General features: G+C 57.1%; 2 protein-coding genes across 3 annotated transcripts; both read left to right on the forward strand.

Moving 5' to 3' along the window:
• Nucleotides 1-28,402: 28,402 nt before the first annotated feature.
• Nucleotides 28,403-34,862, forward strand: TEKT3 (tektin 3). The gene is made up of 7 exons (XM_041409277.1): nucleotides 28,403-28,978; nucleotides 29,500-29,583; nucleotides 31,349-31,419; nucleotides 31,612-31,755; nucleotides 33,411-33,633; nucleotides 34,139-34,293; nucleotides 34,631-34,862. Exons 1-7 carry the CDS (start codon nucleotides 28,403-28,405, stop codon nucleotides 34,860-34,862), a joined length of 1,485 nt encoding a protein of 494 aa, XP_041265211.1.
• A 6,353-nt stretch (nucleotides 34,863-41,215) lies between these two features.
• On the forward strand, nucleotides 41,216-57,218 carry PMP22 (peripheral myelin protein 22). 2 transcript variants are annotated; one of them, XM_041409281.1, is made up of 5 exons: nucleotides 41,216-41,261; nucleotides 42,148-42,248; nucleotides 43,343-43,433; nucleotides 52,845-52,985; nucleotides 55,690-57,218. In XM_041409281.1, exons 2-5 carry the CDS (start codon nucleotides 42,171-42,173, stop codon nucleotides 55,854-55,856), a joined length of 477 nt encoding a protein of 158 aa, XP_041265215.1. In that variant the 5' UTR covers nucleotides 41,216-41,261; nucleotides 42,148-42,170; the 3' UTR covers nucleotides 55,857-57,218. The 2 variants fall into 2 exon arrangements, with proteins under 2 accessions (XP_041265215.1, XP_041265214.1); XM_041409280.1 differs by lacking the exons at nucleotides 41,216-41,261; nucleotides 42,148-42,248; nucleotides 43,343-43,433 and adding an exon at nucleotides 47,852-48,404.
• The last annotated feature ends 11,051 nt before the right edge of the window (nucleotides 57,219-68,269 follow it).

The raw sequence follows: 68,269 nt of genomic DNA on the forward strand, positions 1-68,269 counted from the left end.
AAGCCCAGCTGCCTCGGGAGAGGGCTCCTGCTGGCTCTGGGACATTCCCCATGCAAGCCAGGGCTGTCCTCCCCTCTCCGAGATAAATGGGTCTGGGTCTGTGACACCCACCAGGGACAGGGAGTAGGAAAGTGATGTCACCCAGACCTCAAATCACTCAGGTCATTCAGGGAGGCTCCCAAAAACACACAGCCCCCACCAGAACTCGGCAACCACAACTCCTTGAGGGAATTTCTTCCCTGGATGTGTAAATTTTATTTTTATCCTCATGTGCAGCTGCTTTGGCAGAAGCTCTGGAGACCCCGGGGCTGGGAGGATCTGGGCAGGGGGAAAACACAACAGAAAGGAGGGACTGGTGCAGCTGAAGCACTCCAGAAGGTCATTTAATGAAACAATAAATGTGACAGCCTCGGGGATAATCCATGTGCAGGCCAGGCTCGTGTGCTCCGGCCCTGCCTGGGTTATATTTGGTGGTGGGTCTGGGCAGGGTTTCCTTTCCTGCCCTCGTGTTTGCTGTGCAGGAATGAGGGACTGGAGAGCCCCTCCTGGCTTTCCTGGGGACGGGCAGGGGGAGGCTCCCTCGCCAAGGAAGGGGGATTGTGCAGAGATGGATCTGGTTGGACACTGAATGTTCCTGTCTCACATTTCTGGCGTGGCAGGGAGGTGTCGCAGCCCTGCAGCATCTTCCTGCTAAAAACAGCTGCTGTCCCTGCCCTGCTCGTGGTGTCCAGGACAGTTTGTGTCCAGAGGCCCCTCCCGGGAATGTGGGGTGGGGCAGGGCTGCGTGCTGGGCTGCCATGGCACGCACCCCCAGGGGACTCGGGGGTGACATGACCTTGTCCGTCCTCTCCTGCTCCGTGAACAGCCTGCCCAGGCTGGGGTGGCATCGCCATCCCTCGGGGTTTAGCAGCTGTGGATGTGACACTTGGGGACAGGGTGCAGGGGTGGCCTTGGCAGTGCTGAGGGAATGGCTGGACTCGGTGATCTTGGAGGGCTTTTCCGGCTTAATTCCATGAATCTTTGATTTCAAAGAGCCGGTTTGCTCAGGCAGGGCTGGGGTTTGAAACGCTGAGTGCAGCAAAGCCAAACGCCTGGAGCTGCCTGGAGCAGGGAGGGAGTTCTGTGCCGGAGCGATGCTGCTGGCCCGGAGCTCGGGAGATGTTTGGGCAGTGACATCTGCCGGGGGCTCAGCCCAGCGGGGGCCAGCCTGGGAACATGTGAGACTGGGATGAGCAGGAGCAGCCCAGCCCTGCGCCTGGAATGTCCTGCCTGGAGCACGGTGTCACTTGTCCTGTCACTTCTCCTCTCAGCCCACGTGCTGATGGGGCTGGCTGGGAATGTTTCCCTGTGCTAAGGGGAATTTCATGGCAAATGAAAACAAACAGTGCGAGTTTTCCATTTGGAGGAATTGTTTTCACTGAAAAGTGAGATTTTCTGTTCTCTTGCCTGAACACGTTTTTGGTGCAAAGTGGATGTTTTCCAGTTTTTCATCCTGTCAAAAAGTCAACAGCTCTCAGAAGCAGATTTATTCCAGCAAAATCCTTTCAGGCTGGAACTTTTTCTTCCCAACTCCTTTTCGGCCAGCTCAACTCATTTTAGCTGTTGGGGTTGGATGTCTCCTCATCTGAGTGCCTTCACACAGAAATCCTTTTCCCATATTAGAGAGCAGGATTTTAGTGAAAGCAGGAAAAGCCATAAAGCAGAAGTGTCTCCATTTTGTTCTTAAAAACCTGCTGGGCACTGCCCAGGCTCCCCAGGGAATGGGCATGGCCCTGAGGCTGAGCTCCAGGAACCTTTGGACACCCAGGGCGGGATTGTTGGGGGTCTGGGCAGGGCCAGGGGCTGCACTGGGGGATCCTGGGGGTCCCTCCAGCTTGGGCCATTCCTGGCTGTGGTTTCCAGCAGAGCCCCTGCCCTGGGTGGGCGAGGCTGCTCCCGGCGCCCTGGGGAACCCGAGCGGGTGCTCAGCCCCAGCCGGGCTGGGACCGGCTGCTCTCCAGGAGGCTTCCATCAGATGGAGCTATGGATGTGCTCTGGGCTTCCCTGTCCGCCCTCGGAGTCCCACGGTTACCGGGGAGAACGTTCCCGTGCTGCCCGCGGTGCCGGGGAGTGCGGGGTGCGGGGACACGCTCCGGGGTCACCCGGCGGGACAGTGGGGCTCTGTCCGTGGCAGCAGCCTTTGCACCGGAGCTGGCCTGAAACGCCCTCCCTGTCCCCGGCGAGCGGAGCCGGGCTCCAGAGGGAAGGGAAGGCGCTGTTTGTGCCCCTGGTGCTGAGTGCTGAGGAGGGGAAACCTCTGCACACAGCTGCAGCCCTGGCGTTAGCGGGACCTGCGTCCTACAAACTGCTCCAGGAAGGAATCTTGCCTGCGGGATGGGGAGCCACTGGCACTTTGCTGCCCCGCAGGGCTCGGGCCAGCCCAGAAACAGCAGCTTTGGGGGCAGAGCTGTGGTGTAGAACTTTGCCCAAGTGAAGCAGGCAGGTGTCCCCGGCACTGCTGGGAGCAGCGGCACGTCCTGGTCCTTGCTGGGACAGGGATGTGCACGGACAGGGAGCTGGGCAGGCCCAGGAGCTGCCGAGGCTGGGCTCGGTGTCCCTCCTGGGGACAGCTCTTGGGGGATGAGCAGTCCCAGGCACTCTGGTGCATCCGCGGCAGGCCCAGGAGCTGCCGAGGCTGGGCTCGGTGTCCCTCCTGGGGACAGCTGGGGACAGCTCTTGGGGGATGAGCGGTCCCAGGCACTCTGGTGCATCCGCAGGCTCAGCTGCAGACTGGAGCTCAGCGGGGCTGCGCTGGGAGCTGCTGTCCCTTTCCAAAGGGCTCCTTTCCCTTGGGCTCAGCACGGGCTCCCTGCAGCTTCTCCAGCTGTGGGAGCTGCTGGGAGCCCTGGGGCACCCCCAGGCTCTGCCCCTGAGCATGCTGGCAGCACTGAGGGCCTTGGGGGACAGGATTTTGGGGGGGCTGTGGCAGCAGCAGGGTGGGAGGCGGATGTGGAGTCACTTGTGAGCATCTTGCCCTTTGCGTCCTGCTTCATCTGCATTGGAGTGCAGGGCACTGTGTCTCCCAGGGGAAAAAAATGCCCAGAAATTCCACAGACCCTTCAATATGGTTTCTGTTTTACAGCGAGACAAAAAGGGGCCCTTTGTGTGAGGGCTGAAAGGAACAGCCCAGTCCCACAGCCTCCCCAAAAGCTTAATGTCAACTATTTGCCTCCTTGTGCTTTCACATAAACAAGCACTTTCTCCTGAGTTTCTGTGCTCTGGTGGCTTCCCCAGCTCGGTGCTCCCTGTTTGGTGGCTCCTGTGGGACAGACACATCTCTGCTGCCCATCTCCCAGCCAGGGATGAGTACGGGGAAGGTGACTAAAGGTGGGCTTGGGGAGAAGGCAGCAGAGAGCAGAGTTTAATTCAAGACTCTGCTGCTTGTCTGTCAGCAGGGATGAGCTCTTGCTTACAGATCTGAGCTGGCTGAGGCAGCAGCAGCCTGGTGATTGCCCCCCTGTTCACACCAGCCTGGCCCAGCAGCTCTTTCTGCCCCAGCTGGGGCATCCCTGTCCTGCTGTGGGCTCAGAGGTTCCCCTGCCTTGGGTGCCTGTCCAAGGAGCAGCAGAGGAGCTGCCCCTGCCCTTTGGGGGTGTTTGTGAGGTCACTGGAGCACCTGGGGTGTAGCACCAAGGATCTCTGTCCTGAGCCCACCTTCCCTTTGTGTGTGTGTGTGTTGTCTTCCCCTGCACCAAGGATCTCTGTCCTGAGCCCACCTTCCCTTTGTGTGTATGTGTGTGTGTGTTGTCTTCCCCCCGATGAAAAGAACAAAGCAGAAGTGCAGACAGGGCTGATGTGTCTGCAGAGAGCAGAGCCGGGCTGAGAGGCAGCAGCACTGCTGTGGGCACTGCTCAGGACTCCCAGCCTGGCTGCTGTCTGTCCCCAGGAGCGTGGCAGTGTCCCAGCAGTGGCACAGTGTCCCAGGAGCCCTGGGGATGCTCTGCTGCATCTCTGCTGCTGGGGGGTCCCTCACGCTTGCTCCTCCTCTTCCCCCAGCACTTTCCAGCCCTGGGCTGGTTTTGGGGGGTGGTCCCAGAATCTGAACGTGGCTCCTGGGCTTGGTGAGGGCAGTGCTTGCTCTGGAGAGGAGTGAGGGGGATGTGATCCACAGGGATGCATTCCCACCTCAGCACCTGCTGGGAAGTGTTTGGGAGTGTGGTGCCCCCTGGCCTGGGGTGGGACCGTGGCTAATCAGCCACCCCAGTTTGCCCCTGGCCCAGTGCCCAGCGGATCCAAAGCCCCTGAAGGCACTGGATGGGCACTTGTCCACTCCACCTGATGATGGATCAAGCCTGTCCTGGAACAAACAGGAATAAAATACTTGTTGAGCTATTTGTTCCTTCTGTTGGCTTTTCACTGTAGCCCTAGCACCTAGACAAGGTTTTTCACCTTGCCTGGAATCTGTCACGGGATCCTGACTTCCCAAATCTGCCGTGCTGCCTCTTCTGTTGCTCTGTTCCCGCTCCTCCCCTTTCAGAGGCTGTGCTCCTCTCTTTCCATCTTCATCACCCAGTCCACACACACAGGGAGGAGCTTGGCTTGGAGCTGCTCGTGGACAGCTTCAAACAGTGGAATCAGATGAATGAATAAAGGGGATTTTTGTTGCTCTTATCCTTTCATCAGCTTGATTTGGTTCCAAGCAGTTGATTTTGCAATTGCTGTTCCATCTTTGTGCTTAGGGTCAAATTAAGATCCTGCTGGAGATGGGAGCAAAGTGCTGTGGAGTTGTACGGGACAAGGAAGGGCTGAATTCTGCTTCTGGCATAGGAGCACTTGGTTCTGCTTGTTTTGCTTGTGCTGAGGTTGGAGAACCCTTGGATGGGAGCCTTGGGGGCAGGAAGTCTCTTCCTGAGGCTCCCCTGGCCAGGCAGGCTAAGCAGGTCAAATGCAGCATTAGGATGTTCCCAGAAGTGCCTGCGAGCCTTTTTGGCCCCCAGCTTTGGGGCAGGAGGGACATGAGCTGCTGCTTCCCAGGCTGCTCCAGGGGTTTTCTGTGCTTCTGCTTGCTTGTAGGAGGAGGAGATGTTTCAGTATCAATGAAAACCCCGGGTCAGTGGGAGGTTGTAGCATCATTAATGCTGGAAAAGGCCTTTAAGGCTGACTCCAGCCATGGATCTCACAGTGCCACCTTCACCCCAGGGCCCCATTCTGAGTGCTGTGGTCTGCACCAGGCAGGACCCTGTCCCTCGGCTTGGAGGGGCTGCAGGGACCCCTGAGTGCCCAGGCTCCTCCTGCCTCCCCTGGCCACGGGAGCCACGAGTGGAATCTCCTGGCCCAGCCCTGGGTCTGTCAGCTCCTGCAGGCCAGGCCACCCCAGCCAGGAATGTGGGAACCACGTGGGAAGCTGAGGGGGCCCTGGGCCTGACAGCAGGGACTGCCTTAAAAACAAATGAAAGAACAGACGGAGAAATATTTCTAATGATTGTGAACTTTAGGAACAGAAAATAAAAGCTTATTCTTTCGCAGGGGTCCCTCTGCAGCCTGTAATTTCATTTCCCCCATTTGCTTTTACTGCTTGCTCTGGGCCCTGTCAGAGCCCCCTGATTTACAGGCGACAGCTTTGGCTGTTTGTCAGGGGAGGCTCTCTAAATATAAGAGTGTGAAACCTGTCCTGCTGCCAGCAGCTCTGAGAACTGAACTCATGAGCTGCAGCATGAGGCAGAGGGCTGGGTGGCTCCAGTGGCTGCCAGAAAAGCCACTGTCCCTCCTTCCTCTGGGGAGAGATTTCCCTTGCACTGCCCAGAGCCCCTGGGCCTGTGGCTGGGTGGTGGGAGCAGGGCAGGCAGGGGCTCTCTGCAGCCCTGCTCAGCTCTCAGCTGGCCCTGCTGGGCTCAGCACCACGAGGCACAGCTTTACTGAGCCGGGGTTTAGCCCAGGGCTTGGTCTCAGGTTTTGTTTTATTCTCATCATGAAAAGGCAAAGCAAATGAGCCAAATGAAGCCTCACACAATGGCAGCGATGCAGGACAGCCTGCTGATGAAGTGAATTGGTAATTATGTCTGTAAACTGGGGGAAGCCTAAGCAGATCTCAGTGTGTGCTTTAAGCTCTGGCTGATAAGGAGAAGCTCTGTTCCCAGTGTGATGATACTTCTGTGTGTCTGTCTGTCCCTGTCTTCGGTGGTGCCTTTTTGGATGGGGTTAAGAAAATGTGGACCTCTGCCTGTCAATGTCTTGGAGCTCAGAAGCATTAATTTGGATTTAAAGTGGGCCATGTGTGTTCCCCACTCTCCCAGAAACCATAATTCCATCATGAACTATAAAATTCTGGGTTTGCCCATTTTCAGCATCACAAAAGGCTCCTTGTTTGAGCAAGGGGTCTTTACACCCTGCTCTGCAAAGGGGGCTCCTGTGGATCCCAACACCCTGGGCCTGATTTACAGCCTGGCTGGGCTGAGCCTGGGCTGCTGCTGCCAGAGCAGGGGGAGCAGCCCCGGGAGCCCTGGCTCTGCTCTGAGCACAGCTGGATGCAGGGGGCAGCTTGTGCTGCACAAAGGAGGCTTTTTGCTTCGGTTTTTGGGCTGGGGCACAGAATCTCAGATTGGTTTGGGTTGGAAGGGACCAAAGCTCACCTTGTCCCACCCCTGCCATGGCAGGGCCACCCTCCATGACTCCAAGCCCCAGTGTCCAGCCTGGCCTGAAGAAAGGGGCACCACGGTGACCAAACGTGCTTGCAGGGGCTGGGGTGCCTCCAGGGCTGCTCTGTGCTGCTGGGGCAGGCTCTGGGGCACATCCTCTCCCTGTGTTCTGCTGCCAGCCCGGGGTGGGAGCTCCCACAGCCCTGTAGGACCCTGGCTGCAGCTCTTTTTTTATACCCTCCGAGTCCTGCAGAGGGAATCTGCTGCATGGTGTCCTCCAGAGCCTCTGGGGCAGCTCCTGACCGGGCATGAGAGCCAGCAAACGGGGTTTCTGGAACATCTGTGCAGTGGGGGCCTGGCTCATCTCAGGTGTCACGGCCTGGGGGGAACTCCCCAGTCCCACCAGAGCCCCCGATGCCTCAGCCAGAGCCCGAGGTGGGCTGGGCCGGGCCAGGAGCGTGTGGGAGCGTTTCCCACTGGAGCAGGTCCTGGTCCCTGGCGTGGGCAGCTCCAGGAGAGCCTGGGCAGGGCAGCAGCCATCCTGTGCCTGCAGCAGGAGGGGAGCCAGCTCTGCCTGGCCAGCCCTTCCCAGGTGCCAGGGCAGTGCTGGGACAGCTCTTGCTGGCAGGTGCTGCGGGGAGAGCAGCTCGTGCTCAGAGCGTTCCCAGGGCTGTCCTGGAGCCCTTTCTCCCTGGCCTCTGGAATCACTTCAGGCCAGTAGCCAAGCACAGGCTGTAAATAACAAAGTGTGGCTGATGAGCCCAGCGCCTTCTGCCGTGGGATGTTGTCAACTCTGGGCTTTCCCTTGGCATCTTCTCTCCAGTGCTTTGCATTCCCATCCTCAGCTCCCAGGGCACTCCTGTCACGCTCGTGGTGTGAAGGATTCACTTCTGTGGGGCCTCCCCAGGATGTAATGCAGGGAGAGCTGCTGGAGCAGGCTCTGCAGGCAGGGAGTGTTTGTGTGTCCTCTCCCTGTGGCTTCTTTAGCATTTCTGCTTTGGGAAGGGTCAGAGAGAAGGTCAGAGGAGAAATATCTGGGATTTGCATCAGCCTCTCTCTCAGCTCTCCAGCTGGGAAATTTGGGAGATCTCATGGCCTTGTCTGGGGTTCTTTGCACCCAAGCACCCACAACCACACAGGAAAATTCAGCTGGTGGTATCCAAACTTTCTTCTGACACCAAAATTCCCAGACCAATCAAAAATCCAGCCTGGGGATGTTCTCCATCACATTGCTTTTTTACCATTTAGGAAAGAATACAGCCCCCTTATTGCTGTGTGAGATGATGCTGTGGCAGTTGGGCACTGCAGCTGAGCCCGAGGCCCTCTGGGAACGCCGGGAATATCCCGGGAGTGGCAGTATTTATCCAGGACTAAATAGCAGAGCAGCCATTCCTGCTGCATGCACGTGTCCTGCTGTCCTGGACGTGTGAGCCCAGCCAGCCTCCTCTCCCCTGGAGCTGGGGACGTTGCCGTGCTGCAGGGAAGGTGACAGTTCCAAGGAACACCGCGGTGGGAGGTGTGGGCTGGCCCCACATCCCAGAGCCGTGCCCCCTGTCCCTCCCTGCCCACCCCTCGGTGTGCCCGCTCCTTGCCTCTCCCTTGGTGGCTGGGTGGGGGACGGAGCTGGATCTGTGCTCTGCAGAGCGTGGGGTGGCTTTGCCTGGTGGGGATGGCAGCAGCCACTCTCAGCTCTCTTCAGCATGTCCTGCCTGCCTTGAGCTCTGTCCTCTGAGGTGAGCCGAGTCCCTTGGGCAGCGCTCAGCCACAGAAATAAAGGCTCAAGGGCTGGCAGTGATGGCTAGCAGCCATGCCTTCCATGGATCATTTGGGTCTCGATGCAGAGTAGCCACAGGCTGGTCCCCATGGGGTCCCTGGTGCCACCAAAGGCCTCCTTTGTGACCCTGCCGGGGGGCAGCGCCTGGCTGTGCTCTCACACCGTGTTTTTGGTTGCAGATGATGAGCTCTCACGCCGTGTTTTTGGTTGCACAGGATGAGCTCTCACGCCGTGTTTTTGGTTGCACAGGATGAGCTCTCAGGCCATGTTTTTGGTTGCACAGGATGAGCTCTCAGGCCGTGCTTTTGGTTGCAGAGGATGAGCTCTCAGGCTGTGTTTTTGGTTGCAGAGCATGAGCTCTCAGGCCATGTTTTTGGTTGCAGAGGATGAGCTCTCACACCGTGTTTTTGGTTGCAGAGGATGAGCTGCCCTCGCCCAACGTGGGGCTGCCCAGCGCGCTGATCCCCCGGCAGCCGCCCGGGCCCGCGTACGTGACCCACACGGGCCTGCTGGTGCGGCGGCTGCGGCAGCAGGACGGGCTGGGCTCGGCTGCCCCCGACCCGCTACCGACACCAGAACCGGCTCTGCACCGGCTCCACAGCGAGCCCGGGCCCCGCTCGGAGCTCAGCCCCTCTCCCACCCCGGAGCATCCCCCGGGATCTCCCGAGGACGTGCACAGCTCGGCACTGCCGGGCGTTTGCCACATGGTGATCTTTGCGAGGAAACCCCCCTCGAGCACGCTGCCCCCGAGCAGCCCCTGCTCCAGCCACGGGGAGTGACCCGGCTGCCGCCGAGGCGAAGGAGAAGAATGTTTTATTGCACTAAATGACAGATTTGTACAGAGGAAGATGCTCCCGAGTGCTCTCCAGACTCCATTAAACTTCCCTACAAGCAGCGTTTAACTCTTGGAGTCTTTTCCTAAAAAGCGTGTTGGGATGGAAGCAGGAGGGGGTGGAAATGCATCCTGGTCTTTGCTTGCAGGTCTGGAGCAAGCCACAACTCTGTGTTTGAAATAAAATATTTAACTTGTGATGGTGGGAAAAAAATTGACCCTTTTTTTGCTGTCAAAATTAAATTTGCTTGAGGAAGCAGTTTGTCCCGGAAAACTCTGCTCGAGTTATAAACAACTTCTCTGATAATCCTGAGTATTTTCTGCTGCGTCCAGTGTGTGGTTCCTGCTGTGCAGCTCCTGGGATTTTGGCTGCTGTGGGACTGGTGCCACTTGGCTGCTGAGTGCTTTGGGAAAGGGTGTTTGGCTTCTGCAGGGAAAGAATGTGAAGAATGAGAAAATGTGGCAAAAAAAAAAAAAAAAAAAAAAAGAGAAACTACCACATTCTGGGCTGGATAAATAAATTTGTTCCCGGCCCTATTTTGAGCCTGGTTCCTCTCACCCTGCCTGCAGCACGTCACGAGCCCCGTGCTCAGGAGAGGCCCTGCCAGCCCTCAGGGCTGGTCATGAGCCACAGAACTGGGAACAAATAAAAAGTAAATAAATCAGTAAATAAACACATAGAGCTCCCTTTCCAGCTCTTCCCTGGGGCTTTGTTTGGGGGATCCTGGGAAGTGACACGGCCAAGTGCTGCCTCCCTGCTGCGGGAGGGGCAGAGCCAGCTGGGCCCGGGGGCTGTGCTCTCCTGGCTGTGACGGGGTCACTGTCCCCTGCACCCCTGGGCCAGAGCCCTGGGCTGGGGCTCAGGCACCCCCTGAACCTCAGGGCTGATGGGATGGAGCCCCTGGCCGAGGCTCCGGGGTTTGCTGCTCCATCCCGCGTTCCCAGGGGAGCGGGAAGCCCCTATTTCCCCAATTTCTCTATTTCCCCATTTCCCTATTTCCCCAATTTCTCTATTTCCCCAATTTCCCCATTTCCCTATTTCCCCAGTTCCCCCCAGGGCTGCTGTCAGCCCACCCTGCCCGTGCAGAGGCTGCTGGAGCAGCGAGGAGTTGTTTGTGCTTGCTGAGGCATGGGAGAAGGCAAAGAGCCCCTCTCCTGTCCTGGCTGCACAGAGGTTTTTCCACGGTCCGCTTCTGGGTGAAACCATCTTCACACTGCTCCTGCTCCTCCAGGAGCGGCCTCCTCAGCCCTCAGGTGGATGGCAGAGCTATTTACAGGCACTTCTGTGGCAGGAAACGGCGTAGGAGAAGGTTGGAATCATCCCTGGAGAGCCAGGAACGGTAGCTGAGGTGGCTGAGAGAACATTCCCGTTTTCCTTTGGTGCGTGGAAGGGTTTGCACGTGTGCTGGCACTCCGTGGGAAGGTGTCCCAGGTCACCCTGTGACAGTGTCCCTGCAGGTGGGGGTGGTCAGCTCCAGGGCTGATGGGGTGTCGTGGGCTGCTCCTTGCTCTCCTCTCCCTCCCAAGAGCTGATTTTGGTCTCGTTTTCCCTGCAGCAGGGGCAGTTCTGTGCAGCTGGATCGTGCCTGGAGCTCAGGAGTCTTGAAGCTGCCTTGGAAATGTTCTGGCAGTGCAGCTCCTGCAGCAACTGCAGATCCTGCAGGGCCAGGGCTCTGAAGGATCCAAGGCAGGGAACGATTTTATCATTAAAAAGTAGTTGGAAATGCTTTATGTCCTTAGTGAAGGCTGAAGCGTTGCTTCTCCAGGACAAATGAGAGTAAAATGGAAACAGGCGAAACCACGTGTTCTGAAAAGCACTTGTGGAAACAAAGGGGGAAAACCCACAATGAAAGCAAAAGGGAAAAAAACCCCAAACCCAAACCTCCAACAAACCCCTGGCTTGCTGGCTCTGGCAATTCCTAAAGTGAGTTTTTCAGTAACTCCGCTTTATGGGAAATGTTGACTTTTCTGTTGTTGCTGAGGATAAAAGCGGCCTCCCAGATGTGCAGATGACAACACCGTGATTGTGTTTCACTCGTGCCCTTTGTACACCAGTGCAGGGTCCTCTGCTCAGCCCCAGCTGGAACATTTGCTGCTATTTTGGAGCCCTGAGGTGCCAGGGCTGCCACAGAGGGGCTGTGGGGTACTGGGACACCACCGCCTGAGCTCTGTGTTCCGGGCGAGGCTGAGCCCCTAAAATAATCCCCAGAGGTGTCCTTGGGGCCCAGCTGGGCAGGGAGGGGCAGGGATCCCTGCCCGAACACATCCTGGGGGCAGGAGGGGCTGGGGGCACCTCCTGGGGCTGGGCTGGAATTGCCCCCAGCTCTGGCAGCAGCAGCTCCAGGCTGGAGCATCCCTGCCCTGCTGCCAGCACTGCCAGGACAGGTGCCAGCACTGCCAGGACAGGTGCCAGCACTGCCAGGACAGGTGCCAGCGCTGCTGCAGGAGTGGCTGTGCCAAGCCCAGGGCAGCGCTCAGCCCCAGCTCCCACCCTGGCAGCAGGGAGAGGCTGTGATGGAGCTGCTGCTGCTGCTCTGCCATCCCTCCCAGCCCTCCCCAAAGCTGTGCCAGGGGTCCCAAGTGCCTGCTCCCACAGACAGGGGGTCCTGTCCTTAGAGGCAGCTGGGGTGGGCTTTGGGGTGGGTGGAACTGGGGGGATTGTCCCTGCTCATCACAGGGGCTGGAGCTTTAAGGGTCCCTTCAGCCCAACCATTGCCACAATTCTGCTGGAGAATGCCCTTCCTGTTTGGCTGCAGGGGCTGAGCCTGGGTGCTGGGAGCTCTTGGAGGAGCCCTGACCCGCAGCTGAGCCAGGGCAAGGCTGTGGCAGCCTGAGCTGGGCTGTGCTGAGTCACTGGTGTGGCATCACAGAGCAGGGCAAAGCTGCCATTTCCCTGCAAGAACTGCCCTCCCCAGGCACTGCTCCTTCCCCAGGACACAAAGGTGCTTTTTGCCTGTCCCAGCACGGTGCTGGGAGCAGTGGTGCTGCTCCAGCTCTCGCAGAGACTCGGCCCCAGTAGGAGCTTGGTATGATGTCAATGTTTTGAGTGGGTGAAGCAGAGGAGGCAAAAATAGACATTTAGACATTTTTCCAGTTATGCCTTTTCAAAAATGAATATTTATAGCTCGGTGCCTGAACACAGGCTCTCTTTGTGAATCTGCTTCCAGTCGCAGCACAGCACATCCCCCTGGACCCTCAGGATGTGTGCAGGCAGCTCGGAGCCCCTGGTCAGAGAGGGGGAGCCTCTGTGTCCCTGGGCCTGCTGAGGTGCCCCCAGGCAGGCAGGAGATCCCACAGGGATCTGCATCCCTTGCTACACCCTGCCCTGGCTCCAAAGCCCTCCAAACCAGGGCAGGGTGCAGCACGCTGGGGTCTGAGCCTGCATGATGAGGGTGGTGGTGAGGGAGGTCACGCCTTGCTGGGTGTGGAAGGCCCAAATCACTCCTTTACACCTCACCTCTGTCTCCCCACCTGTGGAATTGTGGAAGGGCTTCACCACACACTTTTGAAGTGCTTGGAGCCTTTCTCAGGGCGTTGTTCCACCCGAACCACCTCTGAAGGTCTGATCCTGCTGGTGAGGAGCTCTGGGGCTGCTGTCACCAGCTGATCTCTCCAGGTCCTGCTCTCCCTGCCGCAGCAGGAAGGGGAGCCTGGCTGTGGGTGGCAGGTGAGGAGGTTCCAAAGGTCAGGGCTGGCTCTCCAAAGCCTGTGGGGGCTGTTTTTTCTCTGAGGCTGTGCTGCTGCCCCTGGCCAGGGGTGCTGGGGGGGGTCTGGCAGTGCTCTGCCCCCGGGCTGGTGCCCCTGTGGTGCTGCTCTGAGGGGCTGCCTTGGGAACCTGGGTTTAGGGGTTCTGGGACACTTTGGAGAGCAGCTGACAGAGGGTAACCCTGACTCGTGTGGGGGTAGGGCTGGTTCTCCAAAGCCTGTGGGGGCTGTTCTTTCCCTGAGGCTGTGCTGCTGCCCCTGGCCAGGGGTGCTGGGGGGGTCTGGCAGTGCTCTGCCCCCGGGCTGGTGCCCCTGTGGTGCTGCTCTGAGGGGCTGCCTTGGGAACCTGGGGTTCTGGGAGACTTTGGAGAGCAGCTAACAGAGGGGTAACCCTGACTCATGTGGGGGCAAAACTCCCAGCTGGCTGTGATGGGAAAAGCCTTGTGGGCAGAGGGTGGGGCTGATGATGCCTGTGAGGCTCTGCAGGGGGGTTCAGGGCCCTGCAGGGTCTCTCCTGTGGGATCCAGGGGGATTTAACTCTTGCACCTTAAGGGCAGGAAGAATAATCCTGATGAGCAGTGGGTTACAGCCTGGCTCGCTGTGTCTGCGGTTCCGAGGGGGAGCCTCCAACACGTGCCCAGAAATCTCCATCTCGCCTCAAAGCGCTTTTCCTCAAGTACTGGGCTGACCTCTGGTCTGTTCTCCAGGCTGCTGGAGCGGGACAATGCCCCCACTGCTCTGCCTTGTCCCACAGAGCCCAGCTTTGTGCCAGTTCCTTGGGCTCCCCACGCTGGCTGCAGCTCCGAGTCCCCCCCTGCTCTCCATCCCTGCCCGCTCCAGCAGCCTCTGCTGCCTCAGCACTGGCATTTGGATCCTCCCCTGCACTGGCAAAACCACAAATGTCGAGTTTAGGAACAATAGCACTGAAAATCAGTAACTCTTCCTCTGGAAAACGCAGATCAAAGAGCCAGAGCACCACAGAAGGGGTTTGGTTGGAAGGGACCTTCGGGAACGTCAATTCCAGCTCCTGCCGTGGCAGGGACACCTTCCCCTGTCCCAGGGACACCTCCCACTGTCCCAGGTGCTCCAGCCCCAGTGTCCAGCCTGGCCTTGGGCACTGCCAGGGATGCAGGGGCAGCCCCAGCTGCTCTGGGCACCTGTGCCAGGGCCTGCTCACCCTCACAGGGAACAATTCCTAATTCCCACTATCCCATCCAGCCCTACCCTGAAGCCATTCCCTGTGTCCTGTCCCCATCCCTTGTCAATTCTCTCTCTCCATCATTCCTGCAGCTCCTTCAGGCCCTGTAAGGCCACTCTGAGCTCAGCCCAAAGCTTCTCCTGCCCAGGTGAGCAATGCCAGCTGTGCCAGCCTTTCCTGCCAGCAGAGCTGCTCCATCCCTGGCATCATCCTTGAGGCTCCTCTGGGCTCTGCAGCAGCTCCAGCTCCTCCTGTGCTGGGGCAGCTCTGCAGGTGGGGTCTCACCTGAGCACAGGGGCACAACCCCCTCCTCAGTCTGCTGCCCACCCTGCTTTCTCCTCCAGGAGTTTGTGCCTGGCTTTGGGGGCTCCACAGCAGGATGGCAGCCGAGGCCAGCCCTGCTCTGATGCTCACAATCCCTCCTGTGCCTTCTCTCTGCCCACACGTGGATGCAGCAGCGCATTTCCTGGAAGATGCTCCAGCAATTAAATCAGCATCGATCGTCGGGAGCTGGGAGTGGCTGAGCTGGGAGCCGGGGCTGTGGGAGCGCTCGGGGAGAGGTGAAAACCTGGGAGAGAACGGGGGTGCAGAGAGCAGAAGCTCTCAGCGGCTGCCAGGGCAGCTCTGGCAGCTGGCCAGGCTCCTTGGGCTGCGCTAATGGCAAAGTCCAGCAGCAGAACACAGGTCCCGGGGCTGATGGCAGCCCGCCGGCTCCAGAGCTGCTGATTCACCCCGCAGGAGCAGCGGGGATGCTCTGCCCTGCTCTGTCCCCGGCCGGGCGTGGGGCTCCCAGACACGAGTCAGCACTTCCACCGGGAGCTCTCCTCCCTGCGGGATCCCAGAGCCGAGGGTGGGGAAGGACCGGCTGGCTGTAAAACCGGGCGGGGCAGGAGCTGCAGGAGCCACCTGGAGGTGGCCTGGTTGTGACCTGGTTGTGACCGTGGTGAGAGCTGTGCTGGTGCTCTGCCCTCTGCACACCCCGGGAAGGGAAAGGCAGAGGAAGGTTCCTGCTGGAAAAGGCTTGGAGAATCCACGGTGGGATGGTTTTGGTTTTGGCTTGGAAAAACACATCCTGCTTGAACAAGCTGGTCTGAGGGGATCCCTGAGAGCTTCTGGTCACTGGGATGGGGGGCATTTCAGAGTGTGGTGCTGCCAGCTGTCCCTGCAGCCGTGCAGGAGGGCAGCTGAGGCCCTTACTGACTCTCTGAAATGCTTCCCACCTGAGAAGGATGTTTTGGGGTAAAAGCAGTTGGGTTAGGAGCCTGGCTGTTCCTGCCCTGCCCTGTCAGGGCCTGGTGGGTGTGGGCACAGCCGGGCTGGCACAGCCTCAGCTCCAGGGTCGGTGGCACTGGGGCTGTCCCGTGCCAGGCTGTGCCAGGCTGTGGGCAGACACACACGGGGCTGCTGCCCCCAGAACTGCTCAGCCTGGGGAAGCCTCGGGGCACAGTCCCAGCCTGGCTGTGCTTTTCCATTCCTCCTCATTTCTCAGGCATGGGCAGTGGAACCAGGGCAGAACGCCCAGCAAGGCACTGCTTTTTACTGAAATATCTGGTTCATGGGGGAGAAATAAATCAGGTGAATTAAAGTCCAAGTTCAGTGGGACACTCTTCCCCACACAGCCAGCCCTGCTCTGGTGACATTCCTGGTCACGCTCAGCTTGGCCCCGCAGAGCAGCTCCAGTCTCCCTTGGCTTTGTGCTGACTTTAACCTTAAACTGCTCCATTTTCCAAGCTTTGAGGACCCCCCACGGTCAGATCCAGCCCCTGCTCTGCCCCAGAGGTTCCTGCTGTTCCTCCAGACCGAGACTGAGGGGTGAGATTTCCAGGGAGGCAGAGTGAGACTTCACCCAGAAGTGAACTTCCCTGCAAATTTTGGCCAGGCCCTTTGCTTCCAGCACTGCAAATGAGGCAGATCAATTATTGTGAAACAGAAAGTGGAAATTGCTTTCCTGGCTGCCCTGGCTTTGTTCCAGCCTCTCAGTTTGCTGGAAAACATTCCAGCTGATGTGCTCCACGCACAGATTCCCTCGGGGATAAAAGGCATCTCACGGCCTGTTTTCATGCAGATCCCTCCAGCCCACCCCCAGCCTTGCCCATGTTTGTGCTCGTGTTCCTGGAGTGCTGCAGGTGCTGGGGACACCCTGGCAGCAGCCTGGTGACAGCTCTGAGCTGTCCCACGTGCTGTGCTGTGCTCCCTGGGCTCTGCACCCCAGGACAGGGACTGTAAGAAGAGATTTTTCCCAAAAACTCAGCTTCTTTTCCTGCAGCTGGACAGGCTGGGACTGGGACAGGTTTTCTGAGGAAGAAGCAGAGCCAAGAGTGAGCCCTGCCTGGGAGGGACATTGCCAGGGGGAGCCTCTGCCCTGCTCCCACCTCCTGCAGGGAAGAGAAACCTTTCCCAGAGTCACAGGAGGGATGTGCTGAGGAGAGGTTTCACTTCTTCAAATAAAAAAAAAATTTTCCAAGCTTTTTTCCCCCCCAAAGTTTCCTCGCCTTGAGGGGAACAGAATCTGGGCTCTGAATTCTTTCCTTGCCCAAACAATCAGTTTGATATTGACTCAAGCACAAATATGCTCTCTGCAATCCAAGGTAAAGAGCCACGGAGCCAACAGCTCCTTCCAAGAGCTTTGTGGTGTGAAATGGAGGAGCAGCCCCCGAGTCCTGCTGGCACTTGGGAGCAGCCACTCCAGTGCCTGCTCTGCCACTGCTGGACACCAGAACTGCCCACGGGGCTCCTGGTGACCGGGCACATGAGGAGGCTGACCCCTCACTGGAACGGAGGCGTCAGTGGGAGCAAGCGTCCCTCCCTGGCACGATGGCTGTGTCCCCGGGGCTGCTGGGGACCGTGTCCCCGGTGTCACCGTGGCTGGTGGCGGCAGGGCTGTGTTTCCGTGCTCTCAGAGGCAGCGTTCCCTGTGGCCCTGGCAGCCCCACCGCGACCTTCTCGCGTTACAGAGCTCCGTGTGCCTGCGAGCTATAAACAGCCCGCAGTGCGACTGCAGCGCGCCGCGGCTCGGGCTGCGGGGATGGCCCGGCTGCTTCCGAGGGGAGGGCAGTGTGGGCAGCGGGACGGGTGTGCCCCTGGCTCTGTGTGCCCCTGGCTCTGTGTGCCCCTGGCTCTGGGTGTGTGCCCCTGCAGGGACTGTGTGTGTGCCCCTGGCTCTGTGTGCCACTGCAGGGACTGTGTGTGCCACTGGCTCTGTGTGTGTGCCACTGCAGGGACTGTGTGTGCCACTACAGGGACTGTGTGTGTGCCCCTGGCTCTGTGTGTGTGCCACTGCAGGGACTGTGTGTGTGCCACTGGCTCTGTGTACCACTGGCTGTGTGCGTGTGCCACTGGCTGTGTGTGTGTGCCCCTGGCTGTGTGTGTGTGCCCCTGGCTGTGTGTGTGTGCCCCTGGCTCTGTGTGCCACTGACTCTGTGTGTGCCTCTGGTTCTGTGTGTGCCACTGCGGGCAATATGTTGGGGCAGCTCTGCAGGTGTGTGTGCCCCTGGCTGTGTGTGTGTGCCCCTGGCTCTGTGTGTGCCACTGCAGGGACTGTGTGTGCCACTGTGGGCACTATGTGTGTGCCACTGGCTCTGTGTGCCACTGGCTCTGTGTGTGCCCCTGCAGGCACCCTGTGTGTGGCACTGCAGACTCGAGCTGGTTTCCAGGTGCCAGCCCCGGCCAGCCTGTGTTTGTGCAGGGCTGCTGCTCCACAGCTGGCCCCTTGGCTCGGGTGCTGCCATTCCTGGTGCTCTGCAGCAGGAAGCTGTTGGGCAGTGTTTGCTCACTGCCAGTGCCAGCCCTGGCTCCGCTCTCCTGGATGTGCTCACAGAAGCTGCAGGGCTCTGACCTTCACTGCTCAAACAACAATGGGCAGAGCACCGGGCAGGTCCCTTCCCTGATCCCATCCCCGTGCCAGGCTGCCCAGCACTTTGGGATCTCCTGCTGCGAGTGGAAAGGGCTCCATCCACCCAGGCCTGCCAGAGCAGCATTCCCACCTGTCCAGAGGAATCCCACCTGTCCCAGCTCCCCCCGCCCTGCAGAAATGAGACACCTCAACTTCAGTAAGAGCTCCCATCCACAATGTCCTTGCAGACCTTTTTGGATGCAGCAACTGCCAGAGGCAGGGATGGATGGGATGTTGGGAATGAGGAATTGTTCCCTGTGAGGGTGGGCAGGCCCTGGCACAGGTGCCCAGAGCAGCTGTGGCTGCCCCTGGATCCCTGGCAGTGCCCAAGGCCAGGCTGGACACTGGGGCTGGAGCACCTGGGACAGTGGGAGGTGTCCCTGGGAGAGTGGGGGGTGTCCCTGCCATGGCAGGGGTGGCACTGGGTGGGTTTTAGGATCCTTCCAACCCAAACCTCTCTGGAATTCCAGGATCTCCCCTACTCCTGCCCTGCAGCACCAGAGCTGGGGATGACAGGGACCAGTGGGGGTGTCACTGCACCAGAGCTGTCACTGCACCGGGGGTGTCACTGAAGCCAAAATGTCACTGCACCGGAGCTGTCACTGCACTGGGGGTGTCACTGAAGCCAGAATGTCACTGAATCAAGAGTGTCACCATGCAGGGTTTGTCACTGCACCAGGAGTGTCACCATGCAGGGAGTGTCACCAGCCTGGCAGCACTGTCCTGGTGACACAGGAGGGGCTGGGACTCGTGCCCAGACTCTGACTGTAATTATCCCTCTCAGTCACTTGTGCAAGGCTGATAACAACAGATAAGACTGCAATTACTGCTCCCCATTCTGTCTGGGGGAATTCTCTTGGCTTTGGGGCACTGATCCCATGGGTGGTGTGCTGGGAGGGTGGGACTGCCACAGTTTGATTCAGACATTCAGAATAACATTATTAATTGCAGAAAAATCACAGCTAGTTAAATGTGACTATTATTCCATTAGCTGTTTTAATGACAATAACTGTTTGGAGGCAGGTGAAGAGGAGTAAAGTTGAGTCAGAAGAAAGCTCCCCAAAGGCCAAATCCGTGTTTTATTGCTACAGAGAAACTGAGATTTGGCCCATCAGACCAGCAGAAGTTTGTTATTTAATCCCGAGGAGAAGCAAAGGGGAATGGAATTACTCTGAACCTTTTTTTGTGCCAACTTTCAGGAATATGAAGCTGGAAAAACACGGTCTCAGCTTCTGTCTTTGCTGCTTACCTGTGGCACAGCATTTTAACTGCAGCAGATAAAAGATGGGTGGGAGTGTTGTGGGGATGAGTAGATGGGAGTATCTCAGATATTAGAGCCACTAAAAATTATTCTCAGGATAACTTTCCATATGAACCAGCAGGTTAATTGAACCTGAGCCATGCAGTAGAAATGTGCTGATTCCAACAACATTTTACAGCAGGGAAAAAAAAAAAAAAAAAAAAAGAAAAAAAAAAAAGCGGAAATATTTTGTTTGGACAGTATAGAAGCTCCAGCAGAAGCAGAATAATGTTTCTGTTCTGTCCTTAAGTTAATTTCACGTCATGTAGAGTGGGAATTTTCGTGTTATTGTCTTTCCAGGTCGGGTCACTCCTCACACATGCAGTGGCTTAGGAAAGGCTCAGCGGGGACAGGATCACGGAAAGAGGCGCTGCAGTGAAACCTGTAGTGGCCCTGAAGTGCTGCCTGGGAGGAAATGTTCCTCCTTGGCAAGCACCAGGGCTCCAGCTTTCGGTGCAGGCTCAGAATCAGTGTCTGCCCTCAGGGCCGGGTTCCGCAGGCCATGGGAGCTGCGCTCGCAGCCGGGATGTTGTTGTCGGCGTTAATCATTCCCTGCAGTCAGATGGAGCAGGAGATAACTCCAGGGAAGCTGGATAACGCCCCTGCTGTGAGCCGTTCACACCCTGGGCTCCTCCAGGACTGATCCCTGCTCCAGGAGCCACCACGGCATGAGAACTTTGATTATTCCGCAACAAACTCGTGTTCACCTTGAAAAAACAGCAGCAGCACCTTCCCAAAAAACCTTCAAGGAGGAAAACAACTTTCTGTTTCTAATAAGGGCCTCCAGCATCAGCCGAGCAGGATTTATTTTCATTTTTCTTCTCCACAAAGGTTTCCATTGTGTCCAAAAGCCATTTTCTGTCAAAAAGGGTTTTGATGGAAAATATTTTACTAAATCTGTTTGTAACTGATTCAGAGCTGTGCCAAGAAAGAGGGAACGAGTGAAGGCCCTGAAGCTGCTTCTTGGCACATGAAAGGGAATATCCCAGACTTCCCAGGGCCTCTGGAGGGTGTTTGGGTGGTCCTGGTGGAGCTGGGCTCATCCCAGAAAATGTTAAACCAACAAATAAATCTGCTTCGCTCAGCAGCCAGGGCTGGGCCTTCGAGCCGGGGCGAAGCTTTTAAATATCACCAGGAGTATTTTCTCTAAAGGAAGGAAGGATCTGAATTCCAGCATTCCAACCCAAAATAGCCGTCCCTAAGAATAGCCCTTCCCCATGGCAGGGCAGGATGCTGCCGGCAGGGAAGGGGCTGGGGGCAAGCAGCAGGGCTGTCCCTGAGCAGGCTGGCACTGGGAAGGGAGGGGGCTTGCCTTGGCCTGGGGGATTGCAGCATCCAGCCCCACTCGGAGCTGCTCCCGGGGCCGGGGGCTCCTGGGCAGGGGCAGCGTGCCCCAGGCAGGCTCCGTGTGCCCCCGAGAGGAGCAGATGTGATGGGCAGAAAATTGTCCATTGTTTTAAGTTGCAGAGTTAACAAGTTAAACCAATTGCTGCCAAGTTGGAGTTTTAACTATTTGTTGTTAATAACTTCATGTTGTAATCAGCTGCTGTTAATAGTTTTTCTTTCATTTCCTGTTGTTGATGGTTAGAAATCCCTCTTTGTCGGGTATCCCCGCTGCCTCCTGGGAAATGACACCTGGGACTGTGAAGGGGAGCTGACACCGAAGCTGGTGTGCAGATGAGGAAGCACCTCACCAAATGTAGCAAGAAAAACCCCTAAAACAACGAGCCACCATGGAATTAAGAGACCTAAGTGATGTCTAAAGGTGAGGAACTGAACCCAGTGTCTGCTAAGATCCTTTTTACCTCTCACCCTGACCTCAGAGGATGTCGGCTGGAGGGAGGACCTCGGATGTCAGACTGAAAAATGGGAATCTCCTGGTGCTCTCCTGAGGATGGAAGCCCCAGCTCTGCCTGCACACCAGTGGACACAGCTGCACCCTCCTCCTCCTCCTCTGTGCCCTCCTGGGAGCAGTGATGGTGTGTGTGACCCATCGGTTCTCCCCACCCGAGCTGATTTTTAATAAAGGCATTAAAAAAGGAGAAAGATCTCCTGTGCCATTCATTTCACAGAGGCATCCCCTGGGTGTGCTGGGGCTGGGCAGCCTGGCCTCGCTTCCAGGGGGAGCTCCCCTGGATCAGGAGCTGCCAGAGGGATTGCTCTGGCCAGGGCAGACTCTTGTCCCATCTCTTGCAGTCTGAAAAGCCCAGTGGTGGAGCAGCCCAGGCTCCATGGGGATGGAGTCTGCACTGCCACCCCTCTTCCCTGCAAAGCACAGATCTGAACCCTTTGAAGTACCATTTGAACCCTTTGGTTTGGGTGTTCCCCTGCTGGGGTCACCTTTTTGCGCCCTGGGAGCTGCAGAGAGGAATCGGTGGCTTGGGATATGAGGTTCTCCAACAGCTGCCCCCAAGTTGTGGCTGTAAGAAAACCCCCAATTTCCATGGAAGTCCAAAGAAACAATAGAGTGACAGCACAGGCAGCTCCTTTGCCCCGTTTCCTTCCTGTGAGGGCTGGCAGTGCAGTTGGAATTTCCAAGTTACAAACACCTCAGGAGCCGAGAGCTCAGCATCTCCTGGAGGTGCCAGCTGCACCTTCCCAGCTCTGCAGCTCGTACCTGCTCCTGGGACCCCTCCCAGAGCTCTGGGGAGCTTTCCTGCGCAGCCTCAGTGTCCCACTGGATTGGCTTTCCCCACAAATCTGTCACTGGCCTCTGGTGATGCTCTGCACTAAATCACAGCAGCCCGAGCTTTTCATGAGCGAGTGCCAGACCTCGAATATCCTGAATTTGGCTTTACCAAATTGTGTCTTTAGTTTGAAAACAGCATTTTGAGGGCTGCATGTGCCTGGTGGAGGGTGGCATTTGTCCCAGTTCGTGTCTGTGGGGAAAGTGTCCCCATGGGAACTGGTTGTGATGATTCCCTCAGCTCTCAGAAAGAGGAAATTTTGGGGCAGAGTCACCCCCTGCCATGATGATATTAAATGTATAAGCAAGCAAATGAACTGGCTCTGTTTTGTAGCCCAGCTTTACAGCTGAGATGATTTATAGATCAGGTGGGATGAAAAATGTTGGTGTAAAACCAGGCAAAACCCACTGGGTTTGGCCAATTACTCACTTGGTTCTTTGGGGCCCTCTCAAATAAAAGTCCAGGTGGGTGCAATGAAACCACAAGCCCAGGCTGAAAGAGGCCTCACCCAGCTGAATCTCACACTCCAGAAAGAGGGGAAACAATCGGCTGGGAAGCTGTGAGCTCCACCAGGCTGCACACCTGGAACCTCCTGGTCTGTGGCAAGGAGGGCAGCTCAGGGCAGGACAGTGGGAAGGGCTGGTTCCTCCCTGCCTCCTGCACTTTCCGAGGGATAAACCCTCCTCAGAGACAAGAGGAAAAACACTTCCCATGGGATGAGGACTCAGACACCCTCTGTGAGCCCACGCTGTGTGCTGAGCCCTGCCAGGGCCTGTTTTCCTGCCAGTCTGAGCGACATCCATCTCTCCAAAACCAGAATTAACCTTCTCCTGCAGGCAGCTTGGGATGCAATCACAAAACATCTTGTGCTGAAAGTCCTTGAAAATATTTGTCACTTCCAGGGGAAGAAGCCCCTGGCCTCACCCTGCTCACCATTTCCATGGGCAGCCCCCGTGTGCTCTGTCTGGCTGTGGACACGGGCTCCAGGAATAAAAATGTCCTGTAATATGAGAGAAAGTATCAGCAGAATATTTATGTAATGAAATGTTAACCATCCTCCAAGGCCTGGGGCAGGGCAGAGAGGAGCTCTGCTCTTGCTGCAGTGTCACAGGGAGGGACAGAGGCACAGAACAGCCTGGCAGGGCTAGGACAGGGCCTTTACTGGGAAATGTGATCTGCCTTTCCCAGCTAAAACCCTGACAGAGGACCCCAAGTCATTTGCAGGATCCGGTCTGATCACAGCTGTCAGAATTACTTTGCAGCTGGGCACGGCAATGGTTTCCCTTTGTTCTGGAGGATAAACATCCTCCTGCTCCTGGGCTGGGCAGCAGAGCCAGCCCCGCTCCCCGCTCCATGGGGGTCCCGTGCTGAGCAGGGGCTGCCGTGCTCTCAGGGACCATTCTGGATTGTTCTGCTCCTGTGCCCGGGGTCCTCCAGCAGGACTCAGGGGCACTCCTGCAGCAAAGGCTCCTCTGGGCACTCCTGAGTGGCACCAAAGGACGTGGGACATCCCAGCTCGTGCCAGGGACAGTGCAGGGCACAAAGGCCTGAGGGCTGTTAGGATGGGGGAGCACCTTGGCAGTGCTCAGGGGGAGCTGAAAAGTGAGCAGAGAGATTTGGGGCTTGGAACTAGAGGATCTTTAAGGTCCCTTCCAACCCAAACCATTCTGTGATTTTTATTTATTTATTTTTAAAGCAATTTCCATGAATGCTCTTTTGGTTTTTTCCCAGAGGAACTTTCTGGGCCCTTCCACACCAGGGATGTGTTCAGCCCTCACTGTTTGCTGAGGGCAGGAGCTGAGGTTGTTCCTATCAGCTCTGCAGATGTTTTGATCCTTTTGCTGTCTGTGGAGTCACAGCCTGAGTACGATGACAGGGGAAAAAAAAAACAGAAACTCTGCCTCCCTTTTCCAATGCAAGCCCTTTGCCAAAGCAATAAAAAACTTTAAACAATGGCCAGTCATGACATAAACCAGCCCTGGAGCTGTCTGCCAAAACTCACCTCAAGAAAAGAGGTCCAGAAATAAACAGTAACCTATAAAAAGCCCCACAGACTTAGAGAGAGTCCTCTCAGTGTGTTAATTGCTTTCACATCTGGCTCTGAAACGAGGAGTGTGTAAGGCAAGGAGAGGCCACCAATAACTCACTGCAGCTCAGCACTGAAGCATGTGTGGAGCATCAATCACCAGAGCCATCCACTTCTACCCAGAGACCTCAGATGCTGGGGCTCACTTTTAAAATTTGTGTTTAAACTGCCCTGAAATAATGGGGCTGATGTTAATTGTTAATAAACAGCATGTGGTTAAGCACTTCCACAGGTGGGATATTTCCAGGTAAGTGTGGAGAGACTGGGTTCATTTCCCTTTCTCTGCCTCCATCAGTCACTGGAGCAGTTTTCCTGCCCTTCCTGGGAAGAAGTCAGCCCCAGCTGGGTGCAAGGTGTGATAATCCGGGCTGCAGCGAGGTGGGCACACCGAGGAGAGAGCTGGGGATGGTTTCACCGTGGTTTTCTGTGAGCCAGGGAGGTGAGCCCGGGCTGTGACCTCGGGAGAGCTCCTGTGGGATGCTGGGATGGAGCTGGGGACAGAGCTGGGACAGAGCTGGGGCAGAGCAGGGGACGGAGCTGGGACGGAGCTGTGCTGGATGCTGGATGCTCTGCACCCCCTGCCCGGGGCTCCTTCCCCCTCTCTGGCCACCGTCTGCACCCTGTGTGGCTCAGGGGGTCTCCTCCTGCCCCACACCTGCTGGACTGAGCAGCTGGGGCTTCTGAGGGGTGAGAGGAGTTCAGGGCACACCGTCCCCACTGCCGGGACTTCGCAGTGCCCCCAGGGCAGGCAGCAAAGCGCAGAGGGACTGAAGAGGCTGCAGGGAGGCTCTCCCTGAACTCAGTTTTTGATTTCAATGCTTCCTGGGCACTGCTGAGAGCGTCACCAGTAAATGATGACATCTTCTGAGGCCACCACTGCTGTAATTACGGGAGTGATCCCAGGCTTAACCTTGGGGATGAGCAGAGCCTGCCCTGAGCATCTGTGGTTTGGTGGTTGTGACTCATCACGAGAGCTCGGGGAGGGATTTGTGATGATTTATTCATGCCACATTTATTGTTTGGAAAGCTCAGTCAAATGCTGCTCTGCTTAGACTGAATTATTCAGCTGCCAGTCTACTTTTGGTTTAGTTTTGATCTCTTTATTGCTTTCTCTCTAGGAGCCTCGTGTTCAGAGGTGAAAACCATCTCAGAGAATCCTGGAATGGTTTGGGCTGGGAGGAAACCTAAAGCCCATCCCATCCCTGCCATGGGCAGGACAGCCTCCACTGCCAGGGCTGCTCCAAGCCCCGGCCACGCTGGGTTCTGGGCTCTGTGTGTGAGCACTTGATCCCCTGCAGGCAGGTGCAGCATTTCTGGGAGCCAGAGGGATATTCCAGCGTGAGCGAAGGAGCGCTGGGCTCAGCTGGGTACGTGCAGCCCACAGGGCTGCTATAAGGGATCTGCAGCTGGGTATTTTCAGCAGGGCAGCTCCTGACCCAGAGGAATGCTGTATTAATAGACAGCAGAATGCAGAGCTGTGACACAATTTGACAGCTCTTGGCAGGAGATTTTGTACTCAGGTATCTAAATGTATCCCTTGAAATTCCAGTTTGGCCAGCCTGGGCTGCCGTGCTGAGAAGTGGCACCTCTGCTTCCCATCAGCTCCCCGGGTCCAGCCTGGTTTTGTTCTGTTATTCTGAGCTGAACTGCTCAAGGCTTCAGCAAAGCTGTGTCCTCACGTGTCCGCCCAGACTGGATGTGCCCCAGCACAACTGGGTGGGGACAGTTTGTAATTTTAGTGGTGTTGCAGCTGTTGGAGTTGCAGTCAGAATTAAGGAACCAGGTTTAATTACTCCAATAAATGGTGGTGGTGTAAACAGCCTGTCCAATTCCCTGGGGCACTCAGGTTTGGGATTTTGAGATCACAGACTGTGCACTTGGCAGCTACTTGAGAGTCACTTGTGGTATTTGTGTTACCTGTGCCAATTCTTCTCTTTGCAGCTTTTAGGATGTGTGAGAGGAGGTCCAGGTTGAATTCTTCTCTTTGCAGCTTTTAGGATGTCCAGGTTGATTGATGAGAGGAGGTCCAGGTTGGATTCTAGGAACAGGTTCTGCCCCAGAGGCTGCTGGCACTGCCCAGGGAATGGGCACGGCCCCGAGGCTGCCAGAGCTCCAGGAGCCTTTGGACATCCAGGGATGCCCAGGGTGTGGTTGGTGGGCTCTGGGCAGGGCCAGGGGTCCCCAGGGATCCTTGTGGGTCCCTCCCAGCTCGGGGCATTCTGTGATTCTGGTGGGGCCAAAGCTTGGCCCCCAGTGATGTCCCCACTGTCCCTCTGCCCCGGAAGGTCCTGCCTGGGCTGCACAGAGCAGCCCTGGGCCTTTTACAACTTTATCGAATTATTATTGCCTAATTTAGCAAATGCTTCCAGAGCCCTGGGGTTGCCTCCCACAATTAGTGGTGTCCCTGGCTGGGCAGTGATTCATCTGAACAGAATTAGCCACGGGCAGGGCGTGAGAGCGGGGCTGGGAGCGTGCAAGGAGCGGGGAGCTGGGCTGCTCCCAGGGTGGCTGGGTGTCCTGCTGGGGACAGGGCTTGGCAGGCCTTCACTGCCATCATTTATCTGCTTTGGCTGCACAAAAACCAACTGATGGGCTGAATGTTTTGTTTCAGGTTGGTGGGGCTGATTCCTCCCCCGGCGGAGGCAGGACGTGTGTTTGGAATGAAGTGAAATGAAGATGTGAAATGAAGACGTGCTGCACTTTGTGTACACCAAGCACTTTGGGCTCCATTTTTTGTCACTCTTTGGCCAGAGGCAGAGCTGCCCCGGGGAGCCAGCTCAGGAGGGTGGCCAGGGGTCAGCAGGACCCGGGAAAGCCCCCGGTGCAGTCCCAGCCTGCAGCTGCAGGAGTTGGGGCAATCAGGAGAAACTGGGGCTGTGAGAGGGCAGAAACACCAGCCTGGATCCACGATGAGCTGTGGACACAGCTGGGAAATGAAGAAAATGAAAATATCCCTTTAGAGAAGGTGAGATGCGGAAGCTGCCAAGCAGAGCTGGCTGTGTTCCAGAAGCTGGGCAGAGAGACCCCCTTGGGTGAGCTGGGGTGCCTGGACTCATCCCAGCATCCCTGCCAGCTGCCAGGCCAGAGCCAGCAGTGCTGCGGCCGTTCCAGGGCGGCTCAATGGCCGGGCCGGGTCACAGAGCCCGGCCGGTGTCACAGAGCCACCAGAACGCGGCCGCTGCCCACGGAACCCCCTGGCACGGCCATGGCAACGGGCCCCGCAGAGCTGGCAGTGATGAGCAGCAGCACCCCCGGGCGCCCCCGGGCCTGAGCTGGCCCCTGGAGCCGCGGGGAGCTGTGCCCGCCGAGGGACGCCCCGCACGGCCGCTACTCGCGGTGCCCAGCCCGCTGTGCCCGCGCCCGGGGCAGCTGGCAGCGCTCAGCCTGGCGTGCCAGGGGTGTTCGCTGCAGCTGGAAGGGCTGGAAAAGTAATCCAGTGCATTCCCAAGGTTCTTACCGTCTCAAACACTTGTCTGTCAGTGTCTAAAGGGGAAGGATTTGTTTGCAGGGTGGGAGACAGGGAAAGCATCCCCCGCTCTCCAAGTGCTGCTCCCCGGGTAAATAAGGGACACAGAGGCAGGGAATGGCAGTGGTCTGTCCCCAGCGGGGACAAAGGGCTGGGGGGACTGGTTGGTGGGAGCTTTGTTGGAGCTGAGCACAGACCTCTCCTCCTCAGTTCTGCCGAGGTGACTCAGAGCCAGTCACACCTGGGAAAGCTGTTGTGCTGAATTGGGGGTGTGAGTGTCCCTCTGCCCATCCCAAAGCCTGGGCCAGGCTGGGTCCTGGGATGAGACTCGCTGGCCTGGGTTGGAAGGGACCATCCGTGCCATGGCAGGGACACCTCCCACTGTCCCAGGTGCTCCAGCCCCAATGTCCAGCCTGGCCTTGGGCACTGACAGGGATCCAGGGGCAGCCCCAGCTGCTCTGGGCACCTGTGGCAGGGCCTGCCCACCCTCCCAGGGGAGATAATTAGATTGACAGGGAAAATGAAGGAATAATGGGAAATAAGAGATTAAGGACAACAAAGGTATAAGATCTTTCATCCTCCTCAGCAGCCATGATTTGTTTCTCTCCTCATTTTAAGACCTGACACAAGATACCAACAGCAAAGTTGGTCTCAAATCCCTCCCTATCCAAATCCCTGTCAGAGGGGATTTGCATTCAGGAGATTTAGGGGCTGTGTGGGTGCCCTGGGCAGGGCTGGTCCCATCACAGGTCGGGTGTTGCTGTAAGAGGTACCACAAGGACAGGAACTATCTGAGTGAGTTTTCCTGTGCCCCCTTTGTGCAGGACCCGCACCAGCAGCATTCCAGGATGGAACTCTACGGCTATCCCCTGAAAGCCAAGTTTAACCAGCCACGGCCACCGCCTCCCAGGGTCCTGCCAGCGGCCAACACCGTGGCCGGCGGCTGCAGGAACCGCATTCCCTATCACTCCGAGAGCTTCAGCATGCCGTGGATGCCCAACTCCTACTACAAAGCAGCTGCCCTCAACCCCACCTTGTCTCCCCTCACCGAGAGCTTCCCAGGGCTCCCCCCCACCAAGATCATTCCTTTTATTTCCGAGAGACCCAACGGGGTCTTCACCCGGCACACGCTGGACGACTGGCACAGGTCCAACCTGACCAACTACAAGGAGTCGGAGACCACGCGGCACAACGCGGAGCGCCTGCGCGCCGACCTGACCCGCACCATCAAGGACGTGTACCAGCAGGCCAAGAGGACCCAAGGGGAGAGCACCAAGAACCTGGGAGAGCGCATCAATGACATAGAGTATTGGAAGTCCGAGCTCTGCATCGAGCTGGATGCCATGATCAGGGAGACCAACTCCCTGATGGACATGCAGAAACGGCTGGAGAGAGCCCTGGCCGACACCGAGGGCCCCTTCCAGGTAGGGACCCTGCAACCCCAGCCCAAACAGCTGCAGCCACTCAAACCTCTCATAAAGTCCATCCCAGCCCTGTAACGTTGGAAAGGTTTCAAGAAGAGCCCATTAGTTGAGTCAGTGATAAACAAATCCCCTGCATCTGCTGCATCCTCCTCCAGCACACGCTGAGCACATCACTGCAGTGTTTGTTTAACCAGATAATTCTGTATCCAAAATCCTGGCTTGGGACACAAAAGCCCATGTCTTACTACGAGGCTCTAGGGAGGTCCACACCGGGCCTGGCACGGATCCCTGCGCTCCGCTGTGGTGGCCAGGGACACGAGGGCTCTGTCCCTTTGGTTCTGTGCTGGTGTGGCACTCGGCTGCTGTTGTCACCTAACCCAGCTGCCTCGGGCAGCTTTCTCCAGGCTGCCACCCTGTGCCCACCTGCGTTTTCTTTTCCTGCATTCCCTGACACGGGCACAGCCCCTGCAGGGAGCCCTGTCCCTGCAGCCAGCGCTGATGCCACCACATGTCCCCACCAGGTCGCTCACAAGTGTTTGCTCAATCGGGAGAAGAGGATGGGCATCGACCTGGTCAATGACGACGTGGAGAAACAGCTCATCACTGTGAGTTTGCAACACCCATCCTGTGACAAAGCCAGTTCTGCCTAAACTCCCCTAAACAAGCCTGGCAGCCCTGTTCCCTCACCGGCTCTTCAGCGCTGCTGAGCTGCCCAATTCCTCACCCCCCCCAGGCTGCTGGGGCAGGGGCTGCTGTTCCCCCCCAGCAGCGTGTCCGTGGGGGAGGAAGGAAGAGCTGGAAAGGAGCTGGGTTTGGGTGGCATATCAGGGTCCTCCGACCTTCTCTGGGGAGCCTGTGAGATGGTCCTGCCTGTCTGAGCTCTCCTGCACAGATCTCTTTTTATCTGTGTGATCTGTGCCTGTCACACACTCTGTATATTGGGGAGATGATCCTGCCTTCCTGAGCCCTCCTGCACAGATCTTTCTTTATTTATGTGATCTGTACCTGTCACACACTCTGTATATTGGGGAGATGATCCTGCCTTCCTGAGCCCTCCTGCACAGATCTTTCTTTATTTATGTGATCTGTACCTGTCACACACTCTGTATATTGGGGAGATGATCCTGCCTTCCTGAGCCCTCCTGCACAGATCTCTCTTTATCTGTGTGATCTGTCTCTGTACCTGTTGCACATTCTGTATTTTACGCACACATGGAGAGGGCAGGGTGTGCCCGACAGCTCGTCTGCTTTCCCCAGCTCTATTAGTTGGGCTAATAAAAGATATTAATTACACTTGCCCAGCTCTGCTTTGCTCAGGGCAGAGTGGCTGCAGCAGGACTGTCACAGTGTGCTCAGGCAATGGATTTGATAGAAATCATAAAAACCTGCACTCCTGCCTGCCTTTATCTAAGCTGCTTTCAATCATGAATTAAAAGCAATCATGGCACAGCAAATGGGATCCTAATGCAGGGTACAGCGAAATATAATCACTGCAAAAGCCTCACAAAACTGGGAAGGAAATTGCAGCCCCTGGGCCTGTGAAGCCACTGCTCTCTCAGAAGATCTTTTGTTATGAGTCAGGCCCTGAAAAATTAAAATATTAGTTTAAAGCTCATGAGGGTTTAGGAAAATTATCAGAGCTGGTATCTCCATAATGCCATTTGGGTTTTTTAATGTTTGGGATGCATTTAGGCTGTGCTTTCAGCTGGCTCCTGCAGACAGGAGGGATTGAAAGTCCCTGGGTTTGGATCACCTGTCTCTGGAAACCCTCGTGGGTGCAATAGGCTTGTGCTGGACCAAGGGAGCTGGGAGCAGCAGGAGCCTTCCCCAGGGGAGCTGAACCCTGCCTAGAGCTGAAAACCCCTAAACCTGAAAACCCCTAAACCAGCTTTGCACCAAAGTCCCCTTGTCCCATATGGATGGGATTTCTTGTGGGGAGGAAAACGCCCCGGGACTGGGGGCGGGCACGTGTGGCACTGCTGGCCCAGGGCAGCACTGTGCCCGTTCATGCCAGGGCACGATGCAGCCCTGGCCATTGATGTCAAGAGAAAAAACTTGGGAAACCACCCTGAAAGTGATTTCAGAGGCCCTGGCTGTGATCACAGCCCCCTCCTGTCCCCTCCCCGGCCCCAGCTGCTCTGGGCACCTGTGGCGGTGCTCTGGGGCTGGCACAGGTGGGTGTCCTGGGGCTGGGGTTGGCACAGGTGGGTGCTCTGGGGCTGGCACAGGTGGGTGTCCTGGGGCTGGGGTCTCGTCCTGCCCTCTGTCCTTGCTCTGGGGGAAGGGGAATTCCTGGTGTGTGCCCCCAGGGCAGGAGTGCCCAGGATGTCTGAGCACCGATGCTGATGGGGCTGTTCTGCCTTTGCCCAGGAAATCAAGATCATCAGGTCCTGCCGGGAGAGGCTGCAGCAGTGCCTGGACACGGTGAATGCCCAGATCATGTAAGGAGGGCTCGGGGCTTGCTGCAGTGCTGCTGTGCAGCTGCAGCTGTGCCCCAGCACATCCCTGCGGGTTCAGACCCTGCAGGCTGATGCAGGGATGCTCCGGGAGCACAGCGGGGCTGAGGGGAGCGGGATGGGCACAGAACCATCCCACGGCTCCATCCCGACCGGGCTGCTGCTCGTGTGCTCCAGGTGCAACAAGGAGGCCCGGCAGGAGCTGGAGAAGGACCTGGCTGACAAGCAGCTGGGCCACCACATCGACAACAAGTGCTACCAGCTGAAGAACACCTCCAGAGGCATCCACTTCTTCAAGGGCGTGGAGAGGATCGATGCCACGTGAGCACGGGGCCCGGCAGGCACAGAGCAGGGAGCTGGGAGTGCCCAGCCCTCTCTGGAGGCACATCCATCCCTCCGGAGACACCACCTCCAGGGGCGGCTTTCCTCGGGGCTCTCCGGGGGGAGAAGAACCCTCTGCTCTCAGCTGGATGCTGAACACCCGGCGGGCAAAAGCGAGCCCAGCCTAATTAAACATTAGATCAGGGCTCAGAGCTCAGCCTGCAAACGAATTCAGCCCAGCACCTCTGCACAGCTCATTAAGTTCGTGCATATTTTCAGAGATGTCTCAGTGCTTGCCTGAGTGCTCCTCACTGATGGGAAGTCTGGGGGCTCACCTCTGTATAGAGAGGGCCTGGCAGGGAGCTGAAATGACCCAGAAAATCAAGAAATGAGAGCGTGGTCCTGGGACAGGGTTCTGCTGCTTTTGGGTGCCAGGAATTCAGCTTTGGCTTTGCAGTTAATGAACAGTGACCTAACCCAGCACTCTCAGAGAGACACCCAAGTGGCAAAGGGCTGAGAGAATAAATCTGCTCACACAAACCATGAAGTTTTTGGAGAGGCACAGATTGAGACAATTTTTCTAGTAGTTTGAATAATTATTCACAGTAGAGCTCAGACATATTTAGACAGGCAAATGGATTGCAAAGGATCGAGGCTGAAATTCAGAGGGGGGTAAAATGTGCCGAGAATCAGCAGGTTTTAAATGGAGCTTATGTGGTATTTAAGTCTTTTGTTGACCTTGTTCTGGACTATTGCACAGGCAGGAACTTCATCCCAAATGCACAGACAGGGAATGGAGTGGGATCTAAAGCTCGTTCAGTTTAGTGGGAGACTGAGATGGGCTGTGAGCAAAAGGAATTGACTGAACTCTGATTGTGTGTCCTTGTGAGGCTGGGAGCTCCTTGGCACTTAATGCCTCAAAGGAAGGTGTAAACAGGAGCTCGGGTTGGAATCTCTTTTTTATGGGAGAATCTCTTGTTTGTCTGAACTTTCACAAGTTGTCTTTGTGACACGCACTCATTTGATAAATATCATCAAACAAGTGGGGTCCAGCCTCATTTGATAAATGTCATCAAACAAGTGGGGTCCAGCCTCATTTGATAAATCATCATACAAGTGGGGTCCAGCCTCATCTGATAAATATCATTAAATATGCAGGGTCCAGCCTCATTTGATAAATATCATTAAACAAGTGGGGTCCAGCCTCATTTGATAAATCATCAAACAAGTGGGGTCCAGCCTCATTTGATAAATCATCATACAAGTGGGGTCCAGCCTCATCTGATAAATATCATTAAATATGCAGGGTCCAGCCTCATTTGATAAATCTCATAAAACAAGTGGGGTCCAGCCTCATTTGATAAATCATCATACAAGTGGGGTCCAGCCTCATCTGATAAATATCATTAAATATGCAGGGTCCAGCCTCATTTGATAGATCATCAAACAAGTGGGGTCCAGCCTCATTTGATAAATCATCAAACAAGTGGGGTCCAGCCTCATTTGATAAATCATCAAACAAGTGGGGTCCAGCCTCATTTGATAAATATCATCAAACATGCAGGGTCCAGCCCTCATCTGATCTCAAACAAGCGGGGTCCAGGTGTTTCACTTCCTGCAGTTTAATTCCCACGGGCTGTGCTCTCCCCCCGCAGGGTCTCGGTGCCGGAGACGTGGGCCAGGTTCACGGACAACAACATCTTCCGCTCGCAGAGCGCGCGCGCAACCTCGGCCAAGCTGCGCGCCAGCACCGAGAGCCTCCTGATGGGCACGGCCGACGAGATGTGGCGCCAGTTCAGCAAGGTCAATGATGCCTTCACCAGCCGCATCACCGAGATCGCCAACGCCAAGAGCAAGATCCAGACACACCTGGCCAAGGTACCCGCCCCGCCCGCCCGAGGGACGGCCGGCTGTCCGTGGGCTCCCTGCCAGGCATGGGAGGGGAGCGGTGATGGGACCTGGCTCGGACCTCTGGGACTCGTGGGAAGCTTCCTGGGAAGGGCTCAGACTGGTGAAGTTTGCGGCACTAGGGGATGATGGCATGTCCTTAAATGAGGAGACATTAAGACCTTTCCCTGTATTAGCTGATGGATGATCCATTCTTGCAAGCAGCAATTTTGGGAAGCTGGTAATTCAAGAGATCTGTCACTGCTCCTAAACCTCCTCTGCTCCTTACTCTCCTCTGATGTGGCAGCAAGAGCAAAGAGATTTTCCCTGAAAACTCTGCCGGATCTGGGCTTTGATGTGGCAGAGCAAGAGCGCCCTGAGCCCAGGGGCTGTTTATTGAACTCGGGGTTTTTCCTGCACAGGCAGGAGAGAAGGGAATGATGTGATCCCTTGAGAAGTTACCTTTTCATTGATCCCTGTGTTCGTTTCACCCCAGACACGGCAGGAAATCTTCCAGCTCGAGACCAAGATCCAAGTCATCCAGAAGACCATAAGGGACAAAGAGGTTCAGCTGAAGGTGGCTCAGACCCGGCTGGACGAGCGCACGAGGAGACCCAACGTGGAGCTGTGCCGGGATGCCGCCCAGCTCCGGTGAGGCCGGGCTGCCAGGGCTCAGGGGGGCACTAGGAGCATCTCTGCATGACAAAATGGCTTTTTTCCCTAAATATTCCTTCCATAAGTGCCCTGGTCGAACCTAAAGCACTGAGCAGGTGCCCCAGCCCTTGGGTGCCATCTTCTCTCCTGCCTCATCCAGGTGCTGCTTGTGCTGAGTTTTGGAGGATAAACCTCTGGCTCTCCCTGCTGTGGCCCTCCAGCACCCCAGGGGGACTTAGGAAAAGGAGGGAGAGGGGCTTTTATACAGGCCAGGGGGCCCGTCTGGGTGGGCACCACCCCCGGGGGGCTCTGACGGGGTTCTGCTGTTTCCCAGCCTCGTCCAAGAGGTCAACGAGATCAACGAGACGCTGCGGAACCTGCACCAGTGCCTGCGCGCCTCCGAGGACATGCTGCAGATGCTGGTGCGCTCCAAGGGGGTCCTGGAGCACGACCTGGTGGTCAAGAACAACTCGCTGTTCATCGACCAGGAGCGCTGCATGGGCATGCGCAAGAGCTACCCCAGCACCGTGCAGATCCTGGGCTACGTCTCCGCCGGACTCACCTGAGCGCTCAGCGCCGCTGGCACCACGCATCCCCCTTCCCCTCAGCTTCTCTGCAAATACACTGTTGCAATTTCACAACTCCGTTAGGATTCCATTTCCTGGTGTAAGCTCCGGGTGGAAATTAAATGAGTGTTTTGTTTGTTGGGTTACCAGGATGGTTCTTTTCCTTTGTGTTTTCTCTTTCACTGTGTGCCAGGAAGGAGCTGAAAATATCCTGTGTGTCACCGAATCCACCCACGGGGATCCATCCCTACCCTTCCAGTCTGTGTTTTCAGGAGAAAAACTGTCGCGTCTTCCTCCTTTTGAGTGTGTGTGATGTGGAAAAGGCACAAGGGGAAGTGAAGCCACTTGTCAGAATAATGAGCTGCTGACATCCAGGATGGATTTTTAATGGTGCAGCAGAAGAAACACAAACTGTCCCGGAAAGAGTTGCAGTTTGCGCTGTTCCTAAAATAGAAAAATGTGCATTTTAAGCTGATTTCTAATGATAATTGTCTTGCTTTTGAAAAAATGTTAAATGCCATCAAAAATGTCAGTGCTGGGGCCTTAAAAAGAGGAAGTAGATTTGACTTGGAGAAAGTTCATTGAAGAAAATGCTGTGGGTTTAATTTTGGGTTCCTGGTTTTACCTCTCACGTGTAGTTCATTGGTGGGACCACCAAAGCACTTTGAAGATAAAGAGATTAATTGGTGTTTAAGCCCCTCTGGCTGCACAGAGCCTTCTCTCCTGCTGTAAATCCTGATTTTACCAAGTATTGGAATCTTCAGAGGGATAAATCTTCAATCAGAGGCTGAGTGTGAAAGTCACGTTGCAGTTTCACTCCTTAGACTATCACAACTCTTGAGTCTTTTAATCTCAGCTGTTGAGCTCAGCCTAAAGCCCGTGGGCACCAGGAATCCCAAAGGGGCAGCAGCTCGAGTCCCTCCCTCAGGAATCCACGGCAGGGACCACCAGCCCAGTGTGGGGCTCGCGGCAGCTGGGAGCGCTTTCCTTGTCTGCCGCCCCGATGGCTCCTCCTGACCCCGCAGACCCCCTGCCCTCCCTGGCAGGATCTCCCTCCCAGCACCAGCCCTAAACAGGAAGCAATTGTCTTTCTAACCTTTTATTTTTTTTCTTTACTAGCACTTTTGTTGAGACTAAAAATAGATTTCCTCTACTTTGTGCGTGTCCTGGGGCCGCAGTCCGTCGGAGGCAGCAGCCACCCTTTCCAAAGGAAAGAGACAACTGTGAGCAGGAGAAACTGCCCAGCTGATCTCACCTTCCCTTTCTGCACTTCCCTGCCTCCCAGAGGAGCCAGGGGCAGCTGAGCTCAGTTTTTGTCAGCGCCCTCACTGGCCTGGGGCTGCTCCGTGCTGTTCTCTGCCCGTGCTCCTGTCCCCAGCCCCTGGCGATCTTGGCTGCTCCGCTCACCTGCAGACCCACTCCAGATGTTCTCAGGCAGAGCTGCCAGGCTTTTGGGCCCCAGCTGAGTGTGGGGCAGCAGAGGCACCCACAGCCCTTTCCTGAAAGGCTCCAGCCTTGGAGGACCCGGAGCCAAGTCCTGGCACCAGCAGCAGCTTTGCCTTCGCTTCACTTCCACCTTTGGTTTGAGTCTCGTCAGAAATATCTGGGCTCTTGTTTTACAGTGAGGGCACACCAGCATCAGTCTCCACTTTTCTCCAATTTTGCTTTCAGAGCTCACCAAACACAGATCTTTCCCACTGGCCCAGCTCCTTTAGGGCTTTCTCCTAACTGCCAGCGTTTATGTGGTGCTGCAATTACCCAGCTCCATTTTCTCTTGCTGTCCTGGCCTCTCCATGCTCCTTTCCGCAGCACTGCCAGAGTTTCTTTGCTCTGTTTGAGCCATGACCAGAGGAATTTCAGCTTCAGCTCCTCTAATTTCTTTCACAAATACTTTCCACTTTCCTGCAGCAATTTCCCAGACGTTAGAGAATTCCCAGGTCCCTCTGGGGTTTCGTTCTCTCCACGCCAGTTTTCCATAAGTTGACAGTACTGATGTTACTCCTTCTGATGTCCCCCAGACACTTTGATCAGGGCATCCTACGTGTGCTCCAGTGTGAGTCTTCTTCTTCCCCCTGCCACAGTCCCCTGTCAGATGGGGCTCCAGGGACGGGTTTGGGTGCAGTTCCAGTGAACACGAGGCTCTCCTGCTCAGGGAGGGATTTGCTTTCCATGACAGAGCTGCTGCTGAGTGAAGCTGCTCCATTTAATCCCTGCAGGGCTGGCTTTGGGATTTGAGCAGCCTTTGATGTGCTGGGAGATGAAACAACAGCCCTGCCTCCTCCTGCTGATGGCTGAGATGCCTTTGCTGCCGTGCCATTAAATGATTTCCTTTCAGAGATCATTTCTAAATCACAGCCCAGGCCCATCATCCGCCTTTCTCTGCTGAGGGGATGGCTCCTTTCTCCACGAGAGCGACGTGTCTGCTTTTATTGCTATTTATTGCTGGTTTATTGCTCCTCTATCAGCCAAGCCGCTGAGAAAGTTACTCTGTGGAAATTCCTTTGCATCTTACAGCCATATTCCCACCCTTCTGCATCATTCCATTTGCATCACTGCTGCGGAGCTGGGTGTGTAAATTAATTGTTTACTGACTGGAGGAGAGACAATAAATTAATAAACCCAGGACACTGTTGCTTTGTGTCAGTGCAGGATCCAGGTGAACACTCCAAGCAGGGCTAGCAAGAAACTTCTGAGAAAGGAGGTTTTGTTGTTTAAGAAAACAAAAATCATTTAATGTCCTGGAAGGGTCTGATACGAATTTGGGTGAAATCAAAACTTGCCAAAACCCATGTTAACAATGTATTGCATAACTAGTGCAGATTATTGTGCTCAGGGGAGAGAGAATTCCCCAAACAGCATCAGCAGTCAGAAAAAAAAACCAGCCCTAAACTCATTGCTATTATGGAAAAAAAGGGAGAAAGCTTTGGCAAAATGCTAAAGGAACATTTGGGCAGTGTAGGATCACAGAAATGCTCGTGCTGGCTCAGACCAAAGCACAGCCTCTGGTGCAGCCCCTGCCAGAGCCAACAGGAGATGCTGAGATAAAAGCAGCAGAGGGAAGCTCTGTGAGACTCTCCCAGCCCACTTTCCCAGCTTCCAGCACTCAGCATCCCAAGGACTTCCTGAGCTGCCGGGGCTGTCCTTGGGTTTAATATCCCCCAATGGATTTGTTTCACATGCTCTCGTCCAAGCTCTCTCGGAGCTGCTGCCGTGTCCCTCAGCAGGATCCTGGGGGCAGCAGTGGCCACGCTGGGGACCCCCAGGGGACAGAGAAAGGGGCCACCCTGGCACTGCTGCGGCCAAAGGTGTAAAACTCAGCACCCTGGGCAAAAGAAACTCAAAGCTGCTTCAGAGCTGTGCCCTCCGTAGGGCCTGCTCTGTGCTGGCAGGACAGGAGCACGAAGTGGCTGCTCAGAAGGAATCTGAGGATGTTCCCAGTCCCAGCTGGGGAGCAAAACTTGATTTTTGGAGGGTTTTGGGTAAATGTTGGTTTCCTTGAAGGCAGTGGGATTTTCTCCTGTGATTTCAGCAGTGCTGACACTGGTTTGGAGTGGAAAGCAAAAAGCTGGATGAATTTGGTTTGGGGACATGAATGCAGACAGGACTGAAGCATTTTATAAATTCTTCCTGAATTGGTAGAAAACAAATCAGGAAAAATAAGTCAATGCCTCCAAGATACATTAGACCCTTTGTTATTGAAGTTTGATGAACATAAAGTCTTCCTTTATGTTTTTTCCTGGTTGAAATATTTTTTCCAATACCCAGTCCACCGGTGTAAATGTATTTGTGTGTATATATATATATATACAGATCTGCATGTGTGTTCTTTGAGGGAGCACTGTAGATCTGGCACAAAGTGCAGTCAAACCATATCTTGCTCTCCTCCTTTTCCTGGTGGCACAGTCGTTTGAAAACAGGATTTTCCCCTCCTCGTTCCCTCCCCAGCTCCCAGCAAGGAACGGCAGGAGGGGTTTGCTGATGGCAGCGCAGCTTTCGGCCCCTGCCCTTCGCATTTCAAACCCTCCTCGGGAATGGTCTTAATCACCAGGGTAGGGAACAGGAAGCGAGTCCCTAAAATTGTGATGAGAGAGCAAAATGTGGGGTTAAACGAGTTCATCCTCACAAAGACATACAGAGGAAATGCTGCCTTTTTGTGTAGTTGGAAAGGGTTTGTCTTGAGAGGGATTTCGTCCACCTAGCCCGAGGAAAGGGATGAGCAGAGCCCTGAAGTGCTGGCTCAGTCGATGCCACAGCTAAATGAGCATTCGACGCCTTTCAGTCCATCCCTGCCTGGCCAGAACAGTTTTGGCCAGGTTTGAACAGTGCACCTTCCCAAAAGAAGTGTCCAAGAAGCAGAGAGTGATTTTTAGTGATGTGCTCTTCTCTCTGGGCTTTCTCTACCGTTTCCAACCCACGGCTCTCAGCCAAAACTGCCTTTGTTACCCACAGACTGCTCTTTTCCCTGGTTTTCAGATATTTCTCCCCACGCCTAACAAGCTGCTTTTGGGACCTTTTCCAGACGCGGAGCTGGGGTGGGTTTGCTGTCCCACGCTCACGGAGGGGCTCGGGAGCTGTCTGTGACCCCCAGCCTCCCCGTGCCTCCCCGCCGTGATCCCGCTCCTCCCAGGGAGCAGTCTGGATGTTCTGGGCAGAAACAGCAGCCGAGACCTCAGACCCGCAAACCCAGGTCAGAGAATGGTCTCTGCCAGAGCCTGGATGGCAGCCCTGGGGACAGGAGCTTTCCAGGACCTTTCCAGGACCTTTCTCTCTCAGCCCCGAGCGCGGGGGCTCCTTCAGGCACCCGGCCCAGGACAGCCTCCCTCAGCCTCGTTAGCCAGGAATGTTCTGATGGTGGCGCAGATGTTCCAGCCCTCCGGATGGCACCGACAGGCGTCACGGGCTTGCAGCAGGGAGGGACTGCAGCAGCAGAGGAACTGGCGGGATTTTTCGGAGGGGAAGGGAAATCGCATCCTTTGGAATGTCGTTTCAGCCGCTGCCGCTCCCCCGAGCCGGCCGGGTGCTCGGGGGCCGCTGCCTGTGCCGGGACCCCTTCCGTGAGCGAGGAGCCCGTGCTGCGGGAACACGCCTCTGCTTGCCAGGAGAGAGGAGCCAAGCACGCTTCCCCAGCTCCCTCTCCCAAGATTTACAGTGCCGGTGGCTGGATGCCGAGTTCCCTCGTTTGTGCAACAATGCGGGACGAGCCTGGAGCTGCTGCGGGGAGAGGGGAGCGATGGGGAGTGCTGTGAAGGCGCAGGAGAGTGCAGGTCTCCTGGCGGGGTTATTCGGGAGCTGGGGCTGCGCTCTGTGTGTGTGGGGGGTTGTTTGAACACATTGGCTGTGCTCGAGGAATGAGCGAGGGCGGCAGCACAGCCAACCCCTTCCCTCCCGAGCACCTGGGTCACAGGATCCCACAATGGTTTGGGTTGGAAGGGACCTCAGAGCCCACCCAGTGCCACCCCTGCCATGGCAGGGACACCTCCCACTGCCCCAGGTGCTCCCAGCCCCAGTGTCCAGCCTGGCCTTGGGCACTGCCAGGAATCCAGGGGCAGCCCCAGCTGCTCTAGGCACCTGTGCCAGGGCCTGCCCTCCCTCACAGGGAACAATTTCTGCCCAGTATCCCACCTAACCCTTCCCTCTGGCAGTGGGAGCCATTCCCTATGTCCTGTCCCTCCATCCCTTGTCCCCAGTCCCTCTCCAGCTCTCCCAGAGCCCCTTTAGATACTGGAAGGGCTCTGAGCTCTCTCTGGAGCATTCTCCAGGCAGGACAGCCCTAACTCTGAGTGTTCTCCAGAGCTGTGAAAAATCGCACCCTCTGTTTAGTGAAAAGTTTCTCAGTTTTGCCCAATTTGGCTCTCGAGTGCTAACAAAGGTCGACTCCAAGTGCTGAATCCCTTCAGCTCAGCCAGACGCTCGTTCCCCAAACCCTGTGCCACGGATCCCGTCCGGGGCTGCACAACCCCCCAGGGCCGGGCGAGGGGACCCCGATGTGCAGAGCTCTGTCCCCCCGGGCCCGGCCGGTCCTGCCCGCACCGCCCGGGGCTGCCGCGCCCACGGGGGGGGCTCGGAGAGCGGGGCACGGCAACTCCCCCCGCCCCGCTGCAGGGCCGCCTGGCAGAGGGGGCTCGGGAGAACGGGCTGCTCGTCTCCTGCCCCCTCAATCCCCTCGCTGTGGGGCAGGAGCCGCGTCCCGGGAAGGCAGCGGCTGCCGGGGGAGGCGGCGGGGCCGGGGCCGGGCGCTGCCCCGTTTATAGGAGGGCGGCGGGCGGCGGCTGAGCCCTCCCCGAGCCGCAGACGCAAACGGGGCGGTGGCCCCGGTTAAAGGGGAAACTTGACAGCGCCGCCGCCCGCTCCGCTCCGCGCCCGCTCCGCCGCCGCCAGCGCGCTCCGCTCCGCCGCGATGTGAGTACGGAGCGCCGGGGAACCGCCGCAGCCGGGAACTCGGGCTGGGGAGACCCGCCGGGGGCCGCAGCCGAGGGGTGGGGGGAGCAGCACCCCCGCTGTGGGGACTCTCCAAGGGAGAGAGGGGGTCAGGGCAGCCCCCTCCCCTCTCCACAGAGGGGGAGACGGGCTAGGGAAGGTCCCCCCCAGCTCGGGAGAGGGTCCAGGAGAGCCTCTGCCGGGGGAGCCGAGGGGAGATGGGCTGAGGGCAGCCCCGGAGAAGAGGGGCCCTGGTAGCCCAGTGCGCTGGAAGGGGCAGGGGCTGACGCCCCCTGCTCCCCGCCCCCTGCCCTCTCTCCGGGGGTCGCCAGGGCAGATGAGCCCGGTAAAATTCCCCCTGGGCTGGGGGCCGGCAGAATCACCCACACTGCTCCCATGGGTGGGTGGGCAAGGCACCCCCGCCCCCCTTTGCCCCGGAGCGGAGCGGGGCAGCCCCTCGGGTGTGATGAGCCGAGCCCGAGCCCTCCCGCCGGGCGGGGCCGGGAGCGCGTTCCCTTGGGAGAGGGGCAGCGGTGCCCTCTCGGGGAGAGGGGCCGGGGGAGCCCCTTGGGGACCGCCCCCCTTTGAAGGTCCCCGGGGAGGGGACTGGGAGGAGCCCCCTGGGTGGCACAGGGAGAGAACACTCGGGGAAAGGTCTCGGGGGACCCCCGGGGGATATCGGGGAGCGGGCAGAGCGCTCGGACCCCTCTCCGTCGGCGGGGCCCGCGGAGAGAACCCGAGCGCCAGGAACTGCCCCAGCAGCATCCCCCGCGCCGGGCGGGGCAGAGCGGAGCGTTCCTACTGTCCTCCGGACAGACGCACGGACAGACAGACACACGCACTCAGCATCACCCCTGTCCCGCTGCAGCTCTGCCCTCCACCGCCGCCAAGATGCTGCTGCTGCTGCTGGGGATCATCGTGCTGCACGTCACCGTGCTGGTGCTGCTCTTCGTGTCCACCATCGTCAGTGTGAGTACGGACCCCCGCCCCGGGCTCCCGGCCCCCACGGCCGCGGCGTGGCAGGAGCAGGACGGGTTGTTTCTGTTTGTGGCTGGTTCTACAGCCCGGCTGTTAGCAGGAAGCCTTTACTGGCTGGGTGCTGGTCTCAGTAACGGTGGGATTTGGGGATTTGGGGGTCTGTGCTCTCAGGGGAAGCTGGTGGGACGCTTGGCTGTGTTCTGTGGTGGTGCTCAGGGCATCCACGTTGGTACAGAGACACAAAGGCTGTTGGAAACCATCTCCTCATCCTCCCCAGGCTGCTTCACATCGAGGAGCAGCCTCGGAGCACCCCAAATCCCCTCCTTTGGGGTTATGCTGCTCTCTCCTTTCATGAGGGAGCTCCACCTGCTACTGAGCTCCAGGACCCTAGCAGGCAGGCCGAGCAGAGCCCCTGCACGGGGCTGGCTGGGCACTGACTCCCCCTGCCCAGCTCTCCTCCTCTGGGACTGGGAATAAGGCACTGCCTCTTTTTCCTAACCCAGCTTCCAAGGCTGGATCTGTGTGAGTAGCGGCAGCACCGAGGGCTGGATGCAGCACCGAGGCTTCCCAGCACTGTCCCGGGCTGCAGCCCAGCGAACACGTCAGCTGCTCGGGAGAGGCCGCAGTTGGCTTTTGGGCAGTTCTGTGGAGCTGGTGGCTTCCAAGCTTGCTTCACCAGGGGCTTCTTTCCCGGTTTTTTTTTTTTTTTTTTTTTTCTTTTTTTTTTTCTTTTTGTGGTAACAGTCACGGAAAACGTTACAAAAATCTTCCGAGCCGTTAGGAATCACGTGGAAGCATTCAAATATCCCGGCCAGGCAGCGGGCGAGGCCCGGGGAGGGAAGCGCGGCCCCGCGGGACTCGCTCCGCGCTCAGAGCGCATAAAGAGCTTCTGTTCCTGCGCCGCGGGGCTAAAGCGGCTAAAAGCAAATACCGGCACTGACTTTCCAAACCCCTCTCGACGGAAAAGCCTGTCCCTGGGAGCGCCTGGCGGGCGGGCCGGCGCGGGCTGCGGCTGCTCGGTGCCGGAGCCCGGGGGGACACGGCCGGGGGGGCTCTCCTGCTCACGGGCTGTGTCTGTCCCGCAGCAATGGCTGGTGAACGGCGAGTACGCGGCAGACCTGTGGCAGAACTGCACCTCCGGCAGCCCCTTCCAGTGCGTGGCATCCTCCTCCAACGGTGAGTGCTCCCCGGGATCGGGGCTGTGCCCTGGGATCAGAGCTGTCCTCTGGAATTAGGGCTGTGCCCCCATGGGTCAGGGCTGTGCCCCCATGGGTCAGGGCTGTGCCCCTGGGATCGGGGCTGTGTCCCCGGGATCGGGGCTGTGCCCTGGGATCAGAGCTGTCCTCTGGAATTAGGGCTGTGCTCCCATGGGTCAGGGCTGTGTCCCCGGGATCGGGGCTGTGCCCTGGGATCGGGGCTGTAGTCCCTGGATCGGGGCTGCTCCCATGGATCGGTGCTGTCCTCTGGGATCGGGGCTGCTCCCATGGGTCGGGCCTGCTCCCTCTGCCGCTTTCGTTCTCCCCCTGGCACCTATGGAATCAAGAGGGATTTGCCACCCGGGTTGTTTGGGCTTCCTCCTCGGATTTTCCTTTCCCCATCCCCTTGCCTGCCGTGCTCTGTTGTGTCCCGGTGTGGGGACACGGGGCTGGCCCGGCAGGGGGGGATTGCTCCCGGTCCCCTCCCAGTCCCTGAAGCTGTGACGGGGCTTAGGACCAGGACTAGACCCGCTGGCCACGGCTCTGCCGCGGGCTGAGGGGCAGCCCCTGGCAGCCAGGGCAGGGTGGCACGCTCAGCTGCCCTGGCGTGTGCCCTTTTGGGGGTCTCCTGTTATTAGCACGTTTATCTTCTGGAATTCACAAACACAAGGTGTTCCTTCCTGTGACAGGCCACTGGGCCCTGTCACCCTGCTGGAGGCTCTGGGGCTCTTTTTGGAGCAGCTCCCTCTTGCTCTGCTCGTGAGGGTTTTGAAGGATGCACACGGGGCCCTGAGCACACCCCTGTCCCCTACCTGGAGACCTGTCCTGGTTTTGCGCCGGCACAGGCTGGGGTTTGGGCACAGCCCTGGCCCTGGGCTGGGCTCTGGGGGCTGTGGGGGCTGTGCCCTGCATGCCCTGCCCCTGCACGGCCACCGCGGGGCCCAGCTGGGTGAAGGCTGATGTCTCACTGGGTGACATCACCCCTGAACAGTTTGCTGAGGTCAGCAGGGGAGGACAGTGCTGAGACACGCAGTTCCCAGGGTGACCAGTGGCATCAGGGACACCAAATCCATGTCAGAGATTTGGGCGAGCCCGTGCCTCAGTTTCCCTGGAAGATAGAGCTAATGCCAGTGGTGCTGGGGCCAACATTTGTTTTGTTAGCCTGGCTTGTGCTTTCCTGGGACACGGGCACACCGTGCCGGGGCAGGAGCACAGTGATGCCGTGCGGGCCTGGGGAGGGGGCACGGCCACACGGGGAGCATTCCGTGCTCCCGGAGGGTCCCTCGGTGCCGGGAGGCTGTGACAGGGTTTTTGGAGACTCCCATCAGAGCCCCCGTCCTTGGGAGCGCACCTCTCGTGTTACCCCGTGGGGAGGCCATGCCCTGCCGTGTCCCCACGCTGTGGCCGCTGTCCCCAGCCCTGTTTCCCTGGCGCTCCCAGCCCAGCGCAGGTCTCTGCTGACGCCTGCTGGTGTCGGGACCAGCGGGAGCGGCTGGCTCGCGTCCCGGGCGCGGAGCCCGGGGCTGGGGGCTCTTTCAGCCGGGGGCTCTTGCAGATGGGGGCTCTTACAGATGGGGGCTCTTGCAGCCGGGGGCTCTTGCAGCGTCGGCAGCCCCGTTCCAGCGCCAGTCATGCGAGCTGCGAAACTGCTGAGCCCCCGACTGGCATGAAAGGCAGCGCTTGCGCCCGGCAGCCCCGCAGCCTCTAAAGCCTCCCCAAATCTCTGGCTTTTCAAGCCCGCCCCGCTGGTTCTGGATGTTTACAGGACGCTCTGCCGGGGCTGGCAGGGCTGAGGGGGCCCTGTCCCAACGGGGCTTGGGTGGTTTCTGCACACCCGGCGGTGCTGCCGCGGGCTGGGAATGTCCTCTGCCCGTTCCCAGAGTCTCTGCAGCCTTTCCAGCGCTGATTTTTCATCACTAAAGGGACGATAGCCGCGCTGATCCTGTTAAATGCAGCTGAGTTGGGGTGACAGCCCTGACGCAGTGGCAGGTGAGGCGGGATGAGTCCATCTGTAACGTCCCTTCCGACCCAAACCAGTCTGGGATTCCGGGATAAAGTGCCCCAGTGAGCTGCTCTGTGAGCAGAAGTTCACTGTGCTCTCTGACAGCTCTCACTTACCCAAAGGCTCTGCTCTGGCACCAGGACCAGGGGGTTTTGCTTGGACAAAGCTTGTGCCCCATTCCCCTGCAGCCAGGGTGTGGGAGCAGTGCTGCTGAGGTCCTGCCTTCATCCTGTGGGACCCTGGATGCAGGCTCCAGAGCCCACCGCTGCTCTAGGAACATGAGATCAAAGGATATTTCCTGGGCTTATGTAGGGCCTTTCAGGTCTGTTAGTAAAAACAACAAGGATGCCACGTGGTCTCCTTTCCAGCAGGTCCTCCCTCCCTGTCCCTGCTGCAGGAGCTGCTGTCAGCCACGCTCTGGAGCAGCACTGAGGTCACAGGGCAAGGACACTGTGGCAGAGCCCCCTGCGAGGCTCCTTCCTCATCCTCACCCCCTCTCCTAGGAATCTGCTTATTTTCAAAATTAGGAACCATCCCATACAAATACCACAAGCCATCCTTGGTGACAGCTCTCAGAAGAGAGGCTGTGAGCTCCAGAGAGCCATAAGAATTCATTTCCCTGTGCCCAGGATGGTAATGAATGGTTAATCCTGGAGGGCCAAGGTGCTCTGGGGAACAGCAAGGAATCCTCCTTGGGAATTTTGGCACAACTTCCAGTCTTCACATGGAGGGCAGGTTTTGCTCTGGCCATCATGGTGGCCTCTGAGGTGTGGTTATTTCTTCTCTTTTCAGAAGGCAGTGGGACTCAGTGAGTGGAATTTGGGAATTAGACGGTGCAGGGTCACCTGTGCTCACCACGGGTGGGGATTTTGGGGGGTGGTGATGCTGTGGTGCCCCCTTGGTCTCAGCTGAGCCTCCCCTGTCCTGTCACACCTTTCCTTAGTGACCCTGCTGTGGATGCCAGCAGGACTTGCTCTGGTTTGCCCTGGGCAGGCTCAGGGCTGTGCTCCTCACCCTGCAGAGCCTCCTGGGGATGGAGCAGCGCCAGGGCTGGGCACACAGCACTTCAGCAGCCCCTGGGCACGGCGGGGGGTGGGCTGAGCTCCCAGCTCCCTGGCAGAGTGCGCGGGCTGGGCCATCCCAGCCGGAGCCGCGGGCGCGTTCCCGCTCCCTCCCGTGCACAACGCCCGCTCGTCGCTTTGATTTTTGCATCTGCTGTTAGATAATGCTTTTTTTTTTTTTTTCTTCAAGAGGCCGAGAACTATGGAAAAAATGTTGCAATCTTTGCTTGGTTTGCGCTGTCAGACATTCCTGGAAAGGACTTATCTGAGGAATTCGGCCCGGAGTGCGGCCTGTGGGTCGGCAGGGCCGCGTGCCAGCCAGGCCCGGCAAGTGCTCTGCAGGAGATCCCAGCCCAGACCTCCAGGCTGCCATGCTTTTTCCTCCAAAAATGGCCTTTTCTTCCCTCAGCTGGACGCTCTGTGCAGGAAGGAAGACTTTTCTGCCGCGTTCTGATCTGGTTGTGGTGGGAGTGCTGGAAGGGGGCCGTCCATGGGGATCCCCCACCCTTCTGCAGCAGCAGGAGATGTTTCTCCTCTTGGCTTCTCACAGCTTCTCCCGTGGCTGGCTCGTCCACAGGCAGGCTGCTGGTTTGGGGCTGTGTTAAAGGGAAAAGGAACCCCTACACCTTGGGAAGTGCCGGATCACTGAGTGCCAGGGCGCTGTGGTGCCCACGCTGCTTTGCTGATGTGGTGGCCACAAGCAAAGCCCAGCTGGCTGCCCAGAGCAGATTTCATTAACGTTGTTAATAATGGGTGATACTGCCTAAACTCGGGCAGGGCTGAACCCCCTCTGCCAGTCTGGGGGACTGAAACTCATCCCTTGGTGTTCTGGAATCACCTGAGGGGCATCCATAGGATCCCAGATGGTTTGGGTTGGGAGGGAGCTGAAATATCAGCCAGATCCACCCCTGCCATGGCAGGGACACCTCCCACTGTCCAAGGTGCTCCAGCCCCAGTGTCCAGCCTGGCCTTGGGCACTGCCAGGGATCCAGGGCAGCCACAGCTGCTCTGGGCACCCTGTGCCAGGGCCTCACCTCCTTCTGGGTAAAGAATTTACTCCTAAAATATAAAAATCTCCTATTCCAAGGGAATATTTTATATTTCAGATGAGTTTGTCCCATAACTTTCTTGCCTTCAATAGGAAAGGGATTTCCTCTGCTTAAAACCAATTTTTTATTGTTGCTTGCTCTTCTTAGGAAGAGCATCTGATAAGGAGAGGTTGGGAGCTGGTGCTGTTTTTTTCTCAGCTGCTCCAGATGTCTTTGGCTCCCATTTTTTCTGTGGGAGGGGGGCTCAGACAGCCTTCCCTGCCAAATTTGTGTTCTGGCCCACAGAGGAATGGGAGAAGAAGGCAGCATGTGGCCAAAGGATGACTGTCAAACCAGAAGAAAGGCTGGGGGTGTCCCCTGCAGAATGTGCTGCTGGAAAAGCCTTCAACCTTCATTTTTTGGCCTTGGTGAGCCCCTGGGATGTCCCTGTGGGCTCAGGCTGAGTGACCTGCCCCAGGCCCGTGGGCCAAGGCACACTGCTGCCCACTCCTGCTGCCTGGACTGGCCATCCCTGGAGCTTGGAGGATCTGGGCACGGAGCGATGGATCTGCCCCTCAGCACAGGCAGGCAGGAGGTCAGAGCCGCCACAAGGAGGGAAAGGAGCTGCCTTGGGCTTTGTGGAGCTGTTGGAAGGAGTTTTTCGTGGTGCCAGCAGCTTTCTGCTGCCCCAGCTGCCTCGGGAGTGCCTCTGCAGGATGTGAGCTGCCGTGGGATGTCGGAGCGTGGCAGCTCTGGGGAGCTCTGCACGGCCTGGCCCCGTGGACTTCTTGGATGGAGCTTCAAGGACAAGGAGAGGGAGGAGAGCCGAGAGGAAAGGAGGAGAGGAGAAGATTTGAGAGGTTTGAGGGGTTCATCTCCGTCTGAAGGAGCTCAGGAGAGGAGCAGGAGGCCTTGGAGGACTTGGGACGCTGTGTTCAGTCCCTGCCTCCCTGCAGCCCCAGGGCTCCCTCCTGCTCACCCTCCACCAACAGCCTGGGAGCTCTTTAGAGCCCCCTTTGCCCCTGGGATTTCCAGGAATCCCGGATCCAGCACAGCGGGGTGGCTCCCAGGGCATGGAGGTGGGAGCACTGGAAGGGAGCAGCGGGAATGTCTGGCAGGGCCACAGCAGGACAAGGCTGCCCTGGATGGGATTGCCCTGGAGCTTCCTGGGGACAGCGCCATGCCCGGCTGGGCACACTGGAGGAGAGGTCCTGCAGGGCAGGAGAGGGGTCCCAGCAGGAAAACTGTCCCCTGCAGGGCAGGAGAGCTGTCCCTGGAGGACAGGAGAGCTGTCCCTGCAGAAGTGTCCCCAGCAGGACAGGAGAGCTGTCCCTGGAGGACAGGAGAGTTGTCTCTGAAGGAGAGGTGTCCCCAGCAGGGCAGGAGAGCTATCCCTGCAGAACATGAGAATTGTCCCAGCAGGACAGGAGAAGTGTCCCCAGCTGGACAGGAGAGCTGTCCCTGCAGAAGTGTCCCCAGCAGGACAGGAGAGCTGTCCCTGGAGGAGAGCTGTCCCTGCAGCCCTGGGTGGAGGGGCAGGGCAGGGCAGGGCAGCCCCACAGGCGCTGGAGCTTTTTTCAGGCAGCCCAGACTGCTGAGCTGGTGTTGCTGCTTCTCCAGTTCACCCTTTCCCAAGCCTCTTGGGGGTGTTTGAATATCAAAACCATTGCAAGTCCCAGCCTTCTGCTGCAACCTGGCCTCTTCAGAGGGGAGGATGTGAGCTGGGCTCAGGATCTTGGTCCAGCTGTGACACCTGAGAGTGTGCCCTGGAGAAACTCTGCTCAGAAAACCTGGCTTTTCCTGGGCTGGTGCATTTGCACCTGTGCTGTTCCTGACCCTGCTGAGATTTAATTTGCAGCATGGGAGCAGCAGCTTTTACAGCTGGGGATGTGAATTTCCCTCCCTCCAGCTTCGGCTGTGTTGTGCGCTACAGTTACCTCCTTAATGGATGTTTTCTTCCCCAGAAGTGGTTGCTTTTGAAATGTACAGAGTGTACACACTTGGCAAAGGGAAAACTCCATCTGCAGCACATTCCCATCAGCTGCAGACCCCAGCACAGAGGGGTTTTTAATGCCCAGCTCTCATTTAGGGAGCTCTTACAGCAGTGGATCAGCTGAGTGCTCCAATAAGTGTCTTCAGTGTGCACTTTGTTTTTCCTCCTTGGCTGGGGCCAAAGAGGGCGTGGGGGGTGTGAATTAAACCCTGGGGGCAATGCCTGTCCTTCGAGGCCTCTGCTCCTGGCCAAGGGCACGTTTCCCCTGCCCTGTCAGTGCTGTCAGGGCACAGAACCTCCCTGCAAGCAGGGCTGGGGCTCTGCTGCCAGGGGCTGGGCTGGCTGCTGTCTCTCTGGGAGACTCAGCTGCAATTCCTGCTCTGGGTTCCTTTCTTTCCTGCTGGATTTTAGGGCAGTGAAACATGGTCTTTATCTTGCCAGGGCTGAAGTCTTCTCCCTGCTGTTGTAAGTGGTGCTGTGAGCACATCAGGGCCTGCAGAACTTAAAGGAAAATTCAAATTTGTTTTGTAAGAACGTCTTGCTTTGTGTCTGGCTGCTGACAGGGCTGTAAGCCACGGGGTCTGCTCCGGAAGCGGCGTGCAGGGTGTTATCTGTCCTTTCCACGCTGCTTCCTTTCCTCCTTCCTCCTGAAGAACAAAGATATAAACACAGAGCTGAAGAGATACAGGGGAAAAATGGGATAACCAGCCTGCTGCCCAGGGGAAACCACAAATAACAGCCTGGGAGTAAACAGTGCTGACAGCTCAGCTGCAGCTCTGGGAAACTTGCTGTGTTTGGGATCCCGAGGGCTGGACGTGGCACCAACAGCAAAGAGTTAAAGGCAAGTGGGGCTGAACAGGTAGAAACCCTACCTGCAGTACTAGGGGTGTTTTTAAATGTATTACAGGCAATTAGCTGTCCTAATCCAGCTGGAGTCTGTGGGCAGCTGCTGTGGAGTTCATGGAGCTCTGGAACTCGCTCTCAGCCCTGGGCTGGGATCCTGCCCTTTGTTTTCACAAAGGAGGACAGCAAAAGTCAGCACAGGCTGGATGTGAGCTCAGAGCTCTGGCCTGTGGGATCATCTCCTGATTTCCCTGCTCCCAGGCTGGCTGCCCGAGCCCTCTGGCCACGGTGGGCTCCCCCCTCACGCTGCCTTTCTGTGCCTCTGACACGGCTCTTTATTACAATGGGATTTGCAAAGCCCCTGTAAATCATTTGCATTCAGAACCAAAAACCGGGCAGGGGAGGCGGATGCAATTAAAGGGCAGCTCAGCTTTCCGTCTAGACAGCCCTCTCCTAAAATAACCAGCAGTGGGAGCATCCACCTCGCAGCAGAAAGGCTCCTCTCGGCCGGATCCCGTGGCCTTTGCATCACAAAGGGCTTGGCTTTCTGGTCCTTGGCTTTCTGGTCCTTGGCTTTCTGGTCCTTGGCTTTCTGGTCCCTGCAGGGCTTGGCTCCGACTCAGCCGTGCCCGGAGCTGGGAAGGGGCGAGAGGAGAGCTCAGCTTCCCGAGCCGGGAGGGGATGGGATGGGAGCCCTGTGTGTGCTGAGGGATGGAGGGAGGTCAGCTCAGCACTGCACATCCTCCAGCCACCTGGAGGTGGGATCTGAGCAAGGATTTAGGATGATGTTGGTGGTGCTGGAGCTGCCTCATCCCATTCCCAGAGCTGAAGGGGCAGGTGGGGCTGAGGCAGGGGGGTTTCCCTGCCCGGCTGCCTGAGATGGGGGAATTCCACTGGACATTGTGGGTGCTCATTGCAGTGAAATCCACCCTGGGATTTCCTGCAAGCAGCAGCCACTGCACAGGGCCGGGTGCCCTGGAGTGAGGGAAGGGCAGCAGCTGGAAGTGGGAGCTGTGACAGGGAGGGGAAGGACCAGGCTGGCTGTGAGGAGCAGGAGCTGCTCCGGGTGCTTCCAGAGCTTTGGGAGCAGGGACTGTGTCTGCTCCTTTGCCTGAACATCCCGAGACAAGAGGCGGAGGCCAGGGGTAGAAATCCTGCTCCAAAGGCAGACACAGACGTGCCTGGGTGGCACGGGATGTTCCTGCAGCCGTGGGTTTGCTGGCAGTGCCACGGGTCACCACTGCTACCCCCGCTGAAGGCTGGCTGTGCCTCACCCTCAGGCCAAACCCCCTCCCCAAAGGGGGCTCACAGGGATTCAGGGGGGACATGGGGTCACTTCTGTGGGGCGGACCTTGCCCTGGGCAGCCCCAATGGCCCCGTGTGCTGCTCCCAGGTCGGAGGTGGCTGAGCTGAAGGGCAGCTTTGTTTGGAAGCTTTGTTTGGAAGTTTTTCCACTTCAGCCATTTGCTGCAGGGAGCCTATTCCACAGGCAGAGGACTGAAATTGGTGGGAGTAAAAGTGTGGCAGGAACATGGGGCTGAGTCTGAGGCTTCAGTGCTGCCCCATCTAATCTGGGGATCCAGCCCCAAGCAGGGTTTTTCTGCCTTTCACTGGGTGGCTTGTGCCTCAGTTTACCTGCACTGAGTCTTGCATTTTGATTTCAAACCTTCCCAGGGAAGGGGAAGGCAGAGGTATCTGTGAGCACTGCCTCTCTCTGCCAAGCTGCAGCAGCTCACGGCATGGAGCTGCATTTTGCTTGTTTATTTATATTTTTGTTACATGGGGTTTACACACCCACTAAGCCTGGAAATAGCTGAGCAGTGACTCACACGGGCTGGTTTAACTGGTCTGCTCTGGGACACAGCTGTGCTTGGCAGCTGGGGAGGACTTCCAAAGGGCTCAGCTCCACAGGGGCAGAGGGTGTTCTGCTTCCCGTGTGTTTACTTGCCCTCGGAGCTCGGCCAGCGCGTGTGCCAGAGCTTGGTGCTCGTGGCTTTGGTTTTTGCAGCCCAGCCCAGCAGCCAGGGCTGGGCTCTGGTGTGCCAGAGCTTGGTGCTCGTGGCTTTGGGGTTTGCAGCACAGCCCAGCAGCCAGGGCTGGGCTCTGGTGTGCCAGAGCTTGGTGCTCGTGGCTTTGGTGTTTGCAGCACAGCCCAGCAGCCAGGGCCGGCACCGAGCTGGGGGAAAGGCTCTGTCTGCCCTTTGCAGGTCAGGGTTTTGTCTCTGCTCTGCTTTGTGGCAAACGCTCCCGAGGCAGTGCCCAGGCCTGTGATCCGTGGCATTCCAGCAGCTGATCCGTGAAATCCCGGAGCAGCGTGCCCGTGCTGGGGGTCTCAGAGCTGGGGCACAGCCCCCAGCTGCCCCCAAAACCCGCGGGAGCCAGGCTGGGCTGGTGGCAAGGCCACGGGCACAGCAGGGGCTGCACGTGCCCGCGCTGAGGTGTCTGTGTGTCCGTCTGTCCCCAGAATGGCTGCAGTCTGTCCAGGCCATGATGATCCTCTCCGTCATCTTCAGCGTGCTGTCGCTGTTCCTGTTCTTCTGCCAGCTCTTCACGCTCACCAAGGGCGGCCGCTTCTACATCACCGGAGTGTTCCAGATCCTGGCGGGTGAGGAGCTGGGGGTGGCACTGCCACCTGCCTCTGGCACCAGTGCCACCGCGGGCAGGGGGGCCTGGAGCGGGGAACAGCTCCTGGGGCACCTCGGGAAGGGAAGGGAAGGGAAGGGAAGGGAAGGGAAGGGAAGGGGATGAATAGTTTGGGGGTGTTGAGGATGGGATCCTGGGATGGGCCGTTGTGCCTCCAGGCTCTTGTGCCCTTGCACAGGGAAGGTGCAGGAGGGTTTCTGCCCCAGCCAGGGGGGCTCTGGAGGGACAGGGTGCCAGAGCACTGGGGCACAGCTGGGGCAGTAGATCACAGGGGTGCTGGAAGGAGAGCTCTGCCTGCTCCCCAGGCTGGGATGTTGGGTGTCCAGGGTGGCTCTGCTGGCTCTGGGAGCCTTCAGCAGGCTGGGTGAGGCTTCCACAGCTGCTGGTGGGGTGGGGAAAGTTGTGACAATCCTGTTTTGGCAAAAGAGGGCTCGGTGATTATTTATAAACTTGCCATGAGGGGGCCGGTGCTTTCCCCATGAGCACAGAGCCCTGGAGCTGCAGGGTGAGCTCTGACTTGGACTGTCAGCTGCTATTTTTAACTCTTTGAGAACTCAGGGCTGGAAAGGAGCCAGAGATCACGTCCTAGGCTGCAGTTCACCAGGTTCTGATGTGGTAAAGCCACTGGCTCTGTTTATGTTTCCATGTATAAAACCAGCGGAGAGGATTTTCAAGAGTTCAAGCTAAAAAATGTAATGGTGCTTCGAGGTCCTGGCTGCCTTAGGACAGAGTGTCTGGGCAGGAGACTGATTCTTTCCTGGAGCTTCAGAAGTTAAACTAGAACCACCCGAGGTCCTGCTATTTTATCAGCGGAAAAACTCATTCACTGAGCTTAGACTTTAAACTTTCTGGGCATGCTCTAAGCAACTGGCCTTCCCAAACCCTGGCACAATCCAGAGCTGAGCTTTATTGGCATGAATTCCGTGATGAGTGGATCTGCTTGGCCACAGTGCTGAGTTCAGATCAGTTCACCATCTCTGGAAAAAGAGATGCATGGAAACCCCTTAGAGCCACGGAGCCAAGGAGGGAAAATGGGCATTAATAATGCAATTACCTGCAATTAGCTCTGTGAGAGCTTCTCTAATAGACCTGGCAGCAGAAGGCTTCTCTCTCCTGAGTGGTGCTGGTGAGCCCTCACTGTCAGAGGCGGAGAGCAGGCGGTTGCAAGGCTCCCGAAGGCAGGCCCTGCAGGGGTGGTGGGTGCATTACTGCTTGCAGCTGGCTGCAGCTGGGCCTCCCTGCCCAGAGCAGGGCAGGTGCCCCAGAAGAGCAGTCACAGCCATCACCTCTGGCCAGCCAAGGCCCTGGGCAGACAATGGCCGCTGTATGTGGCGCTCTGGAGGTGAGCGGGTGGCCACACGCCCGTGCCCTGTGCCCCAGACAATGGCTGTGCTCTCTGTGCCTGCCCGGGCAGTGGGAGTTGGATCCCGTGCTTGCAGAATGGAAACGGCTCCAGCGGCGCCTTCACGAAGTGAATTCCCACTTGTGCACTTTCCCTGAACAAAGGAGCAGTGTCAAGTGGAATTACAGCTCAAATATCACCGTGCTGAAATGTAGGTGGTCCTGAGGGCCGGGCAGGGGATTTGGAACTCGGCTCCAACAACAGCCCCACGGCTGGATAATGGAACTACAGGGATTGACTCAAAGAGCTTGTTTGGGGCGGGAATAGAGGCGGCTTTGTGTGAGCTCCGGGCGGTGCCCACCCCTGATGGGGTGTTGGCAACAACGCTTCAACGCTGCCCACCGGGGCTGGGCACCCCGGGGACCCCCACGGGCCCTGGCTGGGCAGGAGGGATGAGCCATGGGCACAGAAGGGTCTGCAGGGAGCAGGGTTTCAAGGAGCAGGGTTTGTGGGGAGCAGGGTTTTCAGGGAACAGGGTTTTCAGGGAACAGGGTTTTTGGGGAACAGGGTTTGTGGGGACCAGGGTTTTCAGGGAACAGGGTTTGCTGGGAATGGGGTTTGCAGTTGAGCTCCTGGTGCAGCTGTGAAGGATGGGGGATCACAGCCAGAGCATCCTGAGGCCCAGCTGGGTTTGTGGTTTTTATCACCTAGAGAGGTGGTACAGAGTCCTGGCTTGGAAGGCCCAGCTCTGTGTCTGCCCTCCTGCAGCACTGCAGGGACGTGGCTCAGGCCAGGGTTTCACCAGGGGAGCGGGGTTGGTCTGGAGCAGCATCCCTGGTCTGCCTGAGGGATGGCTTAGCCCAGGTGATGCTCCAGATTTGTCTGCTCCAGAGCCCCTGGCTTTGCTTGCTGAGCATGGCAGAGACATCGCAGCACCCGCTCCCCAAACTCCCAGGGACAGGGGGATCCAGGGGGACAGAGCAAAGCCAGCTCCCGTGCTGCTGCTGGCTGCTGTCCTGTGTTGACTGTCCCCGTGCCATCGCTGACTGTCCCCTGTGCCATCACTCACTGTCCCCGTGCCATCGCTGACTGTCCCCTGTGCCGTCACTGACTGTCCCTGTGCCATCACTGACTGTCCTCCTGACATCACTGACTGTCTCTATACTGTCACTGACTGTCCCTGTGCTGTCACTGAGTGTCCCCTGTGCCATCGCTGACTGTCCCCATGCCATCGCTGACTGTCTCCATGCCGTCACTGAGTGTCCCTGTGCCATCACTGACTGTCCCCGTGCCGTCACTGAGTGTCCCCTGTGCTCCCCCGCAGGGCTGTGTGTGATGAGTGGCGCTGCCATCTTCACAGTGAGGCACACGGACTGGCACCAAGCCTCGGAAAACACCTCCTACGGCTTCGCCTACATCCTGGCGTGGCTGGCCTTCCCCCTGGCCCTGGCCAGCGGCATCGTCTACGTCATCCTGCGGAAGCGCGAGTGACGCCGCGGGACGCGCCCCGCGTGACCGGGGCACTCGCGACGTCCCCGCAGCAGACGGAGGCGGGGGAGCATAGACGAGAAAACGGAAAAGAAAATTAACCAAAAAACCAAAAAGCCAAAAAAAAAAAAAAAAAGGAATAAACCCTCCCATCCAAACCAAACCCAACCGACCCCCCAGAGGAAACACTCAAAGGGTTCCTTGTTAATTGAAGATGTATATAGTATCTATGGTTTAAAAAACCTATTTATAACACTTTTTACATATATGTACATAGTCTTGTTTGCTTCTGTTGACCATGCGCTGTTTTAAAGCCTAAAGCAAGTGCCTAAGGACCTCTCACTCCTAACAGTGTAACAAGAGCGCAGTGATTTTTCTCTCGTGCAAAATCCTCTTTGAGCTGAACTCTCCTGCCCTGTCCCAGCCCGTCAGAGCCCCCAGCTCCGGTTTTGGGCTGGCGTGGATCAGCCACGCCTGGTTCTGCAGCCGGAGGGCTGGGCCCTGCTCCTGCCACACGCTGTGATCCACAGGGCATGTCCAGATCTGACGGGAGACGCTTCCAAAAGGTTTGAAGGATTTCGGAGCAAAGGCTTTGATTGCCCCAAGTGCCTAAATGACTTATGTGCCTAAGTCCCACTGCCTTGCCGCCACACCCGCTGGGAATTTGGGCTTTTAAATCACTTAGGCCGAGCTGCAATCCAGCCCGGGCCGTCCTCCCTCGCTCGGCTGCCGGGGCTGGGCTGCGCCGAGCTCTGGGAGCTGCTGCTCCCAGCCTGGAACGTGCTCTGCCCTTGCCATGGAGCTAAACTGCCCCGAGAAGGCAGCCAGCCCAGTCTGTCCCTGAAATCCAATACCAGATGTATGAAATGGTGCTATCTATTTACCATTCCTTGCCCCGCTACGCCATTTAACCTTAGTCACTGGAAATTCAGTTAACGACCTTGAGGTAAACAACCAAGCTAGAAATGAGAAATAATTCTGTGTAATATAAATGAGCTATAACTGCTTTTGTACTTAGATTTGCTCTTACTATTATTTTTAATAAAGCATTTATAACCAAGATTCCTTTTTCCCCTCCGTGGTGCAGAGGATCAGAAGCAGCTCTGGCTGGAGCCCGTGGGGCTCTGGCACAGGAGCGAGATGTGAGTCCTCTGTCTGTCAGCAACGAGTCTGGCCATGAATGGAACAGGCACCAGCACAGACCCCGGGCTGCCTCTGAGGACTCCAGACACTGTTGCTTTTTTGATTAATCTTAGGTTTTTTTGGGGTTTTTCCTTTTTTTTTTTTTTTTTTTCTCTTTGCTTTTCTGATTTTATACCGACTGTGTGGACTAAGAGGCAATGAAATAAAAGTCAGAATAACTCAGGTGCTTCTGCTTGTTGGGGTTTTGGGGGTTTAGAGGTGAACTCTGCTCCACCAGCCTGCTTGCACAGCCATCCCATGGCAGCATGGAATCACAGAGTGATTTGTGTTGGAAGGGACCTCGAAGCCCATCCTGTTTCCCTGGCTGTCCACCTGGGCTGCAAACACAGCTCAGCTCGGTGGGGACAGGAGCTGCTGGGTGACCCCTGCACCAGGGTGCTCTGGCACCCCCTTTGCCCCTTTCCCCCGTTATCCCCCCATTATTCCCCCCATTATCCCCCCCGTTATCCCTCATTATTTCCCTATTATTCCCCCCGTTTTTTCCCTGTAATTTCCCTGTTATCCCCCGTTATTCTCCCTGTTATTTCCCGTTATTTCTCCATTATTTCCCTGTTATTTCCCTCGTTATTTTCCCGTTATTTTCCCATTAATCCCTTCGTTATTTGCCCATTATTCCCCCGTTATTTCCCTGTTATTCCCCGTTATTATTCCCCCATTGTTCCCCCATTATTGCCCCCGTTATTCTCCCGTTATTCCCCATTATTCCCCCCGTTATTCCCCAGCCCGTTCCCGTCGGTCCCGGCCGAGCGCGGAGCGCGGGCGCCCTCCGGTGGCTGCGGGGGGAGCGGCGGCCGCGGGACCCCGAACCCCGCCTCACAGGGATGTGGCACCGCCAGCCCAGTTTGGGGTTCATCCCCTCCCCAGTCCCTCTCACAGGGATGTGGCACCACCAGCCCAGTTTGGGGTTCATCCCCTCCCTGTGCGCTGCGCTCCCCACGGCTGGAGCAGCCCCGGAGTCACGGCGGCATTAGGGCAGGAGCAGCCTTCCTGCCCGATCAGCTGTGAACACTCAGAGCTAAACGAGTCTCCGAATTTCAGCGCTCCCTGGGGCTCCAGCCCAATTAAAATCCGAACAGCCCATAAAGCAGCGAGCAGAATACAACAGCAGCAGCGCGGCACTGAACGGCAGAGGGGTGAAAAAAATATTAGGGAAGTTTCTTTAATGTGTGTTGTGTCATAAAAGCAATTGTTTAAATGGCTTTTGCGGCGTTCTCAGCAGTAAATACTGCTGGAAAATGCGCTGAGCAAATCTCGTCTCCCCCTTTCATTTACTGCCTTGTAAATTGAAAAATTACGGTGGGAATTGGAGCCGTGGGTGCCCGGACACAGCTGCGGCTCCGGCCGGGCGGGGGCGGCCCCGGCCCGCGCACCGAGAGAGCTCCGGGAGCCGGGCCGAGCTGAACCGAGCCGGGCCGAGCCGTGAGGGACCGGGATATGGGATACGGGACCCGGATATGGGCAGGACACGGCTCGGCCCCAGCCGGGCTGCAGCAGCCAAGCCTGGGCAAAAGGATTCCCTCTGCCTGCTCAGGTGAGACCCCAGCGGCAGAGCTGCTCCAGCCCTGGGATCCTGGCTGAGCTCTGGATCCATCCTTTGCTCCAGCCCTGGATCCATCCTCTGCTCCAGCTCTGGATCCATCCTCTCTGCTCCCACCCTGGGGTCCTGGCTGAGCTCTGGATCCATCCTCTCTGCTCCCACCCCGGGGTCCTGGCTGAGCCCTGGATCCATCCTTTGCTCCAGCCCTGGATCCATCCTCTGCTTCAGCTCTGGATCCATCCTCTCTGCTCCCACCCCACCGCCGAGGCTGTTCCTGCCTTTCCAGCCTCCCTAAGCTCCCAGCATGAACAAGGCACTTCCCCCAGGCTGATGAAAGGATAAAAGCTCCGTGTTGTCCCTGGTTTATTTGCTTCCTGAGGGATAATTCAACACATTTAGCTTTCCCCAAGGGTGAGTTTTCCTGGGGGGAATCTTTGGCTGGCACTTTGCAGGATGGTTTTATTGCTCTCTGCAGGCGCTGGGTGGGGAGAGGTTTATTTTAAAGTCCTTTAACTGCTTCATTACAGTCTTTGTCGGTCATGTCTCCTTTCATATCCACTTTTTCAGCTTTCATTTCCCAGGGCTCCCTCTTATCTGCCTTTGGAGGCAGCCCTTGTAAAAAAAAAAAAAATTAAAAAAGGAAAATCAAACCTCAAAGCTCTGTCCCTGCGCTGCTTTCAAGAGAAAGGCCCCTGCCCCTTTCAAACCTCTTTTGGGAGGAATAGATCCCAAGCCGGCGTGCGCCACAGCCCCCAGGAAAGCCTTTGAAGTAAATTAAACCAAATTAGTGTCTATGATATAGATGAGCAGAGGGGCCCCCGCTGTGTCCCCGCCCGGCCCTTGGTGTAATCTTTAACCCCTGTCCCTGCTCCCCTCGCCTCTAATTGACCATGAAGCACCTGGGGGTGGCTTGGGGGGCTCCCATCTGCCCTGTGCAGGGCAGGACCCCACTCCGAGGGGATGGGGGGGTTTAATAGGCTGAGCGAGGCTGGGATAATGAATTACCTCGACCTCCCCTTCCTTGTGCTCAGTGTCCAATTCTGCTGCTTTTTCTCTCTTATTTCCCCTTAATGAGAGCCCCCCCTGGGCCCAGGGGCATCTCAGCCCTGCCCCAGAGCCCCGGGCGTGCTGGGGGAGCTGGAGCTGCTCCTGACCCGGCTCAGCCCGGGAGCAGCTGGGGCCGGAGGCTCCTGAGCCCGGCAGGGTGGCCTTTCCCAGTGTCCCCGGGCTGTGACACACCCGGGATGGCATTTCCCAGTGTCCCCAGGCTGTGACAGCCCTGTAAGGTGGGCAGCTCCTCGGGGGGGTTCCCAGCCCCCCGAATCCTCAGGGGGGGTTCCCACCACTCTGGCACTGTGACAGCTCCTCGGGGGGTCCCCAAAGGCTCCCCCAGCCCCTGGTGTGCCCCACCCAGCACGGCAGGGCCAGGCTGCCTCTGGCATCAATGGGGCTGAGCTGTGCTGGCGTTTCTTTGGTCAGGACAGGTCGTGGTGGGGATTTGGGGTGTGTGAGGGGGATTTGAGGGTCCTCTGCCCTGCCGGGCTGGGAAAGCAGCACGGGGTGGCCTTGCAGGCTGGGCAGGCTCGAGGGAAGCCCAGGGATATTTGCATATGCAAATTACACTACACCTGTGGAAGAAATTATTTATGTTTCCCTCCCCTGTCCCAAGGGCCTGCCCGGATCCCCCTGAGCCACCACCAACGTTTGGGATTCACCAACCCACAGCAGGGTCACCTGCTCCTCTTCCTGAGGGGGCTCAGAGCAAACCTTGGGACCCCCTTGGGGCAGCTGTCCTGGTGCTGGAGCATCTTCACGCGGTGGCAGCAGTGTGCAGAGGGCTCTGGGCTCAGCTGTGGCACCAGCTGCGTTCCCTGGCACGGAGGGACAGCAGGGCTGGCCTCGGCAGGGCAGGGACGGCAACGGGCACCAAATTTGCTGGTGATGCTGCAGGGCTGCCTGACATCCCTGGTCGGGGGGAGGATGTCCCCAGTGCCACGGCAGCCTGGCACGGTCCCCTCGGGCTGGCCTGGAGCGCTCGAGGCAGCGATTTCGGTGCGCACAGCCTCCACGAGGCTGCATGTTTGATGAGTATACCTATAAATAAATCAGGGCCAAGGGCAGTCGTGCAGCACGAGTGACCCCGCGGAGGGGAGAGCGGAGCAGAGCAGCCCCGAGCCCGGCGCGGGCGGGAGGGGGCGGTAGGGCCCCGCACAGCCGGGCCGGAGCGCTCCGGGAGCCGCGCTGGAGCCGGGCCGGGATGTGGGTTACCGCCCGGTGACCGCCCTGGCAGGACACGGCTGTCAGGAGAGCCGGGCTGGGGCACTCAGAGTCATCCCTGCCCTGAACGAGCTCCCAGAGCATCCTCCTCCTCTCCCCGGAGCTAGAGGAATAAAGCCAAACCCGGGCGTTTGCAGCCCCTTCCTGCTCTGGATTCCAGGAGCATTTTTACTTTAAAGCAGCAGCTTTGTGGCTGAGCATTCTCTTGAACACGGAGCAGCTCAGACTGTGCTCAGCCTGGCCAGCACAGCCTGTGGGGTTGGTTTTTGGGGTGAACTGGTTCATTTGCAGAGTGGATTCGTGTCCTGCCAGAGCCTGGTGCTCAGCCCTTGCTGGGGCTCTGTGGGGAGCTCGCACAGATTTCATCCAGCCCTGGGCTTCTCTGACGGATGCCTGGGAAAATCCAGCAGTGCCGTGGGGAGGTTTAATCCAGGGCAGATGGGAGAGCCAAGAAATGTCTGTGAAAGCAAAGGGTGTCACCAGGCAGGTGTGCAGTGGGTGAAGGGATTCTGGGCAGGTGGCCCTCGCTCCAGGTCACACACACACAGGGGTATCTTGGAACATCAGGCACAGTCTGAGACTCCCCTGCATGGGAAACACAGATTTGGACCCAGGAAATGCAAGGAGAGACATTCTAGCTGTGAATCAGAGCAGCAAAAGGAATTTCTCCTTGCTGAGGGTGGTGGGAGGAATTATTGGTGGTTTTAAGTGGTCTTAGTGAGTTCTTCAAGTGCTCAGAGCAAAGAGACATGAGGAGAGGAAGGAAATGACAAGAATAAATCCGACTGGCATCTTCCCAGGGATCTGCAGGATTTCCTGGTGTGCCAGGGTCACCAGGCATTTGTGCCTTGGCTTTGATCTTCACAGGGGTGGGCAGTGCCCTGGATGAGCATCCTGCTGCTGTGCCCAAACTGCTCTCTCTCATCCCATCGAGACAGGCTGAGCTCTCCCAGGCCAACTGGGATCAGCACCCAGGGGCTGCATTCAGCCAGAATTCAGCCAGAGCTGCAGGATCCCTCTGCTGCTGCATCCCCCAGTGCCCCCAGCAGCAGCCAGCGCTGAGTGATGCTTCCCCTGCTGCCTCCTGGGATGGCTGGATCCCAGCAGTGCCCCCCAAACCTGCCCAGGGGAGCTGGGGCAGTGGGGAGAAGGGGTGGGGATCCCCAAGTGCTTAAATATTCTAATCACCCCATCTTCTGGGAGATAATACTTTTAATTTTCGCCACACAAAGAATATGTCTTGAACCAGAAGGGGTTTGCCTAATTCATCATGCTTGCTCTGCACACAATACCAGGGCTGACAAGCAGAACATTTTAAAATGAGAGAAGTGGACATAATTAATGCTCATGAATTGCAAACGCTTCTTTATTAAAGGGCTTTTGCTTGCCCCGGGACCATCTGCTTCATATCACTGGGCTGGGGTCCTCAGGCTATAATAACTTGCAGCTTTAATAATTTTACCTCTTAATTAAAGCTCATCTCAAAGTGAAGGAGCACAGACATGTTCCGAGCCCAAATCTGATTTTTAACGGAGCAAACCTTGAGGGATGGGTAAGAGAATTTGCATCTTTTCCTTTGCTGAGTGGAGCTGCTGCCTGGAGAGGAGCACGACCGTGGTGTCCTGCGTGGTGAGGGGCTGAGGGCTCAGGAGCTGTGCTCCTGCCAGGGTGGCCACGGCGCCAGGGCCCTGCTGGAGAGCAGAGGGGTTCCTGCTGCCCTCCCAGCCCTGCAGGGCGTGGCTGGGGCTGGCCTGGCTGCACCCCAAGCCTGCACCCCAAGCCTGCACCCCTGCCTGGGGCATCGGCAAAGCTCCTGCCTGAGCCCTGGGGGGCTGATGGCAACCTTCCCCTGCAAGGGCATCCCCCAGCTGGGCTCCAAAGCCGGGCTGGTGAAGCCCAGGCTGCAGGGAAGGTGGTCCCAGCCTTGGCCTGGTGTCCCTGGAGCCTTGGGCACCCCGAGCAGGGGACCCCAAAGCTTTCCAAAGCTGACACCATCCACAGCTGCTCTCCCCACAGATCCAGGTGACCTCGGGGGGGGCTGTGCTCCGTGGGGGTGGGATGAGTTGACAGCCCATGAAATACGGTGGATTAATTCCCACTTCATTGTGCCAGACACGAGGCCGAAGGTTGAGGCCCATTAAGAAAACTGGGTGTGAATTAATGCCCTGCACTTCACACATTGAGGGCTTCTTATGGACAGAACGTTTCATTGGAAATGTTTTAATTATTTATGTGTTAATTGAGTGCTGTAGAACTTGATTCAGCGAAGGCGCATTAAGGAGGAAGAGTTTGGGTTTTGAATGACACTTTGTTTGTCCAAATCGAAAAATCAATAAATAACCTAAGAACCACAGAGACATCTTGATCCTCTCCTCCCCTTTTCATTCCATTCTTCCCATGCCCTTCCCTCATTCTCTTTCCCCTTTGCCCTTTCCTTTTCCTTTTCTTAGTGGCTGAAATGCTCCAAGCAAGGCACAGCCAAAAGTCTCTCAGAGTGACCTGACCACCCCCTCAGCCTTGGAGAGATGCTGGGGCAGACAGAGCTGTGGCCCGGGGCGAGATGAGAACCCTGCTCCAGGGGGGTCCTGGGGGAAGAGCCCCTTCCCCAGGGATCTGTCCTGGCTGTGCCTAGAGCCAGCTCCCTTCTGCCCAGCAGCAGCTACAACGAGTGGGTTGGGAAGCAGCTCCAGATGGATTCCTGCACTGTCCAGGCACTGTCCTAGGGTGGATTTGTTCTGCAGAGCCACGGGCAGGGTTTGCAGAGCCATGGACAGAGTTTGTTCTGCAGAGCCACCGGGCAGGGTTTGTTCTGGAGAGCCAAGGTTCTGCTCCTGGAGAGTCGCTGTCCATCCTGCTGAGCCCCCCCGGAGCAGGAAGGGGCTGCAAACACTCAGCATCTGCAGCAGAGCCAGGGCACCACGATCCAGTCGTGTCTTCCCTTTATGTTCTTGGAAGTTCTGAGGAAAACATTTATTTTAGTCGTTGCGACAGTTTCCTTTTGTTTTTGCTTTGCTGACCGAAGCAGCTGCTTTTCAAAAACGTTTTAAAGAGCAACCTTCTGGTTTTGGTTACAGAAAACAAAACAAACAGCTGCTTTTCGGTAACCAACATTTACTTTAATGAAAATTCTTGCTTTTAATGAAAATTGGAACAAATGATTGATCATAGTTTTGTTGGGATTTTTTTTTTCCTGAAAAAACCGTAATTTCCAGTGACACGTCTCCGGCCAAATTTCCATTTAGGATGGGGAGTGCACAGCCAGCTCTGCCACTGAGTTTCTGCCTGTCTGGGCAGTGAGGGGATGTCTGTGTGGGCCCGCGAGCCTGCAGGGTGCAAGGAATGGCCCAGGGGAGCCCCTGCTCCTGCTGGCTCAGTTCAACCCCTCGGAGCGCGGCTCGGCTCGGAGAGCGCCGCGGAGAGGAGCTGTGACTGGGCAGAGCCAGGCTGCAGCTCAGAGTTCCACTCACTAACTAGAATCAACCTTTGCCCCTCTGAGGGAATCCCCCTTGAAAGGGGATGGACAAAACTCGTTTTCCTCCTTGTAGCGCTGCTCCCTTCGCCGGAGGCACGGGAGCAGGGATTCCTGGCGCGCCTCCTCCTGCAGCTCACCCGTTACGGACGGGGCAGGCTGGGCAGGGCTGGCCCCACAAGCTGGTGGTGTTGTTGTGTCTCTTAATAGCCTTCAGTTGTGCTCCAGGAGAAGGTTCCCAACACCTCTGTGCATTTCCCTTCTGTGCTTCCCACCCGGTGCCCAACATCCTTCCAGCTGCCGCCCTGAAATGGGTCCCTTGGACAAAACTGCATCCCTGACACAAAATTCCTGACAAAACAAAAAATTGCAGGAAGAATATTGCCCACATTGAGCTCCAGGCTGTGCCCTTTGTCTTTGGGCTTTTCATCTCTTTGGGGATGTCAGTAGCAGGCATGGGATGAACCACCAGACACCCAAAACCCTGAACAGCCCAAGGCATCTCCAGCTCTTTATCCCAGTGATGGTGCTGGAGCCAGTGGGGGCTGCTGGGCAGGACCCCTGCTGGAATGGCAGGGCACACTCCTGTTCCTGCTGTCACTGGGCCTGGGAGGGAGGAGCAGGCTCCTGTGGGGACTGCCTAGAAGGTTTGGAGCTGGAATCTTGAGTCTTCCCTCTGCCCCCCGGGACCAGGGCCTGTCCTGCTGTCCCTGGGCTGGGGACACCAGAGCCAGCCCAGGGCTCAGACAGGGCTGGCTCTGCCGCCCTGGGGGCACATCCAGGGGCAGCCCCAGCCTCTCTGGCACCTGTGCCAGGGCCTCTCACCCTCACAGGCATCCACAGAGGATGGGAGGCACAGAGAAATTACATAAGGCAAATGAATCTTCCCATTTCTCTCCAAATGAGTTATTAATCATATCTCATTTACATATTAATTAACCATAATACACACCATATTTTTATTAAAGTGGCAAAGAAACAATTACAGGTGAAAAATGGGTTGTCTGTTTGTTTTATACAAGGATCTTGTTCCTCATTTGCATGAGCTAAAAATTGATGGTTTTTTCTTGCCACAGAAAAAAAGAAACTGCTGGGATGTGTTCCAGGCCATGGAAAGAGGTGTTTGGGTGAGCAGCTGGAATCAAAGCCTCTGGCACTGGGGGGCTTGCTTCTCTTTGGCCAGGAATGGGCTGCACCGAGGCAGTCCTGGGCTGGGACAGGGGAGCAGCCTGCAGCAGGGAATTTCCATCCAGTGCTGCCTCCTGGTTGAGGGGTTTCAGGAGGTGCCTTGGGAAGGTTCTGCAGACCAGCACAGAAATCCTCTCTGTGCATTTCCAGTCAGGCAAGAGAAATGTGGGGAGCAGAACTAACAAGTGAATATTTAAAGCCCAGCTCTGAACTGATTATAAAGGGGAGCCATCCATGATCAATAGTTTATTTTATTCTCATGGGAGTGAGATGAAGCTTTGGGTTAAAATGTTTGAGGGGTACATCCTCAAGTCCTACCCACCTCCCTCCCTGCAGTTTTGTGATGAAAATTACTGGATTTCAATACATTTTTTGGTGACTCAGGCATGAGTCATGCAAAGGGGAAACTCTGGTTTTCCCATTGCCATTTCTTTGGTCCGGAAGGTTAAGTTGGACTTAAGCAAAATGATGTGGCGGAGAAAAAATACATTGTTGAATAAAATCTTGTATTATGGGTTCCTGTGGGTGAGCTGTGGCGTTGGGACCATGCTGGGAATGAGCGGAGCTCCCCTTGCAGCCCCAGCAGGGCTGTGTTACATGGACACCAATTCCCTTCTCCAGAGAACACACACCTTACACAGCTCCAGCAAAGCTGCTCTTGATCACTGGGCTCACATTTAACAATTACAGCAAAGCTGCTTTCCTGCAGTTTGGACCAGCACTGCACCAACCACAAAAACACAGGAACATCACCCAGGGCTCAGTGAGATCTGCCGGAACACAGTGGGTATTGCTGTTCTCACTTTCCAAAGGGGAAACTGAGGCACGGGGAAGACCTTGAATGCCTCTGAGCAGCCTGGGGTTTGAATGACGTGAACTTTAATGTCCCTTCCACGATCCTGTGACTGCCTCTTGGTGGCATGGGCCCCCTGGGCAGGACGAGAGCCGGTGTGTCCGCACAGCAGCAGCACAGCTGTGCCTTGCCACGAGCTGCTGCCACCCCAGACAGGGCAGGTACTGTGCCTGTGACCCCGAGGGCTTTCCAGGACTGGCTTTCCCTTCCTTTCTTCTGGCCATTCCACCAATCCTGGCACAGGAAATCACCTTCTTTATAAAGCTTGCAGTTACTGGGCTAGCTGAATTCCCGAGCTTCCCCGAGCCTCCCACCTCCTCTCTCCTCCTCCCTCCAAGGTGCCACCTCTGGCTGGGGACCTGAGTGCCCGTGGGTGGTCACGGGCTGCCAGCCCAGCAAGGACCCTGTGTGGGCAGATCAGCCCCATCCCTGCAGAGCCTTTGCAGCCCAGCACAAGGAACGTGCCTGTGCTGGATTTGCTCCTGAGCCATTCACAGCGAAGCCCAGAGATTTATCAGCGGTGAACCTGGGGAGTCAGTTTTCATCAGCTCCATTTCTGCATCCTTGTCAGCCCTGTCAAACCCAAGCCATCTCCCCCTGACCACTGCACCCAAGCATTCCTTCCCTCCTTGGTTTCCATCAGTGCTTCCTTCTCTCCCAAGCCCTTGAACAACCTGGCACAAGCACACATCCGTTCCAAGGGAAAATACTGATGCTTCTGCGTCATCCCGTGGCACATCTGGGGTCCCGGGGGCCCCAATACCAGCCCTGCCCAGCCTGCCAGGGGAAGCAGGAGGAAGAAAAATAAATGTGATGACAGTTGGGCTCTTGCAAATGAGTCGTGGTATGAAAGAAGCCAGAATAAGCACCTCACACTGACTGACACGCGGGCTGGAGCCGGGGCGGGGAACGTGCAGCGCTCACACCGTGGGGGCAAAGGTCTGCAACACGAGCAGCGCTGCTCACAGAGGCAGATTTCCTGCCTGGGAATGCTCCAGGAAATACCTGGGCACTCTGCTCAGCCGCGTGCAGCAGGAGGAGGGAGAGGGGCAATGGTGCAGCAGAGCTCCCCCAGCCCAGCTTAGGGGGCACAGCCCTGGCCAGGTGTGTGCTTGGCTCTGGAAGCCCTCACATTGTATTTTGGCCAGTGTGCTTCACCCTGAGCTGTCAGGCCTCCAGCCCAGTCTAACCCCATGCACAGAGACGTGCTGTGAGCCTGAGCTCGGGTTCCCTCCCTCCAGAGGGGCTGTGCACAGGGACTCCAGCTCAAGGCTGATGGGCTCTGGGCTCCAGGGCAGGCTGCTCCTGAAGGCAGGGGAATTTTGTCTCCATCTCCTTTGCAATGAAGAGTTAACTTGGGTCTGAACAGCACAGTTTGGGGTTTATTGTCCTCCAATGCCACCAAGCAATTCCCTGGGCTGCTTTTTCCAGCCTTTTTAGTTATTCCCTTTCGTCTCCTTCCTGCACACCACGAGTCTCTGGGTGGTTTGTGCACACTTGGCTGTGCCTCAGATCCCCGTGGCCCTCTCCATTCCTCCAGCATCTGCTCTGGGTTCCAGTTGACTTCTGCTCCACCAGAAACCTGGAAAACTTCTCCAGCAATGTCAGAAAGCTCCTGCAGTTGATATTTATTGAGGCTTTTGCTGCCTGTAGGAAATGTCAAAGCCAGCCCAAGCGATTGATGGGTCTGATCTGCTTTGCTCCCTGCTTTGTTGGCCAGATTGAGGTTTGGCTTGAATGAATGAAGTCTGGAATTTTCTTTTGAGCAGCAGCACAGTCAGTCCCAGCTTCTGGCCAGAGACAAAATAAAGGCAGAGCAGGAGCAGGCAGGAGAGCCAGGTGAGGCTCTCACCTGAGCCCCTGCCTGTCTCACCTGCACTGTGGTGGCT

Source organism: Onychostruthus taczanowskii, unplaced genomic scaffold, assembly GCF_017590055.1.
Source record: "Onychostruthus taczanowskii isolate IOZ18803 unplaced genomic scaffold, ASM1759005v1 scaffold30, whole genome shotgun sequence".
Taxonomy (NCBI): Eukaryota; Metazoa; Chordata; class Aves; order Passeriformes; family Passeridae; genus Onychostruthus; species Onychostruthus taczanowskii.

Bases quoted from the DNA above. Each gene is read 5' to 3' on its own strand.
- PMP22 (XM_041409280.1), top strand. From the start codon at position 47,855: ATGGGAGAAGAAGGCAGCATGTGGCCAAAGGATGACTGTCAAACCAGA. The intron at 48,405-52,844 runs GTTTGAGGGGTT...GTCTGTCCCCAG, and splicing joins GAGAGGAGAAGATTTGAGAG to AATGGCTGCAGTCTGTCCAG. The intron at 52,986-55,689 runs GTGAGGAGCTGG...GCTCCCCCGCAG, and splicing joins AGTGTTCCAGATCCTGGCGG to GGCTGTGTGTGATGAGTGGC.
- TEKT3 (XM_041409277.1), top strand. From the start codon at position 28,403: ATGGAACTCTACGGCTATCCCCTGAAAGCCAAGTTTAACCAGCCACGG. The intron at 28,979-29,499 runs GTAGGGACCCTG...TGTCCCCACCAG, and splicing joins ACACCGAGGGCCCCTTCCAG to GTCGCTCACAAGTGTTTGCT. The intron at 33,634-34,138 runs GTACCCGCCCCG...GTTTCACCCCAG, and splicing joins TCCAGACACACCTGGCCAAG to ACACGGCAGGAAATCTTCCA.